Raw genomic sequence first — 62,703 nt, 5'->3', positions numbered from 1 at the left:
TAAAAATGAAAAGTGGATCAACTATGAACTCCAGTCAGTGGTCACAATCATGTTAACTACCAGTGTAAAAGGTGGCGCTTCACAAAGCAACAGGCAACAAACTGAGACACATGGTCAAAACCTTTATTTAAACTCAAAAGGCAACTGAGGTTTCCCTCATTTACAGTCATGTTGAGTGTACATACAGAAATAAGCACACAAAAAATATAATATATATATAAAATCATAACCACACGGCAAGACAAAAGTAAGGATATCAAATCATGTACAACTTCATTCAAATGTTTCCTGGAAATTGACTATATTCACACAGTGGCCATCTTGCTCTTATGTCATGCTCAGGTTGGGATTCCTTTCCACCATGTTCACACTTGTGGAGGAAAAAATTAAAAGGAATCCCAACCTGAGCATGGTACAACAGAAAAATGGCTGCTGTGTGAATATGGTCAATTGGATACCTTAAAGGAAAACTCCAACATTTTGGGAAATTAGCTTATTTAACATCTTCCCTGGAGTTAGACAAGAAGATACATACATTTTTTGTCTCTGTGCGTGCATTTTAGCTTTGGGAACAGTCACTCTGTTAGCGTAGCTTAGCTTCATCACTGGAAGTGGGGGAGGACAGTAGCCTGACGTTCCCTTACAGCGTATAGGCCTACAGTCACCAAATACACTCCAAATACAACTCAAACGTTCATGTAAACATGTTGTGACCTGTGTATTTACCACATGGAGAAATAAAAAATAATTGAATTAGACAATTACATTTTCTAAGCAAATATACTCAAGTGCTTAGGCAAAAAATAGTTCAGAGTATATTTGCTTAGAAAACGTAATTGTCTAATTCAATAATTTTTTATTTCTCCACGTGGTAAATACACAGGTCACAACATGTTTACATGAACGTTTTGGAGTTGTATTTGGTGACTGTAGGCCTATACACTGTAAGGGAACGTCAGGCTATTGTCCTCCCCCACTTCCAGTGATGAAGCTAAGCTACGCTAACAGAGTGACTGTTCCCAAAGCTAAATGCACGCACAGAGACAAAAAGGGTATGTATCTTCTTGCCTAACTCCAGGGAAGATGTTAAATAAGCTAATTTCCCAAAATGTTGGAGTTTTCCTTTAAAGCAAGGGTGTCAAACTCATTTTCACAGAGGGCCACATCAGCATTATGGTTGCCCTCAAAGGACCAAAGACCGTATAAATATTAATTAATGTAAAATAAATGTAGCTACTCATTTACATATTGTTAAACATGTTGTTTCTGTATTTATTACTTATTCAAGTTATACATATTGCATATGCATTTGCATAGATGTAAAAATATATGTTAGCTTATGTTATTTTAACAAATAATTTTAGTTTATCAGAACCCCATATTACTCCATTAATCAATCAAACCATTCAAGTAAATAACAAAGAAGAAGATCATCAAATACAAGCTATGACATTAAGTTTGTTCAAAACCTTTTTGTCACAGTCAAGAGGGGCAGAACTAACAACTGAGCTGCAAAGAACACGTGGGACAGATGTAGCAGATGTTACAAAAACAAATGGCTGCACACAACCTTGCAGAGGCCATACATCCAACTAATGGAAGATAGTTTAATTAACTTTAATTAACAGATTGCAGAATGGGTACAGTACAGTACAGCTCAATACACACAATTTTTAAGGGGATGCAGACCAGAGAAAGACTTTCGACTTGTTTACATCAGGGTCCACCATTTTCAATTCGTAATGAAATTGCTATTATGTGTCTGCATGAACACACAACTGTGACTGTACTCAAAAATAACAAAATAAGGGTTGTCTCAGTTCACAACTATATTGGTCAAGTTTTGGGTGGGACTTGTTTGCGTCCCTACAGCTTCTTATTCAATTGAGCGAGATGCTCGATTATGTCACACAGCCAGTTTGCATCTGACAGTTCAGACAATATTTCTTCAACCCTTTGTTACCTATTCCGCCTGGATCTTTTTTGTATTTTGGGCTGTAAAATTGTCAAAGAATGTCTGAGGAGTAAGTGCTTTTGGCTTTTTTCCTTTGTTACTTCATCAATACCTCAGATGTTCAACATATATGTAAGAATGTGTAATAACTAAGGCTGTCAAAGTTAAAGCTTTATTAACGCATTAACCCACAATTATTTTAACGCCGCTATTCTTTAACCCAAGATTAATGTTTAATGTTTCTGAGCTCTTGGGGGGCCACATCAAATGACGTGGCGGGCCACGAGTTTGACACCTATGTTCTAGAACATCGAACATTCTAGAACATTTGTGGTGATGTCGATGTCATGACCGAACCTTCTAGAACATTTCTATACAGTATATTCAGCAATTCTCTCAGCCAGGTCAGTGTGCATCTTTGGACCATCCATTTGGATATCTTTGTTTTACACTGGAGTGGCTGTGGACATAATTCTTCTTTATCAACGAACGTACTACTCACGAGTAAGTAATTGTAACCAGTCATAGTACTGTATCTACAAAACCTTCTGTTGAATCATCTTCCATTGATTAATTTGCTTAGATTTTTCAGGTATAATAATAAACTTTATAATAAACTTTATTTGTAGAGCACCTTTCATACAGAAACTACATCTCAAAGTGCTTCACAACAGAAAAAAGACAGGCATAAAATGAGCACATGAGACATATAAAATCTGTTTTTCACATTAGGATCTAACATCCCAACAGGCCACCTTGTTTATGGTTTGATTCAGTTTTAAATAGACAATAATAAAAAGATGCCAAAGATGTCCATCATTATCATTAAGTTATGGTCAATGTGTTACTCATTCAATATATACATAAATCAAAATAAACACAACCATTTTATGCCTGATATTCTATATTCTATAATCATATTTCAAATTGCATGTGTCCGGATGGCAGAATTCAGTACTTGTAGGAGCCAAAACTATATTTAGGTTATTGTATTATATAATTGTCATAATAGAACATTCTAGAACATTTGTGATGTCACAGTATGATGTCATGTTCCGAACATTCTAGAACATTTGTGATGATGTCATTGTTCTAGATTCTAGAACATCGAACATTCTAGAACATTTGTGGTGATGTCATAGCCAAACATCGAACATTCTAGAACATTTGTGGTGATGTCATGACCGAATCTTCTAGAACATTTCTATACAGTATATTCAGCAATTCTCTCAGCCAGGTCAGTGTCAGGTCTGGTCAATTTGAGCATGGTGTTATTCACAGTCAAAGATACACATTTTTTGTATTGATATTCTCATTTGGTTCATTACTATTTACTCAACCCTAGTAACAGACACACTGGGAATACATTCCCTGAGATCCATAGATGGCCCTAGAATCAGATACAATACCAAGAACATGCAAATGCAGGGACTATTTTAATCGTCATGTTGGCGTGACTATGCTTCAAAGGGTTAAATCGGGGGCGCCCCCCAGTGGCGAACCACATAGCGCGCTCAGTCGCGGCACGGCCGACCCGGGTTCGACTCCCAAACCTGTCGTTATTTGCCTAATGTCTTCCCCCCACTCTGTCTCCCATTCCTCCTGTCTCTCTACTGGACTGCCCAGTAGAAATAAAGCGATAAAACGCCAAAAAATAAATCTTTAAAAAGGGCTAAATCAAGCATTTTTAAGGGCTTTAGAGGAAATGTCAAAATATCGTGATGTACATCGTGTATCGTAACATAGCCAAAAAATATCGTGATATCATTTAGAGGCCATATCGCCCAGCCCTAGACTCTCCTCCCCATCATATGTACTGTATATATTTTCTGTTAGGATCTCTGGGTAACAGTACTGTATATTTGCATATCATATACATCACAAATGTAACAGTACTATATACCTGTATGTCATGTATGTCATAAATGTCATGATGTCATTGTGTATGTCATAAATATCACTATGAATTGAAAATGGGGGACCCTGATGTAAACAAGACAAACGTCTTTCTCTGGTCTGCATCCCCTTAACAATTGTGTGTATTGAATTTGAGCCGTACTGTATTGTACCCATTCTGCAATCTGTTAAATAAAGTTTTCATTCATTCAGCTTTTAGTTTGAAAACTTCGGACCGGAAGTCCACACGATCCAGGTGTCAGTGTCACATGTTAAGTGTATTTAGTTAGTAGACTAATCGATAAGAAACATCTTCAAAGATTCCCACCTCGCTCGACTTTGGCTGACATCATGGATCGCTGGAAGGGTCGAGTGGCTCTGGTGACCGGAGCGTCGGTCGGGATCGGTGCGGCTGTTGCCAAGACACTCGTTCAACACGGCATGACCGTCGTGGGCTGCGCGCGGAACGTGGAGAAAATAGAGGTGCGTGATTCTATTCAATTCCATGGATTTTTGACATAATGTAGACTGTTGAATGTTTTTGATGAACGTAATTACGTTGTGCGTTTTTCTGCGCCTCATTTTGGCTACATTATATGCTAAGCATTCTGTTCAAGTTTCAAGTTTCTTTAATAGTTGTCATACAGAAGTACAGAATACTTTCATACAAAATGCTTCTTACTGTTACGCTCCAGAGACTGTGCTAGACAAGATAGTATCAAATAACATAGTATAGCATGTAGTTTAGAAGAAGAAAATTAGGTCACAGTGTTCGGTATAGACATATGTACAATGTTCTGAGTTACCATATAATATACAATACTATGCAGTGTACTAATGTACAGTACTATATAGTGCAAAGCAGAAATGGGATGAGGTACAATTTAGGTACAATTTACAGTAAGGTGTACGAGTTGTAGTGCAATCCTTCATCAATAAATATAAAGTGTGGGGAGTGGGTGCTACAGTGTGTTTGTTTAAAGTGGGTGTGTGCTATAAAGTGTGTGGAGTGGGTGCTACAGTGTGTTTGTTTAAAGTGAGTGTGTGCGTGTGGATGTGTGTGCTATGTGCGTTTGGTGGTTGTTGTTGTGTAGGGGAGGATCTATGGTGGTTGTTGTTGTGTAGTGTTCATTCATTGTTCGTTTAGCAGCCTGATGGCCTGGGGATAGAAGCTTCTTCTGAGTCTTTCTGTGCTCGCCTTGAGACTCCGGTATCGCTTGCCTGACCGCAGCAGTTCAAAGAGGCAGTTGTTCGGGTGACTGGAGTCTTTAATGATTCTCTTAGCCTTGCCCTTGCAACGCTTGTTGTAAATGTTCTGGAGGGTGGGGAGCCCCCCTCCAATTGTGCGTTCGGCTGAACGTGTCACTCTTTGTAGTCTGCTTCGGTCTTGTGCAGTGCTATTCCCAAACCAGGAGGTGATGTTGCCGGTCAAGATGCTCTCTATTGTACATGAGTAGAAGTTCTTAAGGATCTTCTGACTGACTTGGAACTTCCTTAGGCGCCTGAGGAAGTAGAGGCGTTGTCGTGCCTTCTTCACAACACTGTCAATGTGTGTGGTCCATGACAAGTCCTCGGATATGTAGGCTCCGAGGTACTTAAAGCTGTTGACTCTCTCAACCGGTGCCCCGTCGATGCTGAGGGGGCTGTAGTCCTTGACCCCCGACCTCCTGAAGTCCACAATCATCTCCTTTGTTTTGCTGACGTTCAGGGAGAGGCTGTTTTCCTGGCACCATCCCGCCAGGACCTTGACCTCTTCCAGGTAGGCCCTCTCGTTGTTGGCAGAGATCAGGCCCACCACCACTGTGTCGTCAGCAAATTTGATGATTGTATTGCTACTCCGCTGAACCACTGTTTTATGTTGCACCCTCGAATTGATTGAAAAACTTTGAAAATGGGGGACCCTGATGTAAACAAGACGAAAGTCTTTCTCTGGTCTGCAACAATTGTGTGTATTGAGCTGTACTGTATTGTACCCATTCTACAATCTGTTAATACAATTTTCAATCAATCAATCAATTGCAGAATGGGTACAATACAGTGACTACGGCTCAATACAAACAACTAGCCAGTAAGAGGATGCAGATTGCAGACCAGAAAAATACTTTCGTCTTGTCTACATAACTTATCATAAGGGTCCTCCATTTTCAAGTCATCAAGACATTTATGACATACACAACAAGATATACAACTATACGGTACTGATACCCTGGTCCACCTGGGGGCCGTAACATTATTCACTTTTCATGTAATTCACTTCAGATAGTAACAAATACATACAAAGTAAGATATTGTTTTGACTAGAGATACAAGAAAACATGCTTAATCCCATTTGGAAGAGTAATGCTGCAAGTTCCGTTTTCTCATATTTGAGGTACAGCGTGGAGAACTAGCAGGTAGCAGGTGTAATCTTCTAAGCAGATATAAGCCTACTTCAAGTGTTACTGGACTGTGCCAAAGTGCAGAAGGAATAAGTAACTCAATCATATGATACAATAACCTATAACTCCTCCAAGCAATGGAACCTTGGTGTTGTCCTCGACGACCAGTTGAACTTCTCTGCTCACATTGCAGCGACAACCAGAACCTGCCGATTCCTCCTGAGCAACGTCAGAAGGATCCGCCCCTTCCTGACAAAAGAAGCCACCCAACTCCTTGTCCAATCAACAGTCATCTCCCGCCTCGACTACTGCAACGCACTGCTTGCTGGCCTCCCGGCCACTGCCACTAAGCCTCTTCAACTCATTCAGAACGCAGCGGCCCGCCTGATCTCAAACCTACCGAAGTCGGCCCATGTCACCCCACTTCTTAGGGACCTGCACTGGCTCTCCATTGCTGCACGAATCCGCTTCAAGGCCCTCGACCTAGCATACCGTGCGGCAAAGGGAACTGCTCCCGCCTACCTCCGGTCAATGGTCTCTAACTACACACCCTCAAGACCCCTACGCTCTGCATCTTCTGGCCGCCTCAGACCTACTCCTATCCAAGCTCCGGGAGGCAGGGGTGTAGCTCCAGATTCTGGGCCCCATGAAAGATTGTATTTGTATAGTGAATGCGAGTGCGCGTAAGCGAAAAAAAATTTGGCCATTTCTTTATTGATGAAAACGCATAATATGGTTTTTACCTATACATTCGGATCAGCAGTTCAGCACCTGCACTGTTGGTGGGTGAGCCTAGTAAAGGATGTCGCATTGCGTTCATCTTCAATGAATGGACCAATGCAATAGTCTACCAAAGCCCCCCCTCTCTCTATATATATCTCACACACACACACTTCAGAAACAAACATAGTATCAATGAGAGCATCAATAATACACCTGAGTGATGTCTAGTAAAAAAAAAAAAAAAAGAAAAAAAAATCTTTTTTTTTTGGGCCCCCCCCAGTGCTGGGCCCTTGGAATCATCCTAAGCTACCCCCCCCCCCCCCCAGCTACGCCCCTGCCGGGAGGGTCATCAAAGAGAAGTCACCTATTCTCAGTCCTTGCCCCACAATGGTGGAATGAACTACCCACCCCAGTTATGACAGCCGAAACACGTCCAATCTTTCGCCGTCGACTAAAGACGCACTTCTTCAACCATTATCTGAATTTTAAAAAAAAAAGAAAAAAGAAAAAAATCTAACCCTAACTAACCGTACTGTCATGCACTTGTCCTAATAAACTAACCTACACTGTAGCACTCAACACTTTGATGAACATTGTTGCTCAGCTGATAGAGTTGTGCCCTTCCTGATGGCTTGTCGTACAGAACATGTAAGTCGCTTTGGATAAAAGCGTCAGCTAAATGACTAAATGTAAATGTAAATGTAAACTGACTGCCATTGCTATTGTGAAAGATTGATCACCCAATAGCCTCTTTTATTTAGCTGCTTATCCTATCCCTATTGCATAATTTTTCTAATTATTTTCATTGGATGATTTAGATTTTTGAAATTATATGTGGATAATAATGTATCTTTAGGGGTGATACATGTTTCCTATAAGGCTTTTACAATCTTGGCAAGCCAAAACATCTGGAGTGAAATAAAAGGAAGATTTTTGGCCTTATATTATAGGATCAAGAAGACAGATGCAGTATGTCAATTAACCTCTTGATGGAAGGAAAAAGGGAAAAAACATGGTCTGGGTGAATACTCCTTTCTGAATGGCCGGCAGGCAGGGCCGGACTGGGGAAATAATTCATACCGGGAGATATAGCGCGAAATATAGCCCCAATCAGGCCACTTTTTAAGCCGGGGGTCCCCCACCAGGAAATTTGTTGTTACAAAGACTTAATTTCCTGCATTCTGGTGAATGTTAGTGCATGTGCATCACAAACTAATGAGCCAACAATTGCTTAGTACAATGTACTGTTATGGACCTCAAATAAAACTGTTGTGACACTAGCAATGCTACTCTCTCCACCTTCAAAAAGAAAAAAGCAAGAGCACTACATATTTTTCTATTTACTATTATAATACAGTTAACCACTCTCTCCTGTAAGGGCCTTTCTTTTTCTTTGTTTTATCCCTCTCTCCTCCACCCTTTCTCTTTCTTCCACTGTCCATCTTGACATCAACGTTAATTGACTTTCGCTCTACTGTATCTCTCCCGAGTCCCTCACTACCTGGCTCACTGCCTGGCTGTTATTCTGCATCTGAGTGCCGTCTGCCATTCCATTCGCCGCCTCCGCTGTCAATCAGTTGTATCGCCTGGTCCCGCCTCCACCAATCACAAGCGGCAGCACGGCTCCATTGTGTGTGTGTGATCCGCGTGAGGGAGAGAGTCAGATAGTTCTCCAACTCTGTCGCAGACAGTGAAATCCTGGTTGTTCCCCACCCACCTAGGTTATCTAACTATTGCGCCGCGCCGCCGCCACAACTAGAAACAATGGCCTGGCAAAAAAAAAAAAATAATAATAATATTATTTTTTTTTGTTTTTGTTTTTTTTTATATATTTTTTTTTAATCTGTGCAGGCCAGGCCACCGGGAAAACTCCCGGTGCTCCCGATGGCCAGTCCGGGCCTGCCGGCAGGTGTGCATTAAAACTGTTTAATGTACACATAGTTTGGCTCAAGTTTATCATCTAAATTCACCTGCTACCCAACCTGCAACCATAGCAACATTAACACTTTGCCGCCCAACCACGAGTTAACTCGTGTTTCGATTCCACCCGTTGAGGACCAGAGCCACGAGTTAACTCATGGCAAGTTGTTATTGTTTTATTCCATATTAATAACGGTATTAACGTCCCCGATCGACTTGCAGGATCTGCCCGCATATTTGATTTCCGAAACATGCAATACCGGCCAGATCCTCTTAGGGGCGCCATCGCTCCACTGCAGTATCATTGAGGCCGAATGGGGGGAAAAAAAATGTATTGTCTTGGGGCGTTTCATATGAGCCTGGATCCCAGCCAAACATCATCCATCTTTGATCACGTTACCGAACGCAGATTTCAGCCTGGAATAATGGGATTTATGATCAGCCAATGGACATATCGATCTACCAGATTCCGATGAATAATGACGAAATGTTGCCGGCAATCACATGGGCTGACGGTAGGATACTATTCACCCAAATTACAGCCGGATTGGACATTGTTGTAACACGCAAGCGATCGATCAGTTGAATGTGGCTACTTGAACGCACACTGTATTGCTAATCAATAATATTAATCGGCGTCCCCCGCCGCCCCCATTTCATCCATAGATGCTCTGTAATAGTCCGGATGCTAAGCAGTTTGTTTTATTTCATTCGTATATATACAACAGAAATGGCTTTGATATAACGTGACTAGCCTTTAGCCTCATATCTAGCTTCCCAGAAAAAAGAGGAGACGAAAACTGCGATAAAGCTTATATTCACGCCGCTATAAAATGACAACCAACCGATAGATTTTTATTTTCTTTAAGCCATTATGAAGGCACGGTTTATGCACTCAAGTGACAATGAGAATGGACAGATAGCAATACTATAAAGTATATATATAGCTGTTAGAAAGTACATCGGTTTGTTGACAAACCCTGGTCGTCCAGAACCATATTACACTGCAAACCGTGGTTGCCAATGTGAAGAGCACAGCTGTCAACGCCTACTTGTTTTCAACTACGGCGAAGCACAGCTTGATAAACTAACAACCAGGAAGGAAAACGCACAATGGCAAGTGCAAAACTTTCACCAAAAATGTACAAATGCTTTTATTTTATATTGTTGGCAAATGACCATGGCATAAACAGAAAGAATCAACTTGTAGATGTACGTTTTAAGGCACTTGGCTGCATCCACGTTGTGCCTTAAAACTTAACTTTATTCTGAATACATTTGTGAATACCTCTCCTACCTAATTTGAGCATTTTGTGCATTTTAGTTTTGTATATATTATATAATGTTGTACGTATATTGTTTCTGGTCTTTTGCTGTTTTGTGAAGCACAATCTCAGGAGGGTCACACAGAACCAAAGCATTTCACTATAATGTACATGTACCTTATATGTGACAAATTAAACTTGATTTCAGAAACTGGCAGCAGAGTGTCAAAGTGCCGGGCACAGTGGCACCCTGGTTCCCTTTAAATGTGACCTCTCCAACGAAGAGGAGATCCTGTCCATGTTCTCTGCCATCAAGGCCCAGCACCAGGGTGTGGATGTCTGCATCAACAACGCTGGCCTGGCTCACCCAGAACCACTGTTGAGCGGCAACACCAGCGGCTGGCGGAACATGATGGATGTAAGTGTGGATTTCTTTTTTTTAAATAACAAGGACATTTTTAAGTATGTCGCTTGCAATACTTGCAATGGGGAACTGCGACACTGGATGGAAGTCTCTGTGATGGGTCAGTCTACGAGGAGTCGTCACTTGCCCATTAGGCTGAGAGGGAGGTTTGCCTTGAGAGGTTATTCTCGAGGTTCGAAGGGGCAAAGTGGGTATCGAACGGGAAGGAAGACTGTCCGGTTTTAAACTGTGTGGATAATCAAAACGGGGAAGGTAAAGGCGGTTTTAAACTGTTAAAACAGTAATTCAGAACGATTTTTATTGCACTATTTTACTCAGTCTACTCTATTTGACTCTTTTTATTGTCTATTTTTAAACTGCAATATAATCAAACCACAGACAAGGTGGCCAACAAGGGATGTTGGATCCTAATGTGAAAAACTGATTTTATATGTCTGCACTTTATGTGCTCATTTTGTTCTGTTGTGAAGCACTTTGAGCTGCAATTCTTGTATGAACGGTGCTCTACAAATAAAGTTTATTAGTATTATTAATACTATAATGCATTTCCCTGAAGGTAATCTATTGCACAGTGTTGTTTCTAAGCTGGATGTCTTTGGATAAGTGCATTGCATCTTGCAGGTGAACGTCATCGCATTGTCCATATGCACACGGGAAGCATACCAGTCAATGAAAGATAGAAAGGTCGATGATGGACACATCATAAACATGAACAGGTACAATGCCACAACTCTTACCTAACTGAGAGAGTTATCTTATTCTGGGTTCCCCTCCGGCCTTGAGGACCGCTGAATAATTGTCAACTTTACCCGCACTCCACCTCTGCTTCCAAATGCATGTTGATTTCAAATCTCACTAATCTCAAACTTACTTACAGTCATGTCTTAATAATAGACCACCGGTGATCGGGGCTCAACCAAAACAGGGTTTTTGGATAAAGTACTAAGACTAACGTTCTGGGAGCAAGATTACACACTGTTGACTTCCTCGCTCACATCCTTGCTTGCATAGAATCTTGCTTCCAAATAAAAATTGGGGTGACAAGATGCTCTGATAATTGAGCTGAAATCTGATGTTGATTTTCACAACAAATTTATTTTAAAATATTTAAATTCATGGCACAATTCATAATTCTGTTAGAGCTGAAAATATCTGTGGGTGTCACTATAAAGTCACTGTTACACCGTTGCCACACAGTAAGTGTAAAGAGTAACTACATTTACATTTAGTCATTTAGCTGACGCTTTTATCCAAAGCGACTTACAAGTTCTGTACGACAAGCCATCAGGAAGGGCACAACTCTATCAGCTGAGCAACAATGTTCATCAAAGTGTTGAGTGCTACAGTGTAGGTTAGTTTATTAGGACAAGTGCATGACAGTACGGTTAGTTAGGGTTAGATTTTTTTTTTTTTTTTTTTTTTTTTTTTTTTTTTAATTCAGATAATGGTTGAAGAAGTGCGTCTTTAGTCGACGGCGAAAGATTGGACGTGATTCGGCTGTCCTAACTGGGGTGGGTAGTTCATTCCACCATTGTGGGGCAAGGACTGAGAATAGGCGACTTCTCTTTGATGACCCTCCCGGAGCTTGGATAGGAGTAGGTCTGAGGCGGCCAGAAGATGCAGAGCGTAGGGGTCTTGAGGGTGTGTAGTTAGAGACCATTGACCGGAGGTAGGCGGGAGCGGTTCCCTTTGCCGCACGGTATGCTAGGTCGAGGGCCTTGAAGCGGATTCGTGCAGCAATGGGGAGCCAGTGCAGGTCCCTAAGAAGTGGGGTGACATGGGCCGACTTCGGTAGGTTTGAGATCAGGCGGGCCGCTGCGTTCTGAATGAGTTGAAGAGGCTTAGTGGCAGTGGCTGGGAGGCCAGCGAGCAGTGCATTGCAGTAGTCGAGGCGAGTCGAGAACCATATAATTATAACCATGTCGTTTCTCAAGCATGTGGCATGTGTTTGTTTGTTTTGCAGCGGGAGCGCCAACATACCATTCTATATATTACCAATATTTGTATTCTTATAATTATCTTTATGTTTATTATCCTAGGTGTCAAGGATAGATGGTAGACTGTTATTTGACAATAATACTGCTGTCCCTGTTTGTCTGTCGGTCATAATCTCTCTCTCTCTCTCTCTCTCTCTCTCTCTCTCTCTCTCTCTCTCTCTCTCTCTCTCTCTCTCTCTCTCTCTCTCTCTCTCTCTCTCTCTGTTGTAGCATCGGCGGACATAGCGTAGTTACCTTTGCCGATCTGCATTTCTACTGTGCGACCAAATACGCCGTGACAGCCCTGGCGGAGGGCCTGAGACAAGAGTTACGCGAGGCTAAGACCCATATTAGAGTCACGGTAAGAATTGTTATTAATTCCCCGTCTTTGTTTATAAAAAGTAAAAAGAATAATAAAGATTTACCGTCCCCACTCAAAATATTGTCCAATCGAAGCATAAGAGAATGAAGAAGTCGTTATTAGCAGTGTTGCGTTGTTATTATGGGCTGAGCCGCCACGCAGGATAATGACGCCGCGCGCACACGCGCGCGCACACGCACGCGCGGCCCCGCGCGCATGCGCATATGTTCCCTCGCGCACAATAATACACTTTGTTTGTATAGCCTTTCATACAGAAACTGCAGCTCAAAGTGCTTCACAACAGAATTAAGACAGGCATAAAATGAGCACATAAAGTGCAGACATATAAAATCAGTTTTTCACATTAGGATCTAACATCCCAACAGGCAACCTTGTTTATGGTTTGATTCAGTTTTAATATAAATAATAAAAATAAATAGAAGATTAATTAATTATCTACTCAGTCCCGAAGTTTGTGATGTAGATATGGAATGTCCCGGGTTGCTGCTGTTTGCAGAGTGTGTTGTTGTCCGGGGGTGAGTGGTGGTGGGTGGGGGGTTGAATCAAAACAGTTGTCAATTCGGAATTGACGGCTGTTTTGATTTCGCCCTTCGTTCGCCGTCGTTCACCTTTGGACGGCGGTGCACTCTGTGGGCAGCGGCAACTTGGGACGTTCCATATTTACATCACAAAGAGTCCCAGACTGGTTGAAGACACCAGCCTATAGCGGCTATTGTTATGATAATGCGAGGTAGCGCCGGGGCCCGGGACTCGGCAGGTAAACACGAGCCGAGCCGAGCGCAGCGCGTTCTCGCGAGCGCGTGCATGTGCGTGCACGCGCTTCTGCTCAAATCTTTAATACTCAGTGAGGTACCACTGAGTGGTACCCCGTGCCATGAACAACGCATGCCTGGTTATTAGTCATGCAGCAACACACACGTGCAACATGGGCGACACACACATGCAACATGGGTGACACACAGGAACACATGCATTGGGTCGTCACTGAAATGCCTCTCTGCGCTTGACCCATCCCGTCGTCCTTCCCCCCAAGGGCATCCGGGAGCAGACATGGGCTTCGGCATGGGCTGTGGCATTGGCTTCTGCGTGCACCGCACCCACAGGCACCAATCCAAGTGCTCCTGTCCCGTCTTCGTCAGGTGGGGGAGAACATGCAAACTCCACACAGAAAGGCCCGGGAGATACCCCACCTGGGTACCCGGCAAACCTGGTCCCCAAGCGGGAACCCATGGGAAACCCATGACTTTCTTGCTGTGAGGCGACAGTGTTAACCACTACACCACCGTTTTGATTGATTGATTGATTGATTGAAAACTTTATTAACAGATTGCAGAATGGGTACAATACAGTACAACTCAATACACACAATTGTTAAGGGGATGCAGACCAGAGAAAGACTTTCGTCTTGTTTACATCAGGGTCCCCCATTTTCAATTCACCAGGACATATATGACATACATGACATACAGATAGACAGTACTGCTACATCTATACATTTATGACATACCAGATTTGCAAATACAGTACTGTTTGCGATACAAAAAGAGTCCAGAAAAGAGAGTATATACATTTGACGTAAAAACTGTACATTGGAGGAGGTTGGTTGGGATGGGGGGGGGGGGGGGGGGGGGGGGGGCTGTACATTGGAGGTGGTTGGGTGGGTGGGGTTGGGTAGGAGGGGTGGGTGGGGAACACTGTACAACTGTACACGCAAAGCTGTACATTGGAATATTGACAACCATACTTGGTCATTTACTGTACATTGGAGGGGGTTGGGTTAGGACATTTACAGGGGCCAGTTTCGAATTGCAGTCTCCCGTAGGTGTTCTTTGAGAGTGTTTTTGTGGCAGTGTTAGGCTACCTGTTAACAATAGTACACTGAAGACAATGACAATGAAGTGTGCACATTGTAAGCGTGGTTGTATTTTGTTCCACTCCTGTTGCAGTGTGTATCTCCGGGTGTGGTGGAAACGGAATTTCTCAATCGGATGTACAGTCGGAACCCGGAGAAAGGTGCCAATGCATTTACTACAATAAAGGTAACCTATGTAATGCTTCTGCTGTGGTCTACACGGGAATCTAGTAAATTCTAGACACCAACCCGAAAAAGGAAAAATCCATCCCCTGTCTTCTTTTTCAGTGTTTGCAAGCAGAAGACATCGCAAGCGCCATCACATATGTGGTGAGTGCCCCTCCACATGTGCATGTAAGCAGCCGTCTTGCCTTCTGTAATGAGTTAACACAAGATAAGATAAGATATTCCTTTATTCATCCCCTTGGGGAAATGCAGGCATCGTAGCAGCATGTGGGAGGGGGGGGGGGGGTGGTACAGGTAATAGTAGAAGACATAAATACAGGCAATAAAATTATAGTACAGTAAGGTTAAAATAGGTAGCGTAAACAATATAATTAACTCTGAATATACGCATCAGAGCAAGTAGGCAGTGTGATCAAAGGTGCAGATGATGGTCTGTATCAGTTGTATTATACATTACAATATGGTTACAATAAACACTAGAGTCTAAATATATACTGTGAGTAAGTAAAGTATACAGTATACACAGGTGCAGTATACATGAGGTACCCTAACTAGCGTGATATACATAATTCGTTATGTGTTGTAGTCCATGCAGTTTAGGTGGGAGTCGGACACTCATTGGTCAGACATTCCTAGTAGTTTTCGAGTTCTGCTGCCGTTAGTAACATGCGGGCCAGACTATGTTTGTTGCTGTTTTACCTGAATATTAATGTTAACCATTTATTAATTGAACTTTCTTTGTGCAGATTGGAGATGTTCAGGTGCGACCTGTGGAGCAGGTGTTCTAACGGAAAGAAGTGACTCACGCTACGCACCTGGAAATGATTGAATTAATGCAATTACGCCTCATCGGTTTGAGATTTATTTCCAGCAAACAGTTTCTTTTTTAACTGATTCTTTTTTTCTTCTTTTTTATCTGATCATATTGATATTGAGATTTGCACAGTGTTATAGTATTTCCTAGACCTTTTTGCGGATGATTGATGACTGACATTTCTATACATTTCACTTGAATCCTAATAAAGATTTCAAAGTTAGTTTTCGACTCCTCTTTCTCTAATCTGTGCTGGTTTAATTATTGACAAATGCAAGCAGTGGTAAAAATGAAAAGTGGATCAACTATGAACTCCAGTCAGTGGTCACAATCATGTTAACTACCAGTGTAAAAGGTGGCGCTTCACAAAGCAACAGGCAACAAACTGAGACACATGGTCAAAACCTTTATTTAAACTCAAAAGGCAACTGAGGTTTCCCTCATTTACAGTCATGTTGAGTGTACATACAGAAATAAGCACACAACAAATATAATATATATATAAAAAGACAAAAGTAAGGATATCAAATCATGTACAACTTCATTCAAATGTTTCCTGGAAATTGACTATATTCACACAGTGGCCATCTTGCTCTTATGTCATGCTCAGGTTGGGATTCCTTTCCACCATGTTCACACTTGTGGAGGAAAAAATTAAAAGGAATCCCAACCTGAGCATGGTACAACAGAAAAATGGCTGCTGTGTGAATATGGTCAATTGGATACCTTAAAGCAAGGGTGTCAAACTCATTTTCACAGAGGGCCACATCAGCATTATGGTTGCCCTCAAAGGGCCAAAGACCGTATAAATGTTAATTAATGTAAAATAAATGTAGCTACTCATTTACATATAGTTAAACATGTTGTTTCTGTATTTATTACTTATTCAAGTTATACATGTTGCATATGCATTTGCATAGATGTAAAAATATATGTTAGCTTATGTTATTTTAACAAATAATTTTAGTTTATCAGAACCCCATATTACTCCATTAATCAATTATCAAACCATTCAAGTAAATAACAAAGAAGAAGATCATCAAATACAAGCTATGACATTAAGTTTGTTCAAAACCTTTTTGTCACAGTCAAGAGGGGCAGAACTAACAACTGAGCTGCAAAGAACACGTGGGACAGATGTAGCAGATGTTACAAAAACAAATGGCTGCACACAACCTTGCAGAGGCCATACATCCAACTAATGGAAGATAGTTTAATTAACTTTAATTAACAGATTGCAGAATGGGTACAGTACAGTACAGCTCAATACACACAATTTTTAAGGGGATGCAGACCAGAGAAAGACTTTCGACTTGTTTACATCAGGGTCCACCATTTTCAATTCGTAATGAAATTGCTATTATGTGTCTGCATGAACACACAACTGTAACTGTACTCAAAAATAACAAAATAAGGGTTGTCTCAGTTCACAACTATATTGGTCAAGTTTTGGGTGGGACTTGTTTGCGTCCCTACAGCTTCTTATTCAATTGAGCGAGATGCTCGGTTATGTCACACAGCCAGTTTGCATCTGACAGTTCAGACAATATTTCTTCAACCCTTTGTTACCTATTCCGCCTGGATCTTTTTTATATTTTGGGCTGTAAAATTGTCAAAGAATGTCTGAGGAGTAAGTGCTTTTGGCTTTTTTCCTTTGTTACTTCATCAATACCTCAGATGTTCAACATACATGTATATGTAAGAATGTGTAATAACTAAGGCTGTCAAAGTTAAAGCTTTATTAACGCATTAACCCACAATTATTTTAACGCCGCTATTTTTGAACCCAAGATTAATGTTTAATGTTTCTGAGCTCTTGGGGGGCCACATCAAATGACGTGGCGGGCCACGAGTTTGACACCTATGTTCTAGAACATCGAACATTCTAGAACATTTGTGGTGATGTCATGACCGAACCTTCTAGAACATTTCTATACAGTGTATTCAGCAATTCTCTCAGCCAGGTCAGTGTGCATCTTTGGACCATCCATTTGGATATCTTTGTTTTACACTGGAGTGGCTGTGGACATAATTTTTCTTTATCAACGAACGTACTACTCACGAGTAAGTAATTGTAACCAGTAGAGTGGAACGTCTGCCCTCATAGTACTGTATCTACAAAACCTTCTGTTGAATCATCTTCCATTGATTAATTTGCTTAGATTTTTCAGGTATAATAATAAACTTTATAATAAACTTTAATTGTAGAGCACCTTTCATACAGAAACTACATCTCAAAGTGCTTCACAACAGAAAAAAGACAGGCATAAAATGAGCACATGAGACATATAAAATCTGTTTTTCACATTAGGATCTAACATCCCAACAGGCCACCTTGTTTATGGTTTGATTCAGTTTTAAATAGACAATAATAAAAAGATGCCAAAGATGTCCATCATTATCATTAAGTTATGGTCAATGTGTTACTCATTCAATATATACATAAATTAAAATAAACACAACCATTTTATGCCTGATATTCTATATTCTATAATCATATTTCAAATTGCATGTGTCCGGATGGCAGAATTCAGTACTTGTAGGAGCCAAAACTATATTTAGGTTATTGTATTATATAATTGTCATAATAGAACATTCTAGAACATTTGTGATGTCACAGTATGATGTCATGGTCGAACATTCTAGAACATTTGTGATGATGTCATTGTTCTAGATTCTAGAACATTGAACATTCTAGAACATTTGTGGTGATGTCATAGCCGAACATCGAACATTCTAGAACATTTGTGGTGATGCATGACCGAATCTTCTAGAACATTTCTATACAGTATATTCAGCAATTCTCTCAGCCAGGTCAGTGTCAGGTCTGGTCAATTTGAGCATGGTGTTATTCACAGTCAAAGATACAAATTTTTTTTATTGATATTCTCATTTGGTTCATTACTATTTACTCAACCCTAGTAACAGACACACTGGGAATACATTCCCTGAGATCCATAGATGGCCCTAAAATCAGATACAATACCAAGAACATGCAAATGCAGGGACTATTTTAATCGTCATGTTGGCGTGACTATGCTTCAAAGGGTTAAATCGGGGGCGCCCCCCAGTGGCGAACCACATAGCACGCTCAGTCGCGGCACGGCCGACCCGGGTTCGACTCCCGAACCTGTCGTTATTTGCCGAATGTCTTCCCCCCACTCTGTCTCCCATTCCTCCTCTGTCTCTCTACTGGACTGCCCAGTAGAAATAAAGCGATAAAACACAAAAAAATTAATCTTAAAAAAGGGCTAAATCAAGCATTTTTAAGGGCTTTAGAGGAAATGTCAAAATATCGTGATGTACATCGTGTATCGTAACATAGCCAAAAAATATCGTGATATCATTTAGAGGCCATATCGCCCAGCCCTAATGTATACAGTCTCCTCCCCATCATATGTACTGTATATATTTTCTGTTAGGATCTCTGGGTAACAGTACTGTATATTTGCATATCATATACGTCACAAATGTAACAGTACTATATACCTGTATGTCATGTATGTCATAAATGTCATGATGTCATGTATGTTGTATGTCATAAATATCACTATGAATTGAAAATGGGGGACCCTGATGTAAACAAGACACACGTCTTTCTCTGGTCTGCATCCCCTTAACAATTGTGTGTATTGAATTTGAGCCGTACTGTATTGTACCCATTCTGCAATCTGTTAAATAAAGTTTTCATTCATTCAGCTTTTAGTTTGAAAACTTCGGACCGGTAGTCCACACGATCCAGGTGTCAGTGTCACATGTTAAGTGTATTTAGTTAGTAGACTAATCGATAAGAAACATCTTCAAAGATTCCCACCTCGCTCGACTTTGGCTGACATCATGGATCGCTGGAAGGGTCGAGTGGCTCTGGTGACCGGAGCGTCGGTCGGGATCGGGGCGGCTGTTGCCAAGACACTCGTTCAACACGGCATGACCGTCGTGGGCTGCGCGCGGAACGTGGAGAAAATAGAGGTGCGTGATTCTATTCAATTCCATGGATTTTTGACATAATGTAGGCTGTTGAATGTTTTTGATGAACGTAATTACGTTGTGCGTTTTTCTGCGCCTCATTTTGGCTACATTATATGCTAAGCATTCTGTTTTATGTTGCACCCTTGAATTGATTGAAAAACTTTGAAAATGGGGGACCCTGATGTAAACAAGACGAAAGTCTTTCTCTGGTCTGCAACAATTGTGTGTATTGAGCTGTACTGTATTGTACCCATTCTACAATCTGTTAATACAATTTTCAATCAATCAATCAATTGCAGAATGGGTACAATACAGTGACTATACGGCTCAATACAAACAACTAGCCAGTAAGAGGATGCAGATTGCAGACCAGAAAAATACTTTCGTCTTGTTTACATAACTTATCATAAGGGTCCTCCATTTTCAAGTCATCAAGACATTTATGACATACACAACAAGATATACAACTATACGGTACTGATCAGTGGTGCGTTATTGAAATCATCTGGGGTGACACGCACCACGTGATGTCCCCTCGTTTGGGCACAGACTAAAGACAGTGCCTAATTGCCTCTACGAATGGAATGTAACACGTCTTCACAACAAGTTAGGTGTGAATGTGTCTGAGAACGTATTTAACACACCTGACGACCGGCGCTATTGCTATGCAAATAGCGAGTGAGCTTGCACACCGTGCTACCCCGTCCCATGAACAACGCATGCCTGGTACTGATACCCTGGTCCACCTGGGGGCCGTAACATTATTCACTTTTCATGTAATTCACTTCAGATAGTAACAAATACATACAAAGTAAGATATTGTTTAGAGATGCAAGAAAACATGCTTAATCCCATTTGGAAGAGTAATGCTGCAAGTTCCGTTGTCTCATATTTGAGGTACAGCGTGGAGAACTAGCAGGTAGCAGGTGTAATCTTCTAAGCAGATATAAGCCTATCAAGTGTTACTGGACTGTGCCAAAGTGCAGAAGGAATAAGTAACTCAATCATATGATACAATAACCTATAACTCCTCCAAGCAATGGAACTGCCTGCCATTAAAGATACCAATTGAACACCACAGATACCACAAATTCTTCTATGAAAGAGAGACATCGAGAGGTTTTGTTTCAGATTTTTATCATCAATTACTAACGTTCTCGTATGAAACCCTCCACCTAGACTCCGTCTGGAGGAGGGATATACCAGACCTGGAAAGTGATTTTGATTGGCAAGAAGCCTGGGCAAATGTTCGACTCACATCAAGGAACCCGGACCATCAACAAATCAATCTTAACTATATTCACAGGACATACTTGACTCCTATAAGACTGAAAAAAATGGGTCTTATACAAGACTCCAAATGCTCCTTATGTACAAATGGGGACGAGGGGACATTTATGCACATGTACTGGGACTGCCCACCAGTTAAGATATTCTGGAAAGAGGTGACCCAGCAATTATCAAATCTCTTAACTTGGAATATACCTGTACACCCCTCTGTATTACTGCTGAATGATGTTTTTGAGTGTGCAGTACATCCACAGCTAAAGAGATTGGTTTTATCGGGTATCACAGTGGCTAAAAAGCTGATAGCATCACGATGGTTCCAACCGGAAAAAAATTGCCGAAAGGTCTGGATTATTACATATCTCGATGTGATTTATCAAGAAATATCTACAGCAAGAATTCTGGTTCTCAATGAATCCAAAATGACATTGTGGTTAGAAGTGGTGGAGAAAATAAAAGCTAGCATATAATGGTAGTGTCTGGTTAGGAGCGAGGGATAATGGATGGATTATCCAATGGGGGGTCCGGGAGGGGGGGGGGGGGTACGAGCTAGAGCATATGTGTGTAGGTTTTTAGATAACAGGTATTAAGGGTATATCCTGTATAAGACAATTAACTAAAATGTGATTTCATTGGATGTGCACTGTCAACTAATGCTTGTATATCTTATCGTGTGTTGTCATGTTTGTTTATGTGTTTGTTTAAAAAATAATAAAAAAATAAAATACAAAAAGAAAACATGCTTAATCCCATTTGGAAGAGTAATGCTGCAAGTTCCGTTTTCTCATATTTGAGGTACAGTGTGGAGAACTAGCAGGTAGCAGGTGTAATCTTCTAAGCAGATATAAGCCTACTTCAAGTGTTACTGGACTGTGCCAAAGTGCAGAAGGAATAAGTAACTCAATCATATGATACAATAACCTATGCCTATTGCATAATTTTTCAAATTATTTTCATTGGATGATTTAGATTTTTGAAATTATATGTGGATAATAATTAGGGATGTCCGATATTATCGGCTGACCGATATTATCGGCCGATATCGGCAGTAAAATGTGATATCGGAAAATATCGGTATCGGTTTAAAAACAAAAAAAAACAATAACAATATTTGTTATATATATATCCAGTGAAATTATTAGTTACCTGAAATTATTCAGTTTTTTGGACGGGGAAACCCTGCATATATCGGTATCGGTTGATATCGGTTGATATCGGTATCGGAAATTAAGAGTTGGACAATATCGGAATATCGGTATCGGTATAAAAGCCAATATCGAGCATCCCTAATAATAATGTATCTTTAGGGGTGATACATGTTTCCTATAAGGCTTTTACAATCTTGGCAAGCCAAAACATCTGGAGTGAAATAAAAGGAAGATTTTTGGCCTTATATTATAGGATCAAGAAGACAGATGCAGTATGTCAATTAACCTCTTGATGGAAGGAAAAAGGAAAAAAACATGGTCTGGGTGAATACTCCTTTCTGAATGGCCGGCAGGCAGGGCCGGACTGGGGAAATAATTCATACCGGGAGATATAGCCCCAATCAGGCCACTTTTTAAGCCGGGGGTCTGGGGGTCCCCCACCAGGACATTTGTTGTTACAAAGACTTAATTTCCTGCATTCTGGTGAATTTTAGTGCATGTGAATCACAAACTAATGAGCCAACAATTGCTTAGTACAATGTACTGTTATGGACCTCAAATAAAACGTGTGGCACTAGCAATGCTACTCTCTCCACCTTCAAAAAGAAAAAAGCAAGAGCACAACATATTTTTCTATTTACTATTATAATACAGTTAACCACTCTCTCCTGTAAGGGCCTTTCTTTTTCTTTGTTTTATCCCTCTCTCCTCCACCCTTTCTCTTTCTTCCACTGTCCATCTTGACATCAACGTTAATTGACTTTCGCTCTACTGTATCTCTCCCGAGTCCCTCACTACCTGGCTCATTGCCTGGCTGTTATTCTACATCTGAGTGCCGTCTGCCATTCCATTCGCCGCCTCCGCTGTCAATCAGTTGTATCGCCTGGTCCCGCCTCCACCAATCACAAGCGGCAGCACGGCTCCATTGTGTGTGTGTGATCCGCGTGAGGGAGAGAGTCAGATAGTTCTCCAACTCTGTCGCAGACAGTGAAATCCTGGTTGTTCCCCACCCACCTAGGTTATCTAACTATCGCGCCACGCCGCCGCCACAACTAGAAACAATGGCCTGGCAAAAAAATTAAATAATAATAATAATTTTTTTTTTTTTTTTTTTTTTTTTATAATTTTTTTTTTTAATCTGTGCAGGCCAGGCCACCGGGAAAACTCCCGGTGCTCCCGATGGCCAGTCCGGGCCTGCCGGCAGGTGTGCATTAAAACTAGTTAACACTTTGGGTGCCGGGAAACGCTTAAACATGTCATTCCCGGCCATGCTCAAGTTGCCGAAGACGCTTTACAGCATCTTTAACACTATGGGTGCCATGGGTTAAATTCATTATATACCATAGGTTGCCGGCTCTATTTGTCTATGGAGAAGTACCCCTTCTTTGCATGGCTATAACTTTTTAAATTCTATTGCTACATTGCCATTATTAGGGCCCATTCAAAGTCCTATATGTATTGTTCATTGTGTAGCAACGTTAAACTTTTTCATTCACATATTCATAGTAAAGTATGGTCTAATGTATAAGTATGTTTTCATCTCTTTCTGCAGCTTTCTCCAGAACATGATCTATAGCCCCAAATGCATTATATTGATGATGAAATACAGTTTGATGGCAATCGGGGCGATATAAAAAATTTCAATTGGACGTACTTCTAGAATGATCTACGTATGATCTGATGATGACCGGATGGGCGGGGGATCGTTTATAATTCCGTGGGCAGTGTTAGATGATTCATCCAGAGTGGGTCATATGTTCATCATAACAGTTTATATGGAACACGTTCAAGAATAACGCTGAATCTCACCGGATCTTCCTCGCGCCGTTGGACGATCAGCGTGGTGTAGACCGTTTTCGATTATGGGATGTTTATCCTGATGAACCATTTCCAGCTTGTATAATACTATATACGTCCAAATCATGTTGTTTATCGAGTTATTGGCAATGGATCGCTATTATATTGTGACGAGCGAGTGCCGGCAGCCAAACCGAGTGCCCGGACGTAATATGGCCGACCAGCACAACCTCCATAGCACTTCCTGTTTGGCGATTGCGCCGATCGGCCACCAGATGGCGCTCCTGAACCGCCAGAGAGCTCAGTGGGTCCTCCTGGTGGATCTCAGGCCAGCGGAGGGGAAATATGAATCCGATCGCAGATTTTTGAAATATTGATATTAAAGACGCTGTACAGCGTCCTTCGGCAACTTGAGCATGGCCGGGAATGACGCTGTAAAGCGTTTCCCGGCAGTCAAAGTGTTGATATCAATATTTCAAAAATCTGGGATCGGATTCATATGTCCCCTTCGCTGGCCTGAGATCCACCAGGAGGACCCACTGAGCTCTCTGGCGGTTCAGGAGCGCCATCTGGTGGCCGATCGGCGCAATCGCTTAACAGGAAGTGCCGTAGAGGTTGTGCTGGACGGCCGTATTACTTCCGGGCACTCGGTACATGTCCCGGGACTCTGGCTCGTCACACTACATAGCGATCGATTGCCAATAACTCGATAAACAACATGATTTGGACGTATATACCATTATACAAGCTGGAGATGGACCGGGTAAATCTACATCCCATAATGATAAAATTTCTACTCTACGATGATCGCCCAACGGCACGCGGAGACTGGGGTGAGTTTTAGCGTGTAAAGTTACCGTCTTCGATACTAACTGCTATTATCAACATTTGACCCACATTAGATGATTGGTATAACGCTGCCCACGGAATTATAAACGCCCCCTAGCCCATCCGGTCAACATCAGATGACGTGTAGTAACTTCTAGAAGTACGTCTAGTTGGAATTTTTTATATCGCGCTGATTGCCATAAAACTGTATTGCATCATCAATATAATGTATTTGGGGCTATATATCACGTTCTGGAGAAAGCTGCAGAAAGAGATGAAAACATACTTATACATTAGACCATACTTTACTATGAATATGTGAATGAAAAAGTTTAACGTTGCTACACAATGAACAATACATATAGGACTTTGAATGGGCCCTAATAATGGCAATGTAGCAATAGAATTTAAAAAGTTATAGCCCTGCAAAGAAGGGGACTTTCTCTATAGACAAATAGAGCCGGCAACCTACGGTTGATAATGAATTTAACCCATGGCAGCCAAAGTGTTAATGTACACATAGTTTGGCTCAAGTTTATCATCTAAATTCACCTGCTACCCAACCTGCAACCATAGCAACATTAACACTTTGCCGCCCAACCACGAGTTAACTCGTGTTTCGATTCCACCCGTTGAGGACCAGAGCCACGAGTTAACTCGTGGCAAGTTGTTATTGTTTTATTCCATATTAATAACGGTATTAACGTCCCCGATCGACTTGCAGGATCTGCCCGCATATTTGATTTCCGAAACATGCAATACCGGCCAGATCCTCTTAGGGGCGCCATCGCTCCACTGCAGTATCATTGAGGCCGAATGGGGAAATTATTTTTTTTATTGTCTAGGGGCGTTTCATATGAGCCTGGATCCCAGCCGAACATCCTCCATCTTTGATCACGTTACCGAACGCAGATTTCAGCCTGGAATAATGGGATTTATGATCAGCCAATGGACATATCGATCTACCAGATTCCGATGAATAATGACGAAATGCTGCCGGCGATCACATGGGCTGACGGTAGGATACTATTCACCCAAATTACAGCCGGATTGGACATTGTTGTAACACGCAAGCGATCGATCAGTTGAATGTGGCTACTTGAACGCACACTGTATTGCTAATCAATAATATTAATCGGCGTCCCCCGCCGCCCCCATTTCATCCATAGATGCTCTGTAATAGTCCGGATGCTAAGCAGTTTGTTTTATTTCATTCGTATATACAACAGAAATGGCTTTGATACTGTATAACGTGACTAGCCTTTAGCCTCATATCTAGCTTCCCAGAAAAAAGACGAGACGAAAACTGCGATAAAGCTAAATAAATAAAACCGATGGATTTTTATTTTCTTTAAGCCATTATGAAGGCACGGTTTATGCACTCAAGTGACAATGAGAATGGACAGATAGCAATACTATAAAGTATATATATAGCTGTTAGAAAGTACATCGGTTTGTTGACAAACCCCGGTCGTCCAGAACCATATTACACTGCAAACCGTGGTTGCCAATGTGAAGAGCACAGCTGTCAACGCCTACTTGTTTTCAACTATGGCGAAGCACAGCTTGATAAACTAACAACCAGGAAGGAAAACGCACAATGGCAAGTGCAAAACTTTCACCAAAAATGTACAAATGCTTTTATTTTATATTGTTGGCAAATGACCATGGCATAAACAGAAAGAATCAACTTGTAGATGTACGTTTTAAGGCACTTGTGTAACTGAGGGGTACAATTCCCTGACTGTATTACTAGATATGATACTTACTACCACTACCTTTGTACTTAATATTCGGCCACCCAGTACACGGCATAAATATATTATCATGAACACTCTCACGTAGATGAAACGGATCCAACACAAATGTACGAATTAGAAACAGGTCTTTATTTCCTACACAGCGATGGTGTGTAGAATAAGCACTTAATCACTTAATTACATTTATGAATTGAAATAGTATGCACTTTTATGGCAAGGAGTATTCGTCGGTATATCAATAGATAATGTCCAATCTCTGAAGGCGCAGGTGGTAAATATACGACCTGGAATAGCTAAGGAATAACAGCAATGATACTTTAATGATTATAGGCTGGATACACTAGAGGGGGTTAATCCGGTCGCTTGTAAGCCGACAGGAGTAGGAGGGGGGGGGGGGTAGAATCCAGCTGCCTCGTCCGGCCAAGGGTATCCCAGGTGAACCCACTGTAGTGCCGTTCAATGCGCCGGCGATCCTTGGACCACAGATGAAAGCAGGTGGACTCTTTGTGGGCCGGCTCTCTCCGGTCCACGGGGGAGAGATGTGGAGAGACCTCGTCTTGCAGAGCGTCTCCTCACCTTGCGTCCTCTCCAGGGGGGGGGGTTCCAACACACGGTAGTGTCGGGGGTCTTTATCCATAGAATAATCAAAGTATCCAAAGCATAATCCGTGCCTGGGAAGGCGGGCTGTCGTCGGTAGAATAATCCGGTATACAGGTCCACTCGCTCGTCGGCTCTGGGGCTCCTCGGGTGCAGCTTCACATAGGGTCAACCACCCTGGGTAAGCAGCCAGTTCTCTGCCCGAAACGATGGGGTACTGACTACGGTAGTATTCTCACCGCACGAAGCACTATATATTAACAGACTATTATTAGCTTAATAGACTACGTCCAACTCGACGATATAGTGCCAAATATGACTATTCAAATATTAATACACACGATGTCTCAATACCGATGGTAGGCCGAACTTGGCCTTACTCCCACACGTGGCATCGCGGGGAGGCTTTACGTCTGTGACTCTATTGGAGGGTAAGAAACTGGACTGAAAAGAAAGTCCTACTTTAGTAGCGCAGTATATATACGCACTATGAACAAATAGTCCCATTAGTGGTAGCCAAATTCCTACGCGGAACTAGGACTTGTTCGTACATGTCGAGCGGTACGTTTGAACTGGGTCTGAGGGGTATGGCAGCCTGGCACCAAGGTCTCGACCAATAGTAGAATGGAGACTATTATGGGATGTTCAGTAGGCTAGAATGGATATTCAATGCATATTGTACAAGGAATATACAAGGGATATCAGGGAATATTAGAGAATATACAAATACAATTAAATATATATATATAAATAAATATATATATTCGGTTTAATCTGGCCCTTCACAACAGCCACCCCCTGAATAGGTCCCAGACCTAATCAGTTAAACGGAGACAGATTAATCGCGTTGTCTATTTACACATAAGGGTTTGCTGTAGGGGTCAGTCAACTTCACAAAGTCATAGGGTTGTAGGGTCATGGTCATCATCGATTGTGTCTGGGAGTCGAGGCAGTTCTATGAGCCTTGCCACGGGACGGGTGTAAGTGCGACCCTGGACGAGCACTTCAGCTGCTCGGACCTTGCCGTCGGCACCGGTGATCACTTTGCTTACGCGGCCGGCCGGCCACATAGCTCTGGGCAGTGATTGATCAATAATCATGACGACTGTTCCTTCTGTCAAATTGTCTCTCTCCTTTACCCACTTCTGGCGGGTCTGTAGAGACGGTAGGTAGTGCAGTAGGAAACTGTTCCAAAACTTGTCGGCTAATACTTGGCTGTACCTCCACATTCGTCGGCCGTTCGCTTCTTCAGGCCGGTACATTGTCTGGGGTAATGTGGGATCTAGCCGCCCCATCAGGAGTGTGTTGGGGGTAACTGGGTCGATATCCGCCACATCACTGGAGACATATCCGAGGGGCTTCGAGTTAAGTACTCCCTCAATCTCCGTGAGGACTGTCATTAGGACTTCTTCCGCCACAGTCTGGGCCCCAAGTACTGCGTACAGGGCTGTCTTTATGGAGCGCACTTCTCGTTCCCAAGTGCCACCGAAGTGGGGTGCGTTTGGGGGGTTGAATTGGAAATCAACCTGTGCTGGAGCGAGGTGGGTCTTAAGTTCTGGGCCCATAGCTTGGAAGCTCTCTCTCAGCTCTCTTTCGCCGCCTTTGAAGTTTGTCGGACAATAGGGTAGACGGTCTTCCTTTCCGTGATATGAATCTACGGAAGGCCATAAGGAATGAGTCTGTGCTCATGGTCGGGAGAAGCTCGATGTGTATCGCTCTGGTGGTCATGCATTTGAATACAATACCCCACCGCTTCTCGGTTCCTCTTCCTTTCTTTATGTGCAGCGGGCCAAAGCAGTCCATACCCGTTGAGTGGAATGGCTTGTCACCGATTCGGAGGCGACATGGAGGAAGGTCAGCCATCCTTGGTATGCTGGGCTGCGCGCGCCACTTGCGGCAGTCTAGACATGTTCGTTGGAAGCGTCGTACCGCCTCTCTTCCTTGTAGGATCCAGTAACGACGTCTGATTTCCGCGAAGACTCTTTCTGCTCCTGCGTGATGTACATCCTCATCGTATTTCTTTATAATCAGCTCTGTGACCTTGTGTCGGCTGTTCAATACGATCGGGTATTTAATGTCATCCGGTAGATTGGGGGCTCTGCGTAGGCGACCACCCACTCTGATGAGGGTGTGAGCGTCGCTCTCGGGGGCCAGGTGAATTAATCTGCTGTCGGATGGGACGGGCTTTCCTCCCTGTAGACAGGCCAATTCATCGGGGAACGAGTCTCTCTGGGCTCGCTGCAGTAGAAGCAATTCTGCTTCCTCGTAGTTAGCTGCTGACATATCAGCGGGGGACTTGCACTCCGGGTGGTACCGCAGGAATGTTCTTTGTTGTGCACTCTCTATGGACGTGCAATCGTTTATGTTAGGGTCGGTGGAGGCTACGGTGCTCAATCCACAGAACACAGACTTCTTAATTTCCACCTCCTCTGGACTTGCTTCCCTCGGGATAGGCATGGGCCACTGTCCTTCCGGGAGTCTTAGGAATGCGGGGCCGTCACTGTAGACATTGCGACGGGTGAGGTCATCCAGGGGCATCCCCCGGGTGATGACGTCAGCTGGGTTCTGTTTTGTATCAACGTAGCGCCACTCTGTTTCTCCGGTTAACTCTTCGGTTAAGTCTTGAATCTCGGTGACTCTGACTCCCACGAAGACTTTGTACTTGCATGAGTCCGATTTGATCCAGGCGAGTACCGTCGTGGAATCTGACCACAGGATTGTTCTAGACACCGGTATGGTGAGCTCACGTTGGATGAGCGTGGCTAGGTGCGCTCCGGCTAGGGCTGCGCAGAGCTCTAGACGTGGGATAGATTGTTGCTTGCGTGGGGCTATTCTCGAGCGGGCGAGGACAAATGCTGTGTAGATCTCTCCCCCCTGGTCTTGGGCCCGCAAGTAGGCTACTGATCCGTATGCGACCTCTGAGGCGTCACTGAAGACGTGTAAGTCCATTTTACATGTCTCTGGCCTCACCGTGGGTGGGAAGTAGCTTCGGCGCATATTAACGCCTGGGAGTGAGTGGAGCTCCATCTCCCACTCTCTCCAGGTGGATGCAAGGTGTGCGGGAATGGGGTCGTCCCAGCCCTGGTCCTTGTCCCACAATGCTCGTACAATCATTTTTGCCCTGGTGGTGTACGGTAGAATACATCCTAGCGGGTCATATTGTCGGGCGAGTGTTGTGTACACACTCCGTCTGGTGGTCGGCGCCGCCGCCGGCCTTCCCTGCTCCGTAGTCAGGGGCTTGTGTCTGTAGTGAAGCGAATCTGTTTTGAATCGCCACACCAATCCCAGGGTCATCTCCTGGGCTTCTCCCGGGATTGTAGCCATCCAGGTCTCGCTGCTGGCTGCCTTGTCCTCGGAGGAGAGGCTGCGCAGTACTTGCGGATCGCTGCTGGCCCACTGCCTGAGATCAAAGCCGCCTTTGATCAATGAGGCGCGGAGTTTAATCAGGAGAGCCTCGGCTTCTTCCTGGGTTGAAAGGCTTTGTAGACAGTTGTCTACGTAGAAGCTGTTCTTTACGCTGTGTCGGACCTCTTCGTCCGCTGCTGGGTCCTCTGCTACATGTTTCTGTAGTGCAAATGTCGCACAGCAGGGGCTGCACGTCGTTCCGAAGGGGAGGACTTCCCATTGGTAGATGGCTGGGTGCTCATCTCCTGGCTTCTCTCTCCATAGGAACCGTAACAGGGGCTTGTCCGCCTCTACTAATCTCACCTGCAGGAACATTCCTTTAATGTCCCCGCTGATGGCCACCTTTTCCTGGCGGAAGCGGAGTAGAACGCCGAGTAGGGAGGGGCCGAGTGTGGGACCGGGCAGTAACTCTTTATTCAGATTTTGGGATCCGATCTGGTAGCTGCAGTTAAATACTATGCGGTCTTTACCGTTGTGATGGACCTTGTGGTGGGGCACGTACCACGATTCAGTGGTCTGGTCAGCCTCTTTAATGTCCATCTTTGTGACGTGTCCCGCTGTGATGAGCTTCTCAATCTCAGCGCGGTATACACTCTCTTGGGCGGGGTTCTTGGCTAAGCGCCGCTCCGTGTTCAGCAGGTACCGTTCTATGGCGTCTGTCTTGGCGTGGAAAGTAGGCATTCCTTCTCGCCGCAGGAGTGGCGTGGCGTATCTCAACACGCCGTTGACCGGGACTCTCTTGGTCCCTGTCTCGAGGAGGTGAATGGCGTAAATGTCATCTTTAGAGCGAATGTCTTTCTTTCCATTCTTAAAGGGCATTTGTTCCAAGCTCCATAGCCGCTCTACGTGTTGCAGGAGTGCGGTTTCTCCCTCTGTGACTCGGGAGTGGAGACATCTAGTGGCTGTACTTCGGTTGAGAGATTTGGCGAGCGGGCCTTGGAGAGTCCATCCCAAACGGGTCTCGACTGCTGCAGGACAGCCTCGGGGTCCGGTATGGACCCGGTCTATCGGGACAATGAGGTCTGCATGGTCGGAGCCTATCAACAGGGTCGGCATAGCATTGTCTATGAGCGGGATCGGTAACTTGCGCAGATGTGCATATTTCTCCATCAGCTTGGCGACGGGGTATGTGTACCGCGACAGTCCTATTTCTTGGCTGGTGAAAGCGTCTGCAATCTGGTACCGTCGCTCAGGCTGGCCGCTTGCTGCGATAGAGAATGAGACATTCTCGCCCTTTATCGTCTTCAAATCTCGTCTTATTGTCCGAATTGTCATTTGGGTTTCGCTTCCCCGCAGCCCTAGCTGGGCCGCAGCGGAGGCGAGCAGCAGGGTCTTCTCTGACCCGTCATCGAGGACGGCGTAAGTGTCCAGGACTTTATTCTGGTAGCTTAGTGTCACACGCACTACTTTTAGGAGTACTCGGGCTCCACTGCTGCTGGCGGGATCGATGTACATGACGCTCGCTTTGCGGCTGGATGGTGCAGGTGAAGGGCGCCGTCTGTTACTGTCGTGAAGTATGTCCAGATGGGCTCCATCGCACTTGGTGCACCTTTTCTTTAAGCGGCATTCTGCTGCCATGTGTGAGCGCGCACAGCGAAAACAGCGCTTGTTGGACTTTATCCATTGACCTGCTTCCTCCGCGTTCAGCTTGGGGAAGGAGTCACATTGCGCTAGCCAGTGTTCTTTCTCACAGTAGGGGCACACTATCTTCCACTTCTCCGTTCTGGAGGGGGTACTGTGGCTCCTGCTGCTCGGTACTGACTCCGATTGGTGCATCACAGTCACCGATCTTCTTCCATCATTTAGTCGTCTGGTTCCTTCTCTGGAGCCAGGGGTGCTCCGTCCGAATGTATCTAGCCGTAGGCTGCTGACTTCTCTCGCCAGGAAGTCTGCTAGATCGAGGAGGTTCGGTTCGGGGCCATTCGGGTCTCTGTGGTCCCTCTGCCGCCTAAAGCGCTCCTGACGAGCGGGCGGCAGCTTCTCCAGGATCCTTTCCACATTTGAGTTGGCGTAAAGTTCATACTTCCCCTTCTCTCTTTGCGCTCCCAACATCCCTACCAGGGACTGCACTCTGATGGACAGGTCGTCCAGTGCTCGATTGTCTATTGCTGGGGGTAAGCGGTCGATGTGTCGGATCTCCTGGATCACGTAATCCCATATGCGCCCATACCTCTGGTCCAATGCTACCAGCGCTGCTGTGTATGGGGTGGTGGAAGTCGCGTAGGCGAGCGCTATATTATGTGCGCGGGGCACCTTTAAGTGCTGCAGTAGGATGGCGTATTTGTGGCGTTCATCCAATACATCCACCAACATGGTCTCCAGACACATGCGGAGTTCTGTATACTGGGCCCGGTTCTCTTGGGTGAAGTCGGGTACCATAGGCGTGCCAATGTATGACGCTGACTGTGGATACATCGGCGAGCGTTGGGGGAGAGGCCTCCTAGGTGAGTCTCCTCCCGCTCCTTGGTATGGGCTGGTACCGGCAGTGTACCATGGCCCGCTTGTCCAGGTGCTGTTCCTCGGTGCGGGTCGTGCGTCGTGCTCACCCGTGTATAGAGTCGGGGGTCTGTAGCGCAGCTCCGCGGGAGTATAGCCTGGGCTGTACCGGACCTCCTGGTCCGGTAGAGTACTGTGCTGTCTTCGGGCGCGGTTCTCCTCCTCTTCCTCTTCGTCTTCAGTTAGGTCATCCAGTGCTTGTAGTCTCTGGTTTAGCCTCTCCACAGGATATGCTGCTCCTTCCCGGTTGCTAGGTCTCGCTTGGACCGGTGGGGGGAGGTGGTCTGTGGGGGGTATAGACCTCGTCTGTTGGTCAAGTTCAGGGTTGTTTACTCGGCTAGGGGATGCCGCCCTGGAGGTGTGTCTAGACGAGTTCCTGGAGCCTCTGGCGGAGGGAGAGGGTGTTGTCCGTCTGATCAGCTGTTCTATTAGTTGCGCTTGCTGTCTGTCGCGCTCTGCGTCCCGTAGAGCACCAGCAGCTGCTCGCTGGCTGTCTGCTCGGTCTCGGGCCACATTCTCTTCCATCTGAATGCGTCTTATTTCCAGGCGTATGTGCTCTTCTTCGCTCCGTTGCTGTAGCTGCAATCGATCGCGTTCACCCTGGAGTCTATCGCGTTCAGTAGAGGCTTTCAGGCTGACGAGGAATGCCTGCTGTAGGGTCCTCTCTGCCTCGCTGGGAGAAGGCGGTTGTATAGGGGAGCCTTCCCTCGGGGTACTCCTTGCGGAGCCTTGGAGCTCTATCTCCACGGTGCTCTCCCCGTCTTCTTCCGTGCCGAGTTCTCTCTCGGTAGCGTTGTATTCCTCCCGGGACTCATCGGGGACTACTTCTTCAGTACTGGCGGGGTGTGAAGTCATGTCTGGTTCCCACTGGTCCCCACCGTGAACTTGGTCAGTTACATTAGAGCCCGTAGGGGCCTCTATGGTCGGGGTAGTCTGGGCGTTGGGGTTAGACATACTTTTACTTTCTAGTTTTACCGCGTTTACTGTTAGTAGAAGACTAGGTTGTTGACTGACAGCGTAAGCCTCTAAGTACTGAGGGAGCCGTCGTTCGCGCTGCGGGCGTTGGTTAGGAGGATCGTTTCATGGAGTGTTCATCATAGGCCATTTCAATATTAATAACACTATATTAATATTACACTAATTACCCTCCGGCTCGAAGGACCAATTGTAACTGAGGGGTACAATTCCCTGACTGTATTACTAGATATGATACTTACTACCACTACCTTTGTACTTAATATTCGGCCACCCAGTACACGGCATAAATATATTATCATGAACACTCTCACGTAGATGAAACGGATCCAACACAAATGTACGAATTAGAAACAGGTCTTTATTTCCTACACAGCGATGGTGTGTAGAATAAGCACTTAATCACTTAATTACATTTATGAATTGAAATAGTATGCACTTTTATGGCAAGGAGTATTCGTCGGTATATCAATAGATAATGTCCAATCTCTGAAGGCGCAGGTGGTAAATATACGACCTGGAATAGCTAAGGAATAACAGCAATGATACTTTAATGATTATAGGCTGGATACACTAGAGGGGGTTAATCCGGTCGCTTGTAAGCCGACAGGAGTAGGAGGGGGGGGGGGGGGGTAGAATCCAGCTGCCTCGTCCGGCCAAGGGTATCCCAGGTGAACCCACTGTAGTGCCGTTCAATGCGCCGGCGATCCTTGGACCACAGATGAAAGCAGGTGGACTCTTTGTGGGCCGGCTCTCTCCGGTCCACGGGGGAGAGATGTGGAGAGACCTCGTCTTGCAGAGCGTCTCCTCACCTTGCGTCCTCTCCAGGGGGGGGGGTTCCAACACACGGTAGTGTCGGGGGTCTTTATCCATAGAATAATCAAAGTATCCAAAGCATAATCCGTGCCTGGGAAGGCGGGCTGTCGTCGGTAGAATAATCCGGTATACAGGTCCACTCGCTCGTCGGCTCTGGGGCTCCTCGGGTGCAGCTTCACATAGGGTCAACCACCCTGGGTAAGCAGCCAGTTCTCTGCCCGAAACGATGGGGTACTGACTACGGTAGTATTCTCACCGCACGAAGCACTATATATTAACAGACTATTATTAGCTTAATAGACTACGTCCAACTCGACGATATAGTGCCAAATATGACTATTCAAATATTAATACACACGATGTCTCAATACCGATGGTAGGCCGAACTTGGCCTTACTCCCACACGTGGCATCGCGGGGAGGCTTTACGTCTGTGACTCTATTGGAGGGTAAGAAACTGGACTGAAAAGAAAGTCCTACTTTAGTAGCGCAGTATATATACGCACTATGAACAAATAGTCCCATTAGTGGTGCGGTAGCCAAATTCCTACGCGGAACTAGGACTTGTTCGTACATGTCGAGCGGTACGTTTGAACTGGGTCTGAGGGGTATGGCAGCCTGGCACCAAGGTCTCGACCAATAGTAGAATGGAGACTATTATGGGATGTTCAGTAGGCTAGAATGGATATTCAATGCATATTGTACAAGGAATATACAAGGGATATCAGGGAATATTAGAGAATATACAAATACAATTAAATATATATATATAAATAAATATATATATTCGGTTTAATCTGGCCCTTCACAACAACTTGGCTGCATCCACGTTGTGCCTTAAAACTTAACTTTATTCTGAATACATTTGTGAATACCTCTCCTACCTAATTTGAGCATTTTGTGCATTTTAGTTTTGTATATATTATATATGTTGTACGTATATTGTTTCTGGTCTTTTGCTGTTTTGTGAAGCACAATCTCAGGAGGGTCACACAGAACCAAAGCATTTCACTATAATGTACATGTACCTTATATGTGACAAATTAAACTTGATTTCAGAAACTGGCAGCAGAGTGTCAAAGTGCCGGGCACAGTGGCACCCTGGTTCCCTTTAAATGTGACCTCTCCAACGAAGAGGAGATCCTGTCCATGTTCTCTGCCATCAAGGCCCAGCACCAGGGTGTGGATGTCTGCATCAACAACGCTGGCCTGGCTCACCCAGAACCACTGTTGAGCGGCAACACCAGCGGCTGGCGGAACATGATGGATGTAAGTGTGGATTTCTTTTTTTTAAATAACAAGGACATTTTTAAGTATGTCGCTTGCAATACTTGCAATGGGGAACTGCGACACTGGATGGAAGTCTCTGTGATGGGTCAGTCTACGAGGAGTCGTCACTTGCCCATTAGGCTGAGAGGGAGGTTTGCCTTGAGAGGTTATTCTCGAGGTTCGAAGGGGCAAAGTGGGTATCGAACGGGAAGGAAGACTGTCCGGTTTTAAACTGTGTGGATAATCAAAACGGGGAAGGTAAAGGCGGTTTTAAACTGTTAAAACAGTAATTCAGAACGATTTTTATTGCACTATTTTACTCAGTCTACTCTATTTGACTCTTTTTATTGTCTATTTTTAAACTGCAATATAATCAAACCACAGACAAGGTGGCCAACAAGGGATGTTGGATCCTAATGTGAAAAACTGATTTTATATGTCTGCACTTTATGTGCTCATTTTGTTCTGTTGTGAAGCACTTTGAGCTGCAATTCTTGTATGAACGGTGCTCTACAAATAAAGTTTATTAGTATTATTAATACTATAATGCATTTCCCTGAAGGTAATCTATTGCACAGTGTTGTTTCTAAGCTGGATGTCTTTGGATAAGTGCATTGCATCTTGCAGGTGAATGTCATCGCATTGTCCATATGCACACGGGAAGCATACCAGTCAATGAAAGATAGAAAGGTCGATGATGGACACATCATAAACATGAACAGGTACAATGCCACAACTCTTACCTAACTGAGAGAGTTATCTTATTCTGGGTTCCCCTCCGGCCTTGAGGACCGCTGAATAATTGTCAACTTTACCCGCACTCCACCTCTGCTTCCAAAGAATGCATGTCGATTTCAAATCTCACTAATCTCAAACTTACTTACAGTCATGTCTTAATAATAGACCACCGGTGATCGGGGCTCAACCAAAACAGGGTTTTTGGATAAAGTACTAAGACTAACGTTCTGGGAGCAAGATTACACACTGTTGACTTCCTCGCTCACATCCTTGCTTGCATAGAATCCTGCTTCCAAATAAAAATTGGGGTGACAAGATGCTCTGATAATTGAGCTGAAATCTGATGTTGATTTTCACAACAAATTTATTTTAAAATATTTAAATTCATGGCACAATTCATAATTCTGTTGGAGCTGAAAGTATCTGTGGGTGTCACTATAAAGTCACTGTTACACCGTTGCCACACAGTAAGTGTAAAGAGTAACTAGAACCATATAATTATAACCATGTCGTTTCTCAAGCATGTGGCATGTGTTTGTTTGTTATTGCAGCGGGAGCGCCAACATACCATTCTATATATTACCAATATTTGTATTCTTATAATTATCTTTATGTTTATTATCCTAGGTGTCAAGGATAGTTGGTAGACTGTTATTTGACAATAATACTGCTGTCCCTGTTTGTCTGTCGGTCATAATCTCTCTCTCTCTCTCTCTCTCTCTCTCTCTCTCTCTCTCTCTCTCTCTCTCTCTCTCTCTCTCTCTCTCTCTCTCTCTCTCTCTCTCTCTCTCTCTCTCTCTCTCTCTCTCTCTCTCTCTCTCTGTTGTAGCATCGGCGGACATAGCGTAGTTACCTTTGCCGATCTGCATTTCTACTGTGCGACCAAATACGCCGTGACAGCCCTGGCGGAGGGCCTGAGACAAGAGTTACGCGAGGCTAAGACCCATATTAGAGTCACGGTAAGAATTGTTATTAATTCCCCGTCTTTGTTTATAAAAAGTAAAAAGAATAATAAAGATTTACCGTCCCCACTCAAAATATTGTCCAATCGAAGCATAAGAGAATGAAGAAGTCGTTATTAGTCATGCAGCAACACACACGTGCAACATGGGCGACACACACATGCAACATGGGTGACACACAGGAACACATGCATTGGGTCGTCACTGAAATGCCTCTCTGCGCTTGACCCATCCCGTCGTCCTTCCCCCCAAGGGCATCCGGGAGCAGACATGGGCTTCGGCATGGGCTGTGGCATTGGCTTCTGCGTGCACCGCACCCACAGGCACCAATCCAAGTGCTCCTGTCCCGTCTTCGTCAGGTGGGGGAGAACATGCAAACTCCACACAGAAAGGCCCGGGAGATACCCCACCTGGGTACCCGGCAAACCTGGTCCCCAAGCGGGAACCCATGGGAAACCCATGACTTTCTTGCTGTGAGGCGACAGTGTTAACCACTACACCACCGTTTTGATTGATTGATTGATTGATTGAAAACTTTATTAACAGATTGCAGAATGGGTACAATACAGTACAACTCAATACACACAATTGTTAAGGGGATGCAGACCAGAGAAAGACTTTCGTCTTGTTTACATCAGGGTCCCCCATTTTCAATTCACCAGGACATATATGACATACATGACATACAGATAGACAGTACTGCTACATCTATACATTTATGACATACCAGATTTGCAAATACAGTACTGTTTGTGGGGGGGGGGGGGCTGTACATTGGAGGTGGTTGGGTGGGTGGGGTAGGGTAGGAGGGGTGGGTGGGGAACACTGTACAACTGTACACGCAAAGCTGTACATTGGAATATTGACAACCATACTTGGTCATTTACTGTACATTGGAGGGGGTTGGGTTAGGACATTTACAGGGGCCAGTTTCGAATTGCAGTCTCCCGTAGGTGTTCTTTGAGAGTGTTTTTGTGGCAGTGTTAGGCTACCTGTTAACACAAGTACACTGAAGACAATGACAATGAAGTGTGCACATTGTAAGCGTGGTTGTATTTTGTTCCACTCCTGTTGCAGTGTGTATCTCCGGGTGTGGTGGAAACGGAATTTGTCAATCGGATGTACAGTCAGAACCCGGAGAAAGGTGCCAATGCATTTACTACAATAAAGGTAACCTATGTAATGCTTCTGCTGTGGTCTACACGGGAATCTAGTAAATTCTAGACACCAACCCGAAAAAGGAAAAATCCATCCCCTGTCTTCTTTTTCAGTGTTTGCAAGCAGAAGACATCGCAAGCGCCGTCGTATATGTGTTGAGTGCCCCTCCACATGTGCATGTAAGCAGCCGTCTTGCCTTCTGTAATGAGTTAACACAAGATAAGATAAGATATTCCTTTATTCATCCCCTTGGGGAAATGCAGGCATCGTAGCAGCATGTGGGAGGGGGGGGGGGTGGTACAGGTAATAGTAGAAGACATAAATACAGGCAATAAAATTATAGTACAGTAAGGTTAAAATAGGTAGCGTAAACAATATAATTAACTCTGAATATACGCATCAGAGCAAGTAGGCAGTGTGATCAAAGGTGCAGATGATGGTCTGTATCAGTTGTATTATACATTACAATATGGTTACAATAAACACTAGAGTCTAAATATATACTGTGAGTAAGTAAAGTATACAGTATACACAGGTGCAGTATACATGAGGTACCCTAACTGGCGTGATATACATAATTCGTTATGTGTTGTAGTCCATGCAGTTTAGGTGGGAGTCGGACACTCATTGGTCAGACATTCCTAGTATAGTTTTCGAGTTCTGCTGCCGTTAGTAACATGCGGGCCAGACTATGTTTGTTGCTGTTTTACCTGAATATTAATGTTAACCATTTATTAATTGAACTTTCTTTGTGCAGATTGGAGATGTTCAGGTGCGACCTGTGGAGCAGGTGTTCTAACGGAAAGAAGTGATTCACGCTACACAACTGGAAATGATTGAATTAATGCAATTACGCCTCATCGGTTTGAGATTTATTTCCAGCAAACAGTTTTTTTTAACTGATTCTTTTTTTCTTCTTTTTTATCTGATCATATTGACGAGATGTGCACAGTGTTACTTATGGTATTTCCTAGACCTTTTTGCGGATGATTGATGACTGACATTTCTATACATTTCACTTGAATCCTAATAAAGATTTCAAAGTTAGTTTTCGACTCCTCTTTCTCTAATCTGTGCTGGTTTAATTATTGACCAAAATGCAAGCAGTGGTAAAAATGAAAAGTGGATCAACTATGAACTCCAGTCAGTGGTCACAATCATGTTAACTACCAGTGTAAAAGGTGGCGCTTCACAAAGCAACAGGCAACAAACTGAGACACATGGTCAAAACCTTTATTTAAACTCAAAAGGCAACTGAGGTTTCCCTCATTTACAGTCATGTTGAGTGTACATACAGAAATAAGCACACAAAAAATATAATATATATATAAAAAGACAAAAGTAAGGATATCAAATCATGTACAACTTCATTCAAATGTTTCCTGGAAATTGACTATATTCACACAGTGGCCATCTTGCTCTTATGTCATGCTCAGGTTGGGATTCCTTTCCACCATGTTCACACTTGTGGAGGAAAAAATTAAAAGGAATCCCAACCTGAGCATGGTACAACAGAAAAATGGCTGCTGTGTGAATATGGTCAATTGGATACCTTAAAGGAAAACTCCAACATTTTGGGAAATTAGCTTATTTAACATCTTCCCTGGAGTTAGACAAGAAGATACATACATTTTTTGTCTCTGTGCGTGCATTTAGCTTTGGGAACAGTCACTCCGTTAGCGTAGCTTAGCTTCATCACTGGAAGTGGGGGAGGACAGTAGCCTGACGTTCCCTTACAGCGTATAGGCCTACAGTCACCAAATACACTCCAAATACAACTCAAACGTTCATGTAAACATGTTGTGACCTGTGTATTTACCACATGGAGAAATAAAAAATAATTGAATTAGACAATTACATTTTCTAAGCAAATATACTCAAGTGCTTAGGCAAAAAATAGTTCAGAGTATATTTGCTTAGAAAACGTAATTGTCTAATTCAATAATTTTTTATTTCTCCACGTGGTAAATACACAGGTCACAACATGTTTACATGAACGTTTGAGTTGTATTTGGAGTGTATTTGGTGACTGTAGGCCTATACACTGTAAGGGAACGTCAGGCTATTGTCCTCCCCCACTTCCAGTGATGAAGCTAAGCTACGCTAACAGAGTGACTGTTCCCAAAGCTAAATGCACGCACAGAGACAAAAAGGGTATGTATCTTCTTGCCTAACTCCAGGGAAGATGTTAAATAAGCTAATTTCCCAAAATGTTGGAGTTTTCCTTTAAAGCAAGGGTGTCAAACTCATTTTCACAGAGGGCCACATCAGCATTATGGTTGCCCTCAAAGGGCCAAAGACCGTATAAATATTAATTAATGTAAAATAAATGTAGCTACTCATTTACATATTGTTAAACATGTTGTTTCTGTATTTATTACTTATTCAAGTTATACATATTGCATATGCATTTGCATAGATGTAAAAATATATGTTAGCTTATGTTATTTTAACAAATAATTTTAGTTTATCAGAACCCCATATTACTCCATTAATCAATCAAACCATTCAAGTAAATAACAAAGAAGAAGATCATCAAATACAAGCTATGACATTAAGTTTGTTCAAAACCTTTTTGTCACAGTCAAGAGGGGCAGAACTAACAACTGAGCTGCAAAGAACACGTGGGACAGATGTAGCAGATGTTACAAAAACAAATGGCTGCACACAACCTTGCAGAGGCCATACATCCAACTAATGGAAGATAGTTTAATTAACTTTAATTAACAGATTGCAGAATGGGTACAGTACAGTACAGCTCAATACACACAATTTTTAAGGGGATGCAGACCAGAGAAAGACTTTCGACTTGTTTACATCAGGGTCCACCATTTTCAATTCGTAATGAAATTGCTATTATGTGTCTGCATGAACACACAACTGTGACTGTACTCAAAAATAACAAAATAAGGGTTGTCTCAGTTCACAACTATATTGGTCAAGTTTTGGGTGGGACTTGTTTGCGTCCCTACAGCTTCTTATTCAATTGAGCGAGATGCTCGGTTATGTCACACAGCCAGTTTGCATCTGACAGTTCAGACAATATTTCTTCAACCCTTTGTTACCTATTCCGCCTGGATCTTTTTTGTATTTTGGGCTGTAAAATTGTCAAAGAATGTCTGAGGAGTAAGTGCTTTTGGCTTTTTTCCTTTGTTACTTCATCAATACCTCAGATGTTCAACATATATGTAAGAATGTGTAATAACTAAGGCTGTCAAAGTTAAAGCTTTATTAACGCATTAACCCACAATTATTTTAACGCCGCTATTTTTTAACCCAAGATTAATGTTTAATGTTTCTGAGCTCTTGGGGGGCCACATCAAATGACGTGGCGGGCCACGAGTTTGACACCTATGTTCTAGAACATCGAACATTCTAGAACATTTGTGGTGATGTCGATGTCATGACCGAACCTTCTAGAACATTTCTATACAGTATATTCAGCAATTCTCTCAGCCAGGTCAGTGTGCATCTTTGGACCACCATTTGGATATCTTTGTTTTACACTGGAGTGGCTGTGGACATAATTTTTCTTTATCAACGAACGTACTACTCACGAGTAAGTAATTGTAACCAGTCATAGTACTGTATCTACAAAACCTTCTGTTGAATCATCTTCCATTGATTAATTTGCTTAGATTTTTCAGGTATAATAATAAACTTTATAATAAACTTTATTTGTAGAGCACCTTTCATACAGAAACTGCATCTCAAAGTGCTTCACAACAGAAAAAAGCATAAAATGAGCACATATGAGACATAAAATCTGTTTTTCACATTAGGATCTAACATCCCAACAGGCCACCTTGTTTATGGTTTGATTCAGTTTTAAATAGACAATAATAAAAAGATGCCAAAGATGTCCATCATTATCATTAAGTTATGGTCAATGTGTTACTCATTCAATATATACATAAATCAAAATAAACACAACCATTTTATGCCTGATATTCTATATTCTATAATCATATTTCAAATTGCATGTGTCCGGATGGCAGAATTCAGTACTTGTAGGAGCCAAAACTATATTTAGGTTATTGTATTATATAATTGTCATAATAGAACATTCTAGAACATTTGTGATGTCACAGTATGATGTCATGGTCGAACATTCTAGAACATTTGTGATGATGTCATTGTTCTAGATTCTAGAACATCGAACATTCTAGAACATTTGTGGTGATGTCATAGCCAAACATCGAACATTCTAGAACATTTGTGGTGATGTCATGACCGAATCTTCTAGAACATTTCTATACAGTATATTCAGCAATTCTCTCAGCCAGGTCAGTGTCAGGTCTGGTCAATTTGAGCATGGTGTTATTCACAGTCAAAGATACAACATTTTTTGTATTGATATTCTCATTTGGTTTATTACTATTTACTCAACCCTAGTAACAGACACACTGGGAATACATTCCCTGAGATCCATAGATGGCCCTAGAATCAGATACAATACCAAGAACATGCAAATGCAGGGACTATTTTAATCGTCATGTTGGCGTGACTATGCTTCAAAGGGTTAAATCGGGGGCGCCCCCCAGTGGCGAACCACATAGCGCGCTCAGTCGCGGCACGGCCGACCCGGGTTCGACTCCCAAACCTGTCGTTATTTGCCGAATGTCTTCCCCCCACTCTGTCTCCCATTCCTCCTGTCTCTCTCTACTGGACTGCCCAGTAGAAATAAAGCGATAAAACGCCAAAAAATAAATCTTTAAAAAGGGCTAAATCAAGCATTTTTAAGGGCTTTAGAGGAAATGTCAAAATATCGTGATGTACATCGTGTATCGTAACATAGCCAAAAAATATCGTGATATCATTTAGAGGCCATATCGCCCAGCCCTAGACTCTCCTCCCCATCATATGTACTGTATATATTTTCTGTTAGGATCTCTGGGTAACAGTACTGTATATTTGCATATCATATACGTCACAAATGTAACAGTACTATATACCTGTATGTCATGTATGTCATAAATGTCATGATGTCATTGTGTATGTCATAAATATCACTATGAATTGAAAATGGGGGACCCTGATGTAAACAAGACAAACGTCTTTCTCTGGTCTGCATCCCCTTAACAATTGTGTGTATTGAATTTGAGCCGTACTGTATTGTACCCATTCTGCAATCTGTTAAATAAAGTTTTCATTCATTCAGCTTTTAGTTTGAAAACTTCGGACCGGAAGTCCACACGATCCAGGTGTCAGTGTCACATGTTAAGTGTATTTAGTTAGTAGACTAATCGATAAGAAACATCTTCAAAGATTCCCACCTCGCTCGACTTTGGCTGACATCATGGATCGCTGGAAGGGTCGAGTGGCTCTGGTGACCGGAGCGTCGGTCGGGATCGGTGCGGCTGTTGCCAAGACACTCGTTCAACACGGCATGACCGTCGTGGGCTGCGCGCGGAACGTGGAGAAAATAGAGGTGCGTGATTCTATTCAATTCCATGGATTTTTGACATAATGTAGACTGTTGAATGTTTTTGATGAACGTAATTACGTTGTGCGTTTTTCTGCGCCTCATTTTGGCTACATTATATGCTAAGCATTCTGTTCAAGTTTCAAGTTTCTTTAATAGTTGTCATACAGAAGTACAGAATACTTTCATACAAAATGCTTCTTACTGTTACGCTCCAGAGACTGTGCTAGACAAGATAGTATCAAATAACATAGTATAGCATGTAGTTTAGAAGAAGAAAATGAGGTCACAGTGTTCGGTATAGACATATGTACAATGTTCTGAGTTACCATATAATATACAATACTATGCAGTGTACTAATGTACAGTACTATATAGTGCAAAGCAGAAATGGGATGAGGTACAATTTAGGTACAATTTACAGTAAGGTGTACGAGTTGTAGTGCAATCCTTCATCAATAAATATAAAGTGTGGGGAGTGGGTGCTACAGTGTGTTTGTTTAAAGTGGGTGTGTGCTATAAAGTGTGTGGAGTGGGTGCTACAGTGTGTTTGTTTAAAGTGAGTGTGTGCGTGTGGATGTGTGTGCTATGTGCGTTTGGTGGTTGTTGTTGTGTAGGGGAGGATCTATGGTGGTTGTTGTTGTGTAGTGTTCATTCATTGTTCGTTTAGCAGCCTGATGGCCTGGGGATAGAAGCTTCTTCTGAGTCTTTCTGTGCTCGCCTTGAGACTCCGGTATCGCTTGCCTGACCGCAGCAGTTCAAAGAGGCAGTTGTTCGGGTGACTGGAGTCTTTAATGATTCTCTTAGCCTTGCCCTTGCAACGCTTGTTGTAAATGTTCTGGAGGGTGGGGAGCCCCCCTCCAATTGTGCGTTCGGCTGAACGTGTCACTCTTTGTAGTCTGCTTCGGTCTTGTGCAGTGCTATTCCCAAACCAGGAGGTGATGTTGCCGGTCAAGATGCTCTCTATTGTACATGAGTAGAAGTTCTTAAGGATCTTCTGACTGACTTGGAACTTCCTTAGGCGCCTGAGGAAGTAGAGGCGTTGTCGTGCCTTCTTCACAACACTGTCAATGTGTGTGGTCCATGACAAGTCCTCGGATATGTAGGCTCCGAGGTACTTAAAGCTGTTGACTCTCTCAACCGGTGCCCCGTCGATGCTGAGGGGGCTGTAGTCCTTGACCCCCGACCTCCTGAAGTCCACAATCATCTCCTTTGTTTTGCTGACGTTCAGGGAGAGGCTGTTTTCCTGGCACCATCCCGCCAGGACCTTGACCTCTTCCAGGTAGGCCCTCTCGTCGTTGGCAGAGATCAGGCCCACCACCACTGTGTCGTCAGCAAATTTGATGATTGTATTGCTACTATTGCTACTCCGCTGAGCCACTGTTTTATGTTGCACCCTTGAATTGATTGAAAAACTTTGAAAATGGGGGACCCTAATGTAAACAAGACGAAAGTCTTTCTCTGGTCTGCAACAATTGTGTGTATTGAGCTGTACTGTATTGTACCCATTCTACAATCTGTTAATACAATTTTCAATCAATCAATCAATTGCAGAATGGGTACAATACAGTGACTACGGCTCAATACAAACAACTAGCCAGTAAGAGGATGCAGATTGCAGACCAGAAAAATACTTTCGTCTTGTCTACATAACTTATCATAAGGGTCCTCCATTTTCAAGTCATCAAGACATTTATGACATACACAACACGATATACAACTATACGGTACTGATACCCTGGTCCACCTGGGGGCCGTAACATTATTCACTTTTCATGTAATTCACTTCAGATAGTAACAAATACATACAAAGTAAGATATTGTTTTGACTAGAGATACAAGAAAACATGCTTAATCCCATTTGGAAGAGTAATGCTGCAAGTTCCGTTTTCTCATATTTGAGGTACAGCGTGGAGAACTAGCAGGTAGCAGGTGTAATCTTCTAAGCAGATATAAGCCTACTTCAAGTGTTACTGGACTGTGCCAAAGTGCAGAAGGAATAAGTAACTCAATCATATGATACAATAACCTATAACTCCTCCAAGCAATGGAACCTTGGTGTTGTCCTCGACGACCATTTGAACTTCTCTGCTCACATTGCAGCGACAACCAGAACCTGCCGATTCCTCCTGAGCAACGTCAGAAGGATCCGCCCCTTCCTGACAAAAGAAGCCACCCAACTCCTTGTCCAATCAACAGTCATCTCCCGCCTCGACTACTGCAACGCACTGCTCGCTGGCCTCCCGGCCACTGCCACTAAGCCTCTTCAACTCATTCAGAACGCAGCGGCCCGCCTGATCTCAAACCTACCGAAGTCGGCCCATGTCACCCCACTTCTTAGGGACCTGCACTGGCTCTCCATTGCTGCACGAATCCGCTTCAAGGCCCTCGACCTAGCATACCGTGCGGCAAAGGGAACTGCTCCCGCCTACCTCCGGTCAATGGTCTCTAACTACACACCCTCAAGACCCCTACGCTCTGCATCTTCTGGCCGCCTCAGACCTACTCCTATCCAAGCTCCGGGAGGCAGGGGTGTAGCTCCAGATTCTGGGCCCCATGAAAGATTGTATTTGTATAGTGAATGCGCGTGCGCGTAAGCGAAAAAAAATTTGGCCATTTCTTTATTGATGAAAACGCATAATATGGTTTTTACCTATACATTCGGATCAGCAGTTCAGCACCTGCACTGTTGGTGGGTGAGCCTAGTAAAGGATGTCGCATTGCGTTCATCTTCAATGAGTGGACCAATGCAATAGTCTACCAAAGCCCCCCCTCTCTCTATATATATCTCACACACACACACACACTTCAGAAACAAACATAGTATCAATGAGAGCATCAATAATACACCTGAGTGATGTCTAGTAAAAAAAAAAAAAAAAAAAAAAGAAAAAAAATCTAACCCTAACTAACCGTACTGTCATGCACTTGTCCTAATAAACTAACCTACACTGTAGCACTCAACACTTTGATGAACATTGTTGCTCAGCTGATAGAGTTGTGCCCTTCCTGATGACTTGTCGTACAGAACATGTAAGTCGCTTTGGATAAAAGCGTCAGCTAAATGACTAAATGTAAATGTAAATGTAAACTGACTGCCATTGCTATTAGATTAGACATAGATTTTTGAAATTATATGTGGATAATAATGTATCTTTAGGGGTGATACATGTTTCCTATAAGGCTTTTACAATCTTGGCAAGCCAAAACATCTGGAGTGAAATAAAAGGAAGATTTTTGGCCTTATATTATAGGATCAAGAAGACAGATGCAGTATGTCAATTAACCTCTTGATGGAAGGAAAAAGGGAAAAAACATGGTCTGGGTGAATACTCCTTTCTGAATGGCCGGCAGGCAGGGCCGGACTGGGGAAATAATTCATACCGGGAGATATAGCGCGAAATATAGCCCCAATCAGGCCACTTTTTAAGCCGGGGGTCCCCCACCAGGAAATTTGTTGTTACAAAGACTTAATTTCCTGCATTCTGGTGAATGTTAGTGCATGTGAATCACAAACTAATGAGCCAACAATTGCTTAGTACAATGTACTGTTATGGACCTCAAATAAAACTGTTGTGGCACTAGCAATGCTACTCTCTCCACCTTCAAAAAGAAAAAAGCAAGAGCACAACATATTTTTCTATTTACTATTATAATACAGTTAACCACTCTCTCCTGTAAGGGCCTTTCTTTTTCTTTGTTTTATCCCTCTCTCCTCCACCCTTTCTCTTTCTTCCACTGTCCATCTTGACATCAACGTTAATTGACTTTCGCTCTACTGTATCTCTCCCGAGTCCCTCACTACCTGGCTCACTGCCTGGCTGTTATTCTGCATCTGAGTGCCGTCTGCCATTCCATTCGCCGCCTCCGCTGTCAATCAGTTGTATCGCCTGGTCCCGCCTCCACCAATCACAAGCGGCAGCACGGCTCCATTGTGTGTGTGTGATCCGCGTGAGGGAGAGAGTCAGATAGTTCTCCAACTCTGTCGCAGACAGTGAAATCCTGGTTGTTCCCCACCCACCTAGGTTATCTAACTATCGCGCCGCGCCGCCGCCACAACTAGAAACAATGGCCTGGCAAAAAAATTATAATAATAATAATATTTTTTTTTTTGTTTTTTTGTTTTTTTAATTTTTTTTTTTTAATCTGTGCAGGCCAGGCCACCGGGAAAACTCCCGGTGCTCCCGATGGCCAGTCCGGGCCTGCCGGCAGGTGTGCATTAAAACTGTTTAATGTACACATAGTTTGGCTCAAGTTTATCATCTAAATTCACCTGCTACCCAACCTGCAACCATAGCAACATTAACACTTTGCCGCCCAACCACGAGTTAACTCGTGTTTCGATTCCACCCGTTGAGGACCAGAGCCACGAGTTAACTCGTGGCAAGTTGTTATTGTTTTATTCCATATTAATAACGGTATTAACGTCCCCGATCGACTTGCAGGATCTGCCCGCATATTTGATTTCCGAAACATGCAATACCGGCCAGATCCTCTTAGGGGCGCCATCGCTCCACTGCAGTATCATTGAGGCCGAATGGGGAAATTATTTTTTTTATTGTCTTGGGGCGTTTCATATGAGCCTGGATCCCAGCCGAACATCCTCCATCTTTGATCAAGTTACCGAACGCAGATTTCAGCCTGGAATAATGGGATTTATGATCAGCCAATGGACATATCGATCTACCAGATTCCGATGAATAATGACGAAATGTTGCCGGCGATCACATGTGCTGACGGTAGGATACTATTCACCCAAATTACAGCCGGATTGGACATTGTTGTAACACGCAAGCGATCGATCAGTTGAATGTGGCTACTTGAACGCACACTGTATTGCTAATCAATAATATTAATCGGCGTCCCCCGCCGCCCCCATTTCATCCATAGATGCTCTGTAATAGTCCGGATGCTAAGCAGTTTGTTTTATTTCATTCGTATATATACAACAGAAATGGCTTTGATATAACGTGACTAGCCTTTAGCCTCATATCTAGCTTCCCAGAAAAAAGAGGAGACGAAAACTGCGATAAAGCTTATATTCACGCCGCTATAAAATGACAACCAACCGATAGATTTTTATTTTCTTTAAGCCATTATGAAGGCATGGTTTATGCACTCAAGTGACAATGAGAATGGACAGATAGCAATACTATAAAGTATATATATAGCTGTTAGAAAGTACATCGGTTTGTTGACAAACCCTGGTCGTCCAGAACCATATTACACTGCAAACCGTGGTTGCCAATGTGAAGAGCACAGCTGTCAACGCCTACTTGTTTTCAACTACGGCGAAGCACAGCTTGATAAACTAACAACCAGGAAGGAAAACGCACAATGGCAAGTGCAAAACTTTCACCAAAAATGTACAAATGCTTTTATTTTATATTGTTGGCAAATGACCATGGCATAAACAGAAAGAATCAACTTGTAGATGTACGTTTTAAGGCACTTGGCTGCATCCACGTTGTGCCTTAAAACTTAACTTTATTCTGAATACATTTGTGAATACCTCTCCTACCTAATTTGAGCATTTTGTGCATTTTAGTTTTGTATATATTATATAATGTTGTACGTATATTGTTTCTGGTCTTTTGCTGTTTTGTGAAGCACAATCTCAGGAGGGTCACACAGAACCAAAGCATTTCACTATAATGTACATGTACCTTATATGTGACAAATTAAACTTGATTTCAGAAACTGGCAGCAGAGTGTCAAAGTGCCGGGCACAGTGGCACCCTGGTTCCCTTTAAATGTGACCTCTCCAACGAAGAGGAGATCCTGTCCATGTTCTCTGCCATCAAGGCCCAGCACCACGGTGTGGATGTCTGCATCAACAACGCTGGCCTGGCTCACCCAGAACCACTGTTGAGCGGCAACACCAGCGGCTGGCGGAACATGATGGATGTAAGTGTGGATTTAATTTTTTTTTTAAATAACAAGGACATTTTTAAGTATGTCGCTTGCAATACTTGCAATGGGGAACTGCGACACTGGATGGAAGTCTCTGTGATGGGTCAGTCTACGAGGAGTCGTCACTTGCCCATTAGGCTGAGAGGGAGGTTTGCCCTGAGAGCGAGGTTTCCCCTGAGAGGTTATTCTCGAGGTTCGAAGGGGCAAAGTGGGTATCGAACAGGAAGGAATACTGTCCGGTTTTAAACTGTGTGGATAATCAAAACGGGGGAAGGTAAAGGCGGTTTTAAACTGTTAAACAGTAATTCAGAACGATTTCTATTGCACAATTTTACTCAGTCTACTCTATTTTACTCTTTTTATTGTCTATTTTTAAACTGCAATATAATCAAACCACAGACAAGGTGGCCAACAAGGGATGTTGGATCCTAATGTGAAAAACTGATTTTATATGTCTGCGCTTTATGTGCTCATTTTGTTCTGTTGTGAAGCACTTTGAGCTGCAATTCTTGTATGAACGGTGCTCTACAAATAAAGTTTATTAGTATTATTAATACTATAATGCATTTCCCTGAAGGTAATCTATTGCACAGTGTTGTTTCTAAGCTGGATGTCTTTGGATACGTGCATTGCATCTTGCAGGTGAATGTCATCGCATTGTCCATATGCACACGGGAAGCATACCAGTCAATGAAAGATAGAAAGGTCGATGATGGACACATCATAAACATGAACAGGTACAATGCCACAACTCTTACCTAACTGAGAGAGTTATCTTATTCTGGGTTCCCCTCCGGCCTTGAGGACCGCTGAATAATTGTCAACTTTACCCGCACTCCACCTCTGCTTCCAAATGCATGTCGATTTCAAATCTCACTAATCTCAAACTTACTTACAGTCATGTCTTAATATTAATAGACCACCGGTGATCGGGGCTCAACCAAAACAGGGTTTTTGGATAAAGTACTAAGACTAACTGTAACTGAGGGGTACAATTCCCTGACTGTATTAATCAAGTATTAGTATCATTAAACTACTACCGTCTTATGTACATTACTGGCCAATACCGTACACAGGTATATGATGAGAACTTCTCCACAATAACACGGTTTCCACACAAATACTCGTTTAGAATATTTATTACAGCAAGAGGGTATTATTACATTACTTGAATGCGCTTATAAGGCAAATCGAATGTGCATAGGCAAATCAATAGTGAATGTTAGGAATTAGATCTAGGGATATTCTGGGAAGGGGGGGTGTACTACCGGTTGTAAGCCAGCAGGGGGAGGCAATGCTCTATACAAAGTCAAGGGTCCACGGAGGCGATATCACCCCTGTGTCAGCGGGGAAAGCAGCAGCTGTAATCCTAGGGTGCGCGCCGCAGATGAAGCCGTGGAGTCTCTGCTCCGACAGAGACGGGCTCGAGTGATGTCCTCACGGTATATGTGTAGATCCCCCAGCAGCGGGGTGTAGACGGTTCTCTGCTCCAGCAGCTTGGTGAAGAATGAAGGATAATAATAGTACTCCTGCCCGAAAGTGGCTCTGCAATAACCGGGGTAAATCCTCCGTGGTGCGCGGTAGTTCACAGTTGAACTTGACGTTACTATCCTTATTAGCACGCGGCAATAAGTGCTCTATGTAGACGCACAATTACTCACTTCACATGGTCTTTGACTCGTAATGAAGGTTTACTAGTGAATAGCGAACGATACGTTAAACAAACGTAGTAGAATAACACGACTCTATTTGAGGCAATACGAGCCCTACTCTACCCCACGTTGCATAATGGGGAGACGTTGCTTGGATAACTGGAACTGCACGAGACTGAACGGGACAAAGGACTAAGAGGAATTCTACATTTCTTGCGCCCTATTTATATGCACGGTGAACAAATAGTACCATTCGTATTTCGGTAGCCGTATTCCTACGCGGAACTGGGGCTAGTAAGGGCATGTTCGTCGGCACCTTTCGAGTCAGCTCTAGGGGGTAAGTCACTGGCGCCTAGGGGATCGCTTCCAATAGGAGAACGAATATTATGGTCTGTCCTGTACCAGGTAAAGGGATATTCCGTGTATATGTACAAAGAATATACAAGGGATATCAAACGATATACAAATATTATACATGGGATCTCAGGCAATAAATATATATATTCGGTTTAATCTGACCCTTTGTAACAGCCGCCCCCTAATTAGTCCCACCTAATTAGCTAAGCAGAGACAGATTAACCGCACTGTCCACCACTCAATGTCCGTTGTGAGGGTAGGCAGGTCACAAAGTCAGGGGTCATGGTCGTCATTAAGCGAGTCGGGGAGCCTTGGCGACTCTATCAGCCTCGCCACGGGTCGGTTGTAGGTCCGCCCTTGGCCGAGCACTTCTGCCACTCTGACCTTTCCGTCGGCACCAGTGGTCACTTTGCTTACGCGGCCGGCCGGCCACGCAGCTCGGGGTAGTGACTGGTCTATGGTCATGACGACTGGACGGGATGAAGGGGGGCTTAGGAGGGAGCGGGCCTGAGACTGCCTTGATCTGTGCTTGGCTGTGCTTTCTCCTCCTCCGTCTGTTTCTCTTGTTTGCTCTGTACCCCGTCTGAGGAGGGGCCGGTCCCGGCCGCCCCGTCAAGGAGTCGCTTGGGGTGCTGGGTTCGAGGTCAGCCACGTCTGGAGCGCAGCTGAGGGGGGTGGAGTTCCGAACTCCCTCTGGTGCCCACGGTTCTCTCACGGGCCTCTCGCTTAATGTCAATAGCCTCTGCTGTACGGGGGAGAGGCCGGTGTCGCTCGCCTCTGTGTGTAGGCAGCGTGTGGTCGTGGGTTGACTGTCAAGTCCGTAGAGGGGGCCCTGGAGCGTCCATCCCAGTCGGGTCTGAACCGCGACTGGGCATCCTTTAGGTCCGACGTGGGCCGCCTCAATTGGGAGAATGAGGTCCGCGTGGTCGGAGCCGATGAGCAGGGTCGGTGTGGCGCCGTCGATAAGCGGTATAGGTAGTTGACGTAGGTGCACATACTTAGCCATCAGCTGTGGGATGGGGTAGGTGTACTGAGACAGGCCTATGTCGTGGCTGGTGAAGACGTTAGTTATACTATACTGCTTCTCGGGCTGGTCCACCGCTGCTATCTTGAAGGAGACCTTTTCACCCGTTATGGTCTTCTGGTCCCTTCTGATGGTGCGTATGGTCATTGTATCTTTGACACCTCGCAGGCCCAACTGGGCTGCTGCGGAAGCGAGGAGGAGAGTCTTTTCAGACCCATCGTCCAGGACGGCGTAAGTGTCCAGGACCTTGTCCTCGTAGCTCAGGAGCACTCTGACCACTTTGAGGAGCACACGGGGGGTCCCGCTATGCTGGTCAATATGGAGCACTCCTGTGGGTGGTGACGTAGAATCTATATGGTGCGAGTCGCACCGTGGCTCCCAGTGTCTGCCGTAGCAGTCGGGACACCAGGGAGCGGTCTGGTGGAACTTTGGTGCTGGTGCCACCGCCTCGGCATGGTACATTACCGCGACGGGCCCACTCTGTTGTCCTGGCTGACGCCTGTTGATGTCATGCAGGACCTCCAAGTGGGTACCACCGCACCTGCTGCACTTCTTTTTCAAGCGGCACTCAGCTGCTAGGTGGCTGCGCGCGCAGCGGAAGCAGCGGCGGTGGTCCTTGACCCACTGACTCACATCATCCGTGGTCAGCTTCTTGAAATCTTCGCACTGATACAGCCGATGTTCTCCCTCACAGTACTGGCACTCAATCTTCCACTGGTCCTCTTTCGTCGAGGGGGTGTTGTGGTTCTTGTGTGGTACTGATTCGGCTTGGTGCATAACGGTCACCAACCGGCGGTTATCCGTTTGTCCCCGAGGTCCGAGTCTTGGGCTTGGTCCACTCCATACGAACGTGTCGAGTCGTAGGCTACTGACCTCCCTGGCGAGGAACTCAGATAGGTCTAGGAGGGATGCCTCTGGACCGTTGGGGTCGCGGTAGTCTCTCTGCCGCCTGAAGCGCTCTTGTCGGGCGGGAGGGAGCTTCTCTAATATCCTCTCTACGTTGGAGTTAGCGTACAGTTCGTAGATACCCTTTTCCTTTTGGGACCCCAGCATCCCTACCAGGGACTGTACTTTGATAGACAGGTCATCTAACGCTCTGTTGTCTCTGGCTGGGGGGAGACGGTCAATGTCTCTTATCTCCTGTATCACGTAGTCCCATACAAGTCCATACCGTTGGTCGAGTGCTGCTAGAGCCGCTGTGTATGGGGTAGTAGAGTTGGCATAGGCCAGCGCTATATTGTGCGCTCGGGGCACCTTGAGGTGCTTCAGTAGGGTAGCATACTTGTGGCGTTCATCAGCTACATCAACCATCATTGTCTCTAAGCACATCCGTAGTTCCGTGTACTGTGCTCGGTTCTCATGGGTGAAGTCTGGAAACGTCGGTGCGCCATGGTACGATGCCATGGATGACTGGCACATCGGTGAGCGTTGGGGAAGAGGCCTCCTAGGCGAGTCTCCCCGTGCGTGTCGTCTTGGGCTGGTACTTGGTGGGTACCGAAGGTCGGGTACCCAGGTGCTGTCCCTCGGGGCTGGCGGTGCGTCAAACTCACCCGTGGGTTGAGTCGGGGGTTTGTAGCGCAGGGCCTCGGGGCTGACTTCTGGGCTGTACTGGACCTCCTGGTCCAGAGTACGTTGCTGCTGGTCGGGGCTGTACTGGGCCTCCTGGGCCAGAGTACGTTGCTGCTGGTCGGGGCTGTACTGGGCCTCCTGGGCCAGAGTACGTTGCTGCTGGTCGGCTTGACATTCCTCCTCTTCCTCCTCCTCTCCCTCGGCTAGGACCTGGAGTCTTCTGTTCAGTCTCTCGGCGTGGTCCGATTCTTCCCGGTTGCTGGGTCTCGTATGGACCGGCCGGGAAGGGGGTTCGGAGACGTGGACAGGATCCTCCTGTTGGCGGAGTCCCGGGTCGCTTCGTCGGGTAGGGGAATGTGTCCTAGACCCGTGTCTTGACGATCTCTGAGAGCTCCGTGTGGAGTGAGGGGGTGTCGCCATGGCAACCAGTTTGTCCATCAGCTCCGCCTGCAGCCGGTCGCGCTCTGCCTCGCGCTGGGCATGGGCTGCGTTGCGCGCTGCTTCGCGCTGGGCATTGGCGACGTCGCGCTGCGCATTGGCGCTGGCCTGGGCAGCGTCGCGCTGTGCGTTGGCGGCGTCGCGCTGGGCATGTGCGACGTCGCGCTGTGCATTGGCGGCGGCGTGCTGTGCATTGGCGGCGGCGTGCTGTGCATCGGCGCGGCTTCTCTCAATGTTCTCTTCTGTCTGGAGGCGTCTGGTCTCCAGTCTTATGCGGTCGTCTTCACTCCTTTGTTGCGCCTGGAAGCGCTCTCGCTCGCCTGCAAACTGTTCGCGCTCGCGCGTCTGTTGCGTTTGAAGTCGATCGCGTTCGGTGGAGGCTGCCAGGGTGGCGATGAGTGCTTGCGCCAGCATCTTGTCCGCCGCGCTGGGGGAAGACGCCGTTCGGGGCGATCGGCTCCCGGCAGTACTTGTTGGAGACCCGTTCTCCTGTTGCGTACCGAGGAGACCCATCTCCTGGGTGCGCGTCTCTTCTTGTGGTGGGTCGGGTTCCATCCCGGGAGGGCTTTCTTTATCCTGGAGCGCTCCGGGGACTACCTCGTCGGCGTTGTCGGGGGATAAAGTCGTGTCAGTTCCCTCCTGGTCCCCACCGTGAGCTTGGTCAGTTACATTAGAACCCACTAGGGCCTCTGTTGGCGGGGTAGCCTGGTTGCTAGGGTCGGACATAATTTTACTATCCGCTTTAGTTATTTTATCCGTATCTAATTTCCCTTTAAAGCTAGGTATTGGACTGACAGAGTATGCCTCTAGATAGGGAGGTGGCTGCCGTCTGCGCTGCGGGCGATCTAGCTTAGGAGAACCGTTTGTGGAGTGTTCGTCATCGGCCATGTCAATATTAATATTATATTAATATTACGCTAATTATTATCCGGGGCTCGAAGGACCAATTGTAACTGAGGGGTACAATTCCCTGACTGTATTAATCAAGTATTAGTATCATTAAACTACTACCGTCTTATGTACATTACTGGCCAATACCGTACACAGGTATATGATGAGAACTTCTCCACAATAACACGGTTTCCACACAAATACTCGTTTAGAATATTTATTACAGCAAGAGGGTATTATTACATTACTTGAATACGCTTATAAGGCAAATCGAATGTGCATAGGCAAATCAATAGTGAATGTTAGGAATTAGATCTAGGGATATTCTGGGAAGGGGGGGTGTACTACCGGTTGTAAGCCAGCAGGGGGAGGCAATGCTCTATACAAAGTCAAGGGTCCACGGAGGCGATATCACCCCTGTGTCAGCGGGGAAAGCAGCAGCTGTAATCCTAGGGTGCGCGCCGCAGATGAAGCCGTGGAGTCTCTGCTCCGACAGAGACGGGCTCGAGTGATGTCCTCACGGTATATGTGTAGATCCCCCAGCAGCGGGGTGTAGACGGTTCTCTGCTCCAGCAGCTTGGTGAAGAATGAAGGATAATAATAGTACTCCTGCCCGAAAGTGGCTCTGCAATAACCGGGGTAAATCCTCCGTGGTGCGCGGTAGTTCACAGTTGAACTTGACGTTACTATCCTTATTAGCACGCGGCAATAAGTGCTCTATGTAGACGCACAATTACTCACTTTACGTGGTCTTTGACTCGTAATGAAGGTTTACTAGTGAATAGCGAACGATACGTTAAACAAACGTAGTAGAATAACACGACTCTATTTGAGGCAATACGAGCCCTACTCTACCCCACGTTGCATAATGGGGAGACGTTGCTTGGATAACTGGAACTGCACGAGACTGAACGGGACAAAGGACTAAGAGGAATTCTACATTTCTTGCGCCCTATTTATATGCACGGTGAACAAATAGTACCATTCGTATTTCGGTAGCCGTATTCCTACGCGGAACTGGGGCTAGTAAGGGCATGTTCGTCGGCACCTTTCGAGTCAGCTCTAGGGGGTAAGTCACTGGCGCCTAGGGGATCGCTTCCAATAGGAGAACGAATATTATGGTCTGTCCTGTACCAGGTAAAGGGATATTCCGTGTATATGTACAAAGAATATACAAGGGATATCAAACGATATACAAATATTATACATGGGATCTCAGGCAATAAATATATATATTCGGTTTAATCTGACCCTTTGTAACACTAACGTTCTGGGAGCAAGATTACACACTGTTGACTTCCTCGCTCACATCCTTGCTTGCATAGAATCTTGCTTCCAAATAAAATTGGGGTGACAAGATGCTCTGATAATTGAGCTGAAATCTGATGTTGATTTTCACAACAAATTTATTTTAAAATATTTAAATTCATGGCACAATTCATAATTCTGTTAGAGCTGAAAATATCTGTGGGTGTCACTATAAAGTCACTGTTACACCGTTGCCACACAGTAAGTGTAAAGAGTAACTAGAACCATATAATTATAACCATGTCGTTTCTCAAGCATGTGGCATGTGTTTGTTTGTTATTGCAGCGGGAGCGCCAACATACCATTCTATATATTACCAATATTTGTATTATAATTATCTTTATGCTTATTATCCTAGGTGTCAAGGATAGATGGTAGACTGTTATTTGACAATAATACTGCTGTCCCTGTTTGTCTGTCGGTCATAATCTCTCTCTCTCTCTCTCTCTCTCTCTCTCTCTCTCTCTCTCTCTCTCTCTCTGTTGTAGCATGTTTGGACATCACGTACATAACAGTGCCGATGCGCATTTCTACTGTGCGACCAAATACGCCGTGACAGCCCTGGCGGAGGGCCTGAGACAAGAGTTACGCGAGGCTAAGACCCATATTAGAGTCACGGTAAGAATTGTTATTAATTCCCCGTCTTTGTTTATAAAAAGTCAAAAGAATAATTGGACAAAATATTGTCCAATCGAAGCATAAGAGAATGAAGAAGTCGTCATTAGTCATGCAGCAACACACATGTGCAACATGGGCGACACACACATGCAACATGGGTGACACACAGGAACACATGCATTGGGTCGTCACTGAAATGCCTCTCTGCGCTTGACCCATCCCGTCGTCCTTCCCCCCAAGGGCATCCGGGAGCAGACATGGGCTTCGGCATGGGCTGTGGCATTGGCTTCTGCTTGCACCGCACCCACAGGCACCAATCCAAGTGCTCCTGTCCCGTCTTCGTCAGGGACGTGGCAGCACTGGTGATCTGTTCTGCATTTTGATATTTTTTTCTGGAGGGGAAACCCTTGCAGGTGGGGGGGGGGGGGGGAGAACATGCAAACTCCACACAGAAAGGCCCGAGAGATACCCCACCTGGGTACCCGGCAACCTGGTCCCCAAGCGGGAACCCATGGGAAACCCATGACTTTCTTGCTGTGAGGCGACAGTGTTAACCACTACACCACCGTTTTGATTGATTGATTGATTGATTGATTGATTGAAAACTTTATTAACAGATTGCAGAATGGGTACAATACAGTACAACTCAATACACACAATTGTTAAGGGGATGCAGACCAGAGAAAGACTTTCGTCTTGTTTACATCAGGGTCCCCCATTTTCAATTCACCAGGACATATATGACATACATGACATACAGATAGACAGTACTGCTACATCTATACATTTATGACATACCAGATTTGCAAATACAGTACTGTTTGTGATACAAAAAGAGTCCAGAAAAGAGAGTATATACATTTGACGTAGAAACTGTACATTGGATGAGGTTGGGTAGGTGGGGGGGGGTTGGGGGGGGGGGGGGGGGGGGGGGCTGTACATTGGAGGTGGTTGGGTGGGTGGGGTTGGGTAGGAGGGGTGGGTGGGGAACACTGTACAACTGTACACGCAAAACTGTACATTGGAATATTGACAACCATACTTGGTCATTTACTGTACATTGGAGGGGGTTGGGTTAGGACATTTACAGGGGCCAGTTTCGAATTGCAGTCTCCCGTAGGTGTTCTTTGAGAGTGTTTTTGAAAGTGGGTAGTGATTCACATTCCTTTACAGCTTTGGGTATGGCGTTCCACATTGATGTGGCATAATTGCGAAACGTGTGTAGTCCCTTGTTTGAGCCGAATCTGGGTTTAACATGATTTGTGGAGCTCCCTCTGGTGTTGTGATCGTGGTATTCACTGACCTTTGGGAAGTATTTTGACATTTACATGGGTACCTTGGTCGTGTAGTGTATCTTGTAGACCAGGCCCATTGCAAGTTGCTGTACTCTGTCGTCTACTCTAAGCCATCCTAGGTTGTCAAAGTGGGCAGGGGTGAGGTGGGTTCTAGGAGTAAGGTCAAGCAGTAGTCTGACCAGTTTGTTTTGAGATGTTTGTAATTTAGTTTTTAGCACCTTTGAGGTGCTTTGGTACCATGAGGTGCAAGCATAGTCGTAGTACCCTTGAATGAGTGCTCCTGCCAGAGTCTTCAGGGTATTCTTGTTTACCAGAGAGGAGATCCGGTACAAGAATCTAGTTCGTTGGTTGACTTTTTTTATTACATTGGATGCCATTTTGTCACAGGAAAGATTAGCCTTAAATGGATTTGTAAAATGGCAGTGTCGTGGCAGTGTTAGGCTACCTGTTAACAATAGTACACTGAAGACAATGACAATGAAGTGTGCACATTGTAAGCGTGGTTGTATTTTGTTCCACTCCTGTTGCAGTGTGTATCTCCGGGTGTGGTGGAAACGGAATTTCTCAATCGGATGTACAGTCGGAACCCGGAGAAAGGTGCCAATGCATTTACTACAATAAAGGTAACCTATGTAATGCTTCTGCTGTGGTCTACACGGGAATCTAGTAAATTCTAGACACCAACCCGAAAAAGGAAAAATCCATCCCCTGTCTTCTTTTTCAGTGTTTGCAAGCAGAAGACATCGCAAGCGCCATCACATATGTGTTGAGTGCCCCTCCACATGTGCATGTAAGCAGCCGTCTTGCCTTCTGTAATGAGTTAACACAAGATAAGATAAGATATTCCTTTATTCATCCCCTTGGGGAAATGCAGGCATCGTAGCAGCATGTGGGAGGGGGGGGTGGTACAGGTAATAGTAGAAGACATAAATACAGGCAATAAAATTATAGTACAGTAAGGTTAAAATAGGTAGCGTAAACAATATAATTAACTCTGAATATACGCATCAGAGCAAGTAGGCAGTGTGATCAAAGGTGCAGATGATGGTCTGTATCAGTTGTATTATACATTACAATATGGTTACAATAAACACTAGAGTCTAAATATATACTGTGAGTAAGTAAAGTATACAGTATACACAGGTGCAGTATACATGAGGTACCCTAACTGGCGTGATATACATAATTCGTTATGTGTTGTAGTCCATGCAGTTTAGGTGGGAGTCGGACACTCATTGGTCAGACATTCCTAGTAGTTTTCGAGTTATGCTGCCGTTAGTAACATGTGGGCCAGACTATGTTTGTTGCTGTTTTACCTAGGGGTGTCCGATATTATCGGCCGACCGATATTATCGGCCGATATCGGCAGTAAAATGTGATATCGGAAAATATCGGTATCGGTAAAAAAAACTAAAAAATATATATATTTTTTTTAAACATTTATTTAACCTTTATTTACCCAGGCAAGCAAGTAAGAACCAATTATTATTTTATTTATTGTCAAAAGTATGCATGTTGGTTTAATTCAACAACAAGAGATATGTAATGTTAATTTTAACTTTTTTAATTATCATATTTTGCACAGATAATGCTTACATTTAGAAAGCCTTTTGAATGCATCCAGTGAAATTATTAGTTACCTGAAATTATTCTGTTTTTTTGGGGGGAAACCCTGCATATATCGGTATCGGTTGATATCGGTATCGGTATCGGAAATTAAGAGTTGGACAATATCGGAATATCGGTATCGGTAAAAAAGCCAATATCGAGCATCCCTAGTTTTACCTGAATATTAATGTTAACCATTTATTAATTGAACTTTCTTTGTGCAGATTGGAGATGTTCAAATGCGACCTGTGGAGCAGGTGTTCTAACGGAAAGAAGTGATTCACGCTACGCAACTGGAAATGATTGAATTAATGCAATTACGCCTCATCGGTTTGAGATTTATTTCTAGCAAACAGTTTTTTTTTTTAACTGATTCTCTTTTTCTTCTTTTTTATCTGATCATATTGACGAGATGTGCACAGTGTTACTTATGGTATTTCCTAGACCTTTTTGCGGATGATTGATGACTGACATTTCTATACATTTCACTTGAATCCCAATAAAGATTTCAAAGTTAGTTTTCGACTCCTCTTTCTCTAATCTGTGTCGGTTTAATTATTGACAAATGCAAGCAGTGGTAAAAATGAAAAGTGGATCAACTATGAACTCCAGTCAGTGGTCACAATCATGTTAACTACCAGTGTAAAAGGTGGCGCTTCACAAAGCAACAGGCAACAAACTGAGACACATGGTCAAAACCTTTATTTAAACTCAAAAGGCAACTGAGGTTTCCCTCATTTACAGTCATGTTGAGTGTACATACAGAAATAAGCACACAAAAAATATAATATATATATAAAAAGACAAAAGTAAGGATATCAAATCATGTACAACTTCATTCAAATGTTTCCTGGAAATTGACTATATTCACACAGTGGCCATCTTGCTCTTATGTCATGCTCAGGTTGGGATTCCTTTCCACCATGTTCACACTTGTGGAGGAAAAAATTAAAAGGAATCCCAACCTGAGCATGGTACAACAGAAAAATGGCTGCTGTGTGAATATGGTCAATTGGATACCTTAAAGGAAAACTCCAACATTTTGGGAAATTAGCTTATTTAACATCTTCCCTGGAGTTAGACAAGAAGATACATACATTTTTTGTCTCTGTGCGTGCATTTAGCTTTGGGAACAGTCACTCCGTTAGCGTAGCTTAGCTTCATCACTGGAAGTGGGGGAGGACAGTAGCCTGACGTTCCCTTACAGCGTATAGGCCTACAGTCACCAAATACACTCCAAATACAACTCAAACGTTCATGTAAACATGTTGTGACCTGTGTATTTACCACATGGAGAAATAAAAAATAATTGAATTAGACAATTACATTTTCTAAGCAAATATACTCAAGTGCTTAGGCAAAAAATAGTTCAGAGTATATTTGCTTAGAAAACGTAATTGTCTAATTCAATAATTTTTTATTTCTCCACGTGGTAAATACACAGGTCACAACATGTTTACATGAACGTTTTGGAGTTGTATTTGGTGACTGTAGGCCTATACACTGTAAGGGAACGTCAGGCTATTGTCCTCCCCCACTTCCAGTGATGAAGCTAAGCTACGCTAACAGAGTGACTGTTCCCAAAGCTAAATGCACGCACAGAGACAAAAAGGGTATGTATCTTCTTGCCT

At 44.1% G+C, this 62,703-nt stretch overlaps 3 protein-coding genes across 3 annotated transcripts; all 3 read left to right on the top strand.

Annotated features, from left to right (window-relative positions):
- Positions 1–4,201: 4,201 nt before the first annotated feature.
- On the top strand, positions 4,202–15,744 carry LOC311242218 (dehydrogenase/reductase SDR family member 11-like; the record flags this gene model as incomplete). Its single annotated transcript, XM_084331175.1, has 7 exons — positions 4,202–4,333; positions 10,345–10,554; positions 11,182–11,276; positions 12,768–12,897; positions 14,865–14,957; positions 15,059–15,124; positions 15,703–15,744. 7 exons carry the CDS (start codon positions 4,202–4,204, stop codon positions 15,742–15,744), a joined length of 768 nt encoding a protein of 255 aa, XP_084187301.1.
- Positions 15,745–19,607: 3,863 nt separating this feature from the next.
- Positions 19,608–39,773, top strand: LOC311241832 (dehydrogenase/reductase SDR family member 11-like; the record flags this gene model as incomplete). The annotated part of the gene is made up of 7 exons (XM_084330755.1): positions 19,608–19,739; positions 35,907–36,116; positions 36,744–36,838; positions 37,684–37,813; positions 38,894–38,986; positions 39,088–39,153; positions 39,732–39,773. The coding sequence occupies 7 exons, from the start codon at positions 19,608–19,610 to the stop codon at positions 39,771–39,773; spliced, it is 768 nt and encodes a 255-aa protein (XP_084186881.1).
- Positions 39,774–44,273: 4,500 nt separating this feature from the next.
- On the top strand, positions 44,274–61,338 carry LOC311242210 (dehydrogenase/reductase SDR family member 11-like; the record flags this gene model as incomplete). The annotated part of the gene is made up of 7 exons (XM_084331167.1): positions 44,274–44,405; positions 50,097–50,306; positions 50,955–51,049; positions 58,040–58,169; positions 59,995–60,087; positions 60,189–60,254; positions 61,297–61,338. The coding sequence occupies 7 exons, from the start codon at positions 44,274–44,276 to the stop codon at positions 61,336–61,338; spliced, it is 768 nt and encodes a 255-aa protein (XP_084187293.1).
- Positions 61,339–62,703: the final 1,365 nt, after the last annotated feature.

Source organism: Notolepis coatsorum, assembly GCF_963971535.1.
Source record: "Notolepis coatsorum genome assembly, chromosome: 15".
NCBI classification, from domain to species: domain Eukaryota; kingdom Metazoa; phylum Chordata; class Actinopteri; order Aulopiformes; family Paralepididae; genus Notolepis; species Notolepis coatsorum.
This window is presented reverse-complemented; position numbering and strand designations above follow the sequence as displayed.